The sequence below is a fragment of the Bos taurus genome, chromosome 3 (assembly GCF_002263795.3).
Source record: "Bos taurus isolate L1 Dominette 01449 registration number 42190680 breed Hereford chromosome 3, ARS-UCD2.0, whole genome shotgun sequence".
Lineage (NCBI taxonomy): Eukaryota > Metazoa > Chordata > Mammalia > Artiodactyla > Bovidae > Bos > Bos taurus.
The window spans coordinates 90,445,352-90,517,440 of record NC_037330.1 but is presented as its reverse complement, the minus strand read 5'-3'; positions in this window follow the sequence as shown (position 1 = coordinate 90,517,440).

Sequence of the window (72,089 nt, the reverse complement as noted above, 5' to 3'; positions counted from 1 at the left end):
TCAACTAAGATACTTTGTCACCGTTAACACTTTGACAAATTTAGATGTAAGGCAAGAGTGGCAGCAGAAAGAAGAGAATATATATTTTGAACACTTTGCATTTCAAGTTCACTTGACCATGCCTTGATGTCAGTGCTTAGCAAGAAGGTGATATATTAGGAAAGGCAGTTGCATCTCAACAGTGTTGCCACCTCCCCATCTCACAGGATTTGTTGGAGTCCAGCAAGCCTCTGGAAACTTTTCACCATTAATTGCCATAGCACAGCCTAGAAAGGACATGACAATCTCCCCAAAATAAAAAGCCATGGATTTTGTTAAGTCATCACCAACTGTTTTGTATTTTATCAGCCTAAACACCCAAAAGTCTTTTCAACAGATGGATTACATCAGATTCTGTAAACATTGTAATTGTTTGGCAGGGTTACTGCTTACACTGAAAAATGTAATTTGCAATGATACACACAAACGACATATATTCCCCCAATGCACAGAGCAACACAGTTTACGCTGTAAATGAGGTCCCATCATATGCCTTCTGCACAGTGCTCATTAGCTCATCAAATCCAGAATTAAATAGCAATTATCTCCAATGTCTCAGACTGCTGTTTCTGCCATTTTGCTGTTTCATGGGAGCTTAAGAAATGAAATAAAGCACATCCCCTGTCCCTTTCTTCCCTGCATATTCAGAGACCCTGGAAAGCAGCCAAGTGACACAGTGCTATAATGAAATCAGCCTTTTTGGTAAAATATCTGTTCTGCCCACACCTAATTAAGAGATAAGGCATCCTGTAGTTTAGGCAGTTTCACAGTCATTGCCCAAGGAAATTTACAAAGATGCTAGTCTAGCTTACAAGGAACTTTTCTCAGATGATTGTTCTGGGAACGAATCAGAGGGCTTAGGAAAAGAATCTTAACTTACATAATTTCAGCCACCTCCCATTTTTATAGAGTATTGTATTGATAAAATCAAGAAGGGAAGAAATTGCAAGGAAATCAGTCTCAGGCACATTGCCAGTAGGAGGAAGACAGGCAAACCCAGACCTGTGGAAAATTCAAGGCTCATGGAAGAGTCCTCCAGTTGAGACTTCATAACAGTGGGTTTATCATGTTGATAATTGAAGGCTTCCTCTCTGCCAGGCACTAGGCTAAACTTGTCATTCCTAGATTGAGGCCTAAATGATTTTAAAATGAGGGCATTAAAACTTTGAATCCAGCTCTGACTGGGCAATTTATCAAACTTAAGTTTAGAAATGTGAACAACCTGTCTCAGTACAGGTTCAGTGGCTCAAACTTTGTCAAGACTATTTTTGACAAATCTTCAAAGAGATCACTAAAGCTTTAGATCACTAATGTTTCTAAAGCTCACGTAGCCCACTAGGAAGAAATCATTTTCTTTTCCCTGAATGCTCAGAATAGAGGAATGGAGAAGAGGTGCAGTCTGGGAGGAAAACAAAGTATGTTAGTTAAAAATAAAGTCATCTTGAAATATTTTCTTAAAAACATTCTCTCTCCAATTCTGAAAGAGTACACTGCCAAACTTTGTCTTAACATGACAGTGATTACTTTGGACTGAATTTATGCTTTGTGCTTTTCTTTGTTTGTTTTTTACTTTAAACCTTAGAATTGGGTATTTTTATAAACAGATAACACTCAAGAAAGTGTGTGTAGTGGCTGCAACTTTCTTTGGATGAGCAAAAAGTATTCTGCAACATTTTAGTAACTTATAAAGTGTTCAAAAATTGTACATGTGCCAAAGTTGTAAGTCACAGGTCAGTGAATTAAAGCAACATAAAAATCTTTGATAGATGAAGATATCAGCAGGCCAGGAGATCCTTTCATGCCTCCTATTAGATCACTACCTATTTGTTTCACCTCATAACCACTCTCCTGATTTCTAGACTATTGAGTGCTGCCCAAGTCTCAGTTTTGTGTAGACAGCATTTTCTGCTCAGCGTTGCTTAATTGATTCGTGTTTCATGTAACTACAGTGCACTCATTTTCACTATTGTATAGCATTCCACATAAAAATTCAAGATACTCAGTTAAATTTGAATTTCAAAAAAAGTCCAAGTGTTTTAACATGTACATATACTATTGTGCATGTTAAAATATGTTTAACTTTAAATTTCAAGCAACTAAAAAATGTAAATGTTCATCCTTATTTTATCTGGCAATCCTAATTTTACAATACTCATTTTTTTTCTAATGCTCTACTTTTGAAGTGTTTTAGCTTTTAGCAACTATGTATGTTGCTAAGAGCATTCTTATATATGTCTTTTAAGATTTTAAAGCAAGTTCTTCCTTTTTAAATACATGAGTATATGCTTTTAATAAAAATGTGATCAAATTGTGATATCAAACTTTTGCATACTCTGAATGTTAAATATTTTTGTTGGAGGGGTAGTATTCCTTCAGGCTGCTGGAAATTAAGTTTTAGTAAAAATATGGTTTGTTTTGTCGGTTACTTATATACTCAATTGCAGTTCTAGAGAAATACTCTGCAGAGTTTAAAGAACAGTAGAGAAAAATGAAAAGGTAGCTGTGGAACAGCAAAATAGAATCAATCTGAGATTTGCCTTAAGATCATTTCTCAGTTTAGTTCAGTTGCTCAGTTGTGTCCGACTCTTTGTCACCCCATGGACTACAGCGTGCCAGGCTTCCCTATCCATCACCAACACCAAGAGCTTGCTCAAACTCATGTCCATTAAGTCAGTGATGCCATCCAACCATCTCATCCTCTGTTGTTGCCTTCTCTTCCCACCTTCAATCTTTCCCAGCATCAGGGTCTTTTCTAATGGTCAGTTCTTTGGATCAGGTGACCAAAGTATTGGAGTTTCAGCTTCAGTCCTTCCAATGACTATTCAGGACTGATTTCCTCTAGGATTGACTGGTTGGATCTCCTTGCAGTTCAAGGGACTCTCAAGAGTCTTCTGCAACACCACAGTTCAACAGTATCAATTCTTCAGCGCTCAACTTTCTTTATGGTCCAACTCTCACATCCATACATGACTACTGGAAAAACCATAGCTTTGACTAGATAGACTTTTGTCAGCAAAGTAATGTTAGAGAACATAAACTAACATCATTGGCGGTATATTCCCAAGGAAGTAGGGATGGAGAGCAAGAAGCAGGGAGAGAGGAAGGAAAAGAATCAAAAGTTGGGCAGTACTGAGCTGGCCAAGGCTTCTCAAGGAAACTTTGCAGCAAGTGGCTTAAATCACAGGAGAGGTCCCTTGAGACACCAGATCCACTGAATCTGGTTGAGGAGTTGTGTGTGAGGAGTACAAGTCGTTCTTTCACCTTTTCTAAGATGTAGGATCTCACAATAAAATATTAGGTAAAATTATGTGAAAGCAAAGAAAATCAATAGAGGGTAGTTTTCTTAGTTGTATGATTATTCATATGGCCACAGTTGGTTTTGTTGAAAAGACTATTCGTTACTGTGTGGTGCTTCTGTCAAAACTCTAATTGCAATTATGCATGGGCCTAAATCTAGGACCTCTGATTTCATCGACCTATTTTTGTTGATCTTTATGATAGTGTTTCCCTTCTCCAGGGGATCTTCCCAACCCTGGGATCGAACCCACCCCACAGTGAGGGTGGATTTTTTACCAACTAAGCCACAAGGGAAGCCCAAGATTACTGGAGTGAGTAGCCTATCCTTTCTCCAAGCAGATCTTCCAGACCCGGGAATCCAGCCTGGCTCTCCTGCATTGCAGGTGGATTCTTTATCAACTGAGCTATCAGGGAAGCCCAAAAATCTTCCCTGGTGGTACAGATGGTAGAGAGTCTGCCTGAAGTACTGAAGACCCAGATTCAATCCCTGGGTCGGGAAGATCCCCTAGAGAAGGAAATGGAAACCCACTCCAGTATTCTTACCTGGAAAATCTCAAGGATGGAGGAGCCTGGCAGGCTACAGTCCATGGGGTGGCAAAGAGTTGGACACAACCGAACGACTTCACTTCATGCTCATGTTTGAGTCCTCAGCTTCACAATCATGGTAGCCATGAAAAATAGCAGCCTAGGATTGGTGGGGCAAAAGGGGCTTGATGCTCCCTGAAAAGCTCAGTTTCTAGTGAATTGTCAATTTTGGCAAGACCTGGACTTTGACCTGACCCAGAGCTTATTCTTTGCAAATAAGCTGCCTTTTGCCTAGGGCATTTGTCAAGAACAATTGGCAGCTATCATTTAATATCACATGGCCTGAGGTGGTAAAAACAGTGGGTGCAGATAAGCTGACCAACAAACGTAAAAGGGAAATTTATTCATTCAAATCTTCCCTGGTGGTGCAGACAGTAAAGAGTATGTCTGCAGTGCAGAAGACCTAGGTTTGATCCCTGGGTTAGGAAGATCCCATGGAGAAGGAAATGGCTACCATGCCAGTATTCTTGCCTGGAAAATTGCATGGACGGAGGAGACTGGCAGGCTATATGTAGTCCATGGGGTTGCAAAAGACCTGGACACGATTGAGTGACTTTCACTTCACTTCACTTCAGCCTAACCAAGAGGATTGTTCAGTGGCCACACATGTAAAGTGATGGTTCTTCCATTTAACATGCATGGTAAAAAAACAAACAAACAAACAAAAACAGAGGAATTTAAACTGCAGAATCATGGACTTTATCCCAGATGCACTGACTGAGAATCTGAGAATTGAGTCCAGGAATCTGTGTCATCTTAACTGTTCAGAAGTCTGACTCTCTTCAATAGGACAAATATGGCACAGTGGTACAGATGGGGCATGTAAAGTATTTTTTTTTTAATGGAACCATAAGTCTCCATTATGATTTCTTAGTCTATGAAATAAGGGCAAAAGAATTTTGTTATAACAGAACTGATGAGAAAGATGAGGAAGAGTCAGATGATTTCTGCTCAGAATATAGTGAGGCACTTACATGGCTTGTGCAGACTGCTGGTAAATAGGTAGAGGATAAAGCTATATCAACCCCCAGACACACAAGACAATCAGGTAGGGAGTAGTGTTTGAAATTATGGTAAAAATTACCATAGGGGAATGAATAGATTCCTGGCTGGCCATGTTAATCTGTTGCTCTGTAAAAAGCAATAAAATGCTCCCCTGAGATAGTAGTTACTGAAAATAACTACCTTTGAAGGCCTTGGTTCTTAGCATCAGGATCACCTGCATGTTCCATGTCTGACTTACCATTAAAGTTTATCATTTGAAACTAAGGACTAATCTGATATGAAGAGTTGATTTGTTGGAAAAGACCTTGTTGCTGGGAAAAATTGAAGGCAGAGGAGAAGGGGGCAACAGGATGAGATGCTTGGATGCCATCGCTGACTCAATGAGCAAACTCCAGGAGGTGGTGAATGTCAGGGAAGCCTGGCATGCTGCAGTCCATGGGGTCACAAAGAGTTGGACATGATTTAGTGACTGAACAACAACAATCTGATTAAGAGCTAGGGAGGCAGGTTAGGTTTGGCAGGCCTAGTCACTTGTTTTTAGTTGGTTTTATTTTTTTTAATATAAATTAATTTTAATTGGAGGCTAATTACTTTACAATATTGTATTGGTTTTGCCTTACATCAACATGAATCCACCACGGGTGTACATGTGTTTCCCATCCTGAATCCCTCTCCTACCTCCTTCCCCATACTATCCCTCTGGGTCATCCCAGTGCACAAGCCCTGAGCATCTTGTATCATGCATCAAACCTGGACTGGCGATTCATTTCACATATGATATTATACATGTTTCAGTGCCATTCTCCCAAGTCATCCCACCCTTACCCTCTCCCACAGAGTCCAAAAGACTGTTATATACATCTATGTCTCTTTTGCTGTCTCACACACAGGGTTATCATTACCATCTTTCTAAATTCCATATATATGCATTAGTATACTGTATTGCTGGGAGAAATATCAATAACCTCAGATATGCAGATGACACCACCCTTATGGCAGAAGGTGAAGAGGAACTAAAAAGCCTCTTGATGAAAGTGAAAGAGGAGAGTGAAAAGTTGGTTTAAAGCTCAACATTCAGAAAACGAAGCTCAACATTCATGGCATCTGGTCCCATCACTTCATGGGAAATAGATGGCGAAACAGTGGAAACAGTGGCAGACTATTTTTTGGGGCTCCAAAATCACTGCAGATGGTGACTGCAGCCATGAAATTAAAAGACGCTTACTCCTTGGAAGGAAAGTTGTGACCAACCTAGATAGCATATTCAAAAGCAGAGACATTACTTTGCCAACAAAGATCCATCTAGTCAAGGCTATGGTTTTTCCAGTGGTCATGTATGGATGTGAGAGTTGGACTGTGAAGAAAGCTGAGTGACGAAGAGTTGATGCTTTTGAACTGTGGTATTAGAGAAGACTCTTGCGAGTCTCTTGGACTGCAAGGAGATCCAACCAATCCATTCTGAAGGAGATCAGCCCTGGGATTTCTTTGGAAGGAATGATGCTAAAGCTGAAACTCTAGTACTTTGGCCACCTCATGCGAAAGAGTTGACTCATTGAAAAAACTCTGATGCTGGGAGGGATTGGGGGCAGGAGGAGAAGGGGATGACAGAGGATGGGATGGCTTGATGGCATCACTGACTTGATGGATGTGAGTCTGAGTGAACTCTGAGAGTTAGTGATGGACAGGGAGGCCTGGCGTGCTACGATTCATGGGGTCGCAAAGAGTCAGACACGACTGAGCAACTGAACTGAACTGAACTGATACTGTATTGGTGTTTTTCTTTCTGGTTTACTTCACTCTGTATAATAGGCTCCAGTTTCATCTACCTCATTAGAACTGATTCAAATGTATTCTTTTTAATGGCTGAGTAATACTCCATTGTGTATATGTACCACAGCTTTCTTATCCATTCGTCTGCTGATGGACATCTAGGTTGCTTCCATGTCCTGGCTATTATAAACAGTGCTGCGAAGAACATTGGGGTACATGTGTCTCTTTCAATTCTGGTTTCCTCAGTGTGTATGCCCAGCAGTGGGATTTCTGGGTCATAAGGCAGTTCTATTTCCAGTTTTTTAAGGAATCTCCACACTGTTCTCCATAGTGGCTGTACTAGTTTGCATTCCCACCAACAGTGTAAGAGGGTTCCCTTTTCTCCACACCCTCTCCAGCATTTATTGCTTGTAGACTTTTGGATCACAGCCATTCTGACTGGTGTGAAATGGTACCTCATTGTGGTTTTGATTTGCATTTCTCTGATAATGAGTGATGTTGAGCATCTTTTCATGTGTTTGTTAGCCATCTGTGTGTCTTCTTTGGAGAAATGTCTGTTTAGTTCTTTGGCCCATTTTTTGACTGGGTCATTTATTTTTCTGGAATTGAGTTGTTTAGTTGGTTTTAAACTCTCACTAGCTCCCTTATAGATAGGCACTATTACTCTACTGACCTAAAGTTGTTTTCAGGAACTTGGAGCTAGATCTTGCTCAGTTCAGACCTGTTGAGAACACCAACCATTCAGCTGGGCCCATGTGTCTGACGAATGACCTTTTGATGTCAGAGGCTGAAAACTCCACTTTCATAACTCCAGTTCAGAAAGTGGTGGCCTTAGCATTTCTATGAAGAGCCACAAAGTTGTACTATGCTTCCAGAGCCCACTGATTGCCTGGCTTTTCCTTCCTGCAGTCACCTTTCCCATGCCTCAGACCCCCATGCCTCTATCTCATCAATATTCTCTGTATTTGGCTTGTCGTGTGTCCTGAAAATAAACCTTGTTTAATAACAGGTTTAGCAGGCTAGTCAACAGAAAACATCTGGACAGGACTTTTGTCTGTGGTTCATCAGTCCCTTGATGATACTGAGAGCCTGGTGACAAGTCCCAGAAGCCACAAGTGGGCATCACTTGTCCCAGGGACCATCCCTGAGATTTCCCCACTGCAGAGCCACTGACCTTTGGTGGATAGTTTTGCTTTACAGTCGAGAAATGGTCTCTGTGTTTAGAAGACTTCTTGTGGGTAAGTAACCTCATTAAAATGTGCCTGTGCCAAATCTATCTAATAATCTGGTTAAGATTGTACAGTAGAGCCCCACCTTCATGAGGTTTTAGTCAGGCTAGAGTCCAGACCCTTGTAGAGTCCCAAGGTTGGGATGATGGTAGAGGCCCACCCCCTGTGAGAGACACTATGAAAGCTGGGGGCTGCTGAGGCTTTCAAACCTGGGTCAGAGTAATGGAGTTTTAGACTCATTTACCTGTATTTTTCTATGTCTGATAGCCAATTCTTAAAAAATAAGACTACTTAAGGGCTCAGTTTCTTGGTGACTGTAGAAAAACTCCCTTAGGAATTAAACTTATGAGGGTCTTTTGACTCTAAAGAAGCAGTATTCCGTCCAATCTCTTGGGATGTTCCCAAGTGACTGTGGAATTTATGGAAGTGTTGAGGCACCTGCCTGTGATATGAAACAACCTCATAGGAACTCATAGGGACTCACTTTTAAGAGAACAATCCTTCTGGGCCTTCATTATTCACAGAGAAGCAGTTGGCATCAACAGCTCCTCTGGGGCTTACTCCCCTGAACTCTGTTGGCGCTGGATAATTTCTGCAAATACTACCAAGACAGACCCTTACAAAGACTTTATTTGCTGAGACCATGTGGGAAAAAGCCCTGCAAAATGGGAAATGTTAATTCCATTCCCTCCTGTAGCCCTCTAGGTTGCATTTTCCAAAATTGGGTAACATTTAGCTATGAACCCATAAAAAGAAAAAAAGATGTTTTGGTAACACCCCTCTGGCCAGAATATTTTTTAAACTCTGGGAAAAACATGGCTTAAAAATGGGTCCTTAAATTACAGTTTTACAGTTAGATTTTGTAAATGGGAAAAAAATGGGATGAAACATCTTATGTTCAACTTTATTGTTCTTCTACTGGACTAGACCAGAGAACATGTAAGGTTATGGTTCAAGAAAGACAGGCAAAAAAAAAAAAAAAAAGCCCCATTTTGCCTGATTCTAATGAAAAGCAGGATAACTTGCTGTTGATTCAGTTAAACCCTCCAACTGCTCCTCCTCTACTTTCATATGGTGGCCCCACTGTTTTCTGTCATCAACATGTGAGCCACAACCCCAGACTTGGGATCCCCAGTCCCTGAAGGGTCAAGAAATAGGAACAGTCTCCCTCTCACACTCATCCGGGTGCTCAGTTTGGCTCAGGAGTTACCTAAAATCATAAGCGATATCCATTAAGGCAAGTCCCAGTGGAAGTATGAACTCTGAGTCTGGACAGCTGATTGTTTTGGGTCCATTCCTCTTTTTCAAATTTGGATTTATTGAATGGAAAAAATATGCAAACTGATTGAGATGACCCAAAAAGAACAAATATCTTTTCTACCCACAGTTCAACATGGGCAGATGTTAGGAATTTTTAAAATTCTCTCCTTATTTCAGAAGAATGTAGAATGGTACTGGAAAAAACTAGGAGGGAGACAGATTGGCTTCATGCAAATACCTCTGGCTACCTGGAGCAGACTGTGGCAGGCACAGCTATAACAAGGGGTTGTAATTGAGATGTGAATGATGGAGGTAGACAAAAACTTGAATATTTATGAGACTGCATTCTTGCAGGGCTATGAAACAGGTACCCCAAATAGAGAAACCCTATAAAATACAAAAGGAAAATAAAAACCAAAGGAGGAGACTTCAGAGTTTCTTGAAAGATTCTTTGAGGCCTATAGGGAACACACAGATATACATCCTGAGACAGAGAACTTCAAGATGATGTTCAATGATCTAAGGGCCCCCAAAATAGAGAGGGAGTTACAAAAGGGAGAAAGGGCTTTGGGGAAGCTGGTGCTGGAGCTCCAATACTTTGGCCACCTGATGCAAAGAGCAAACTCACTAGAAAAGACCCTGATGCTGGGAAAGATTGAGGGCCAGAGGAGAAGGGGTGACAGAGAATGAGATGGTTGGATGGCGTCACTGACTCAATGGACATGCATTTGAGCAAACTTGGGGAGGTAGTGAAGGACAGGGAAGACTGGTGTGCTGCAGTCCAGGGGTCGCAAAGAGTCAGATACAACTTAGCAACTGAAAAACATCTCAACTGGTTGAAACTGCCTTTCAAGTTTTTGGTTCAGGAAAAAAGGAAGTCACAAAAGATGAAATAGCCTGCTCTGTTGGTGGCTGCCTTGACACAGGGCAATGTTGAACCAAACTAAGGTCCCCTACAAGGGACCCAGCAGTAGAAAGAATTTCCCAGGTTCCCAAATGGGACCCCACCAATGTGCAGACTGCAAACAGCATGACTGCTGGAAGAGTGTCATATCTTGAGTGAAGCTTCTAAAGAAGGCAAACTGTGGGGAAAACATCACATGCCTGAGCTGACTGTGAATGACAGTAACCAGGAATAATGGACCCAAGGGTTCCTTTAAGTTGTGCCGAATCTCTTAATATTTCCCTTGTAGAGCCCTGGTTTGACTATGAATGTGGAAAAGTCAACTTTTTGGCTTTCTGATTCATATGAGGGCCACCTACTTGGTTCTAAATACCTGACTTTCTAAACTTTCTTCTGAGAATATGTTAGTAACTGAAGTGTCTGAAAAAACCCTGAAAAACTATGAGAGCAGCCTTGTGCATTGCAAGCTCTGTTGCCCCAACCCCAAAATGAATACCTTCGGCACTTTGGGAAGAGATAATGTGGGGTATGAGTTTGGAAATATAGAGTGAAGGGAGGCTGGGCAGAGCAAAAAACAGCTACATCTATATGGGTCAGACTCAGTCCTTGGGCCAAGATTCCAAACTCAAACCCGGTACCCATTAAGGGAAGGGGCAGAGCACAGGATTCAACCTCTGCTAACAGCCTTGCCTTAGAATGAGTTAGTGCGCCCCTGCTGGTCTCCTGATAATACTTCAGTTTTTCTGATCCAGAAGCCAGACACAGATGAATACAGGTTCACATAGTTGTTGACAGCAATTAATTAAATTGTGGAAGCTATTCATCCAGTGGTCCTTAAATCAGGAAGTCTCTGAAAACTTTGAATCCCAGAAGTTTCTTGCTTTTAAATGGGAAGATCTAGATACAAGAGTTAAACAACAGTACTACTGGCCAGGACTTGCTCAAGGATTTGAAGGTACCTCCAGATATTTGAGAAAGTCTTGGCAAAGGACTTAAGGCACCTTTAACAAAATGAGGGATCTCTGCTCCATATGTGGATAATACTTTGATTGCCAATAAAACAAAGGACACCTCTGACCAGAATACAGTTTTGATTTTGAAACTTTTGGCTGAACAAGATGTAAGAAAAAGGGACACATCTCCCAGACCTCTGTTCTTGGGAGAGTTTGAAGCCTAAGCATTAAACAGAAAAAGTGGCTCCTTGACAGAAGGAAACTCTAGCCAGAATTGCAGTTGTCTCCTGGAAGTGAGAACTGCAGGGATTCTGGGAATGGCCAGGCTCTGCTGTATTCCAATCTCCAACTCTGGACTCAGCAAAAGCCCTTTATGAAGCTCTTAAAGGAGAGGACAATGAAACTCTAGACTGGGGAATGCCATGAGGAACTCCTAGTCAACGAAAAGGCTTTCCCAGTTATCAAAGTTATTTGCTTTATGCCTTCCAGATATCAGGAAGCCTTTGAGCTGTTTGTTCCTGAAAGTCAATGACTTTGTCTTGGAGTATTGACTAAATACCTGGGAAGCATAAAGAGACCTGTTGCCTGTATCTTAAAACAATTAGACATAGTTATCAAGGGACAACCAGTTTGCCTTCAAGCCATAATGGCTACTTGAAACCTCTTATAAGAAGTAAAAAAAAAAAAAAAAAATTATACTGGGATAATATATCACTGTGTGTACTCCTCACTGTACTTTACCTCTTAGACGTGAGGATATTGATCAATCTCAAGAGACTGGAAAATTACCAGGAAAATAACCCTAATGTTAGTCTTTGAAGGCAGTCTTAACTTTAAACACATCCATGCTGCTCCCCACTGGTAGCGAGTGAACCTGTACATGCTTATATTCACATAACTGAGTCTCTTCCAGCTGCCCCTCCATGAGTGACTTGCCATTGGAGTTTCCAGACCTTGAGATATTCACAGTTTCAAGTATCTTCATGGACCAAGGACAACACCAAACTGGGTGTTTGGTAATCTATCAACAGACACTGGAAACAGAAGCCCCCCACCAGTTATCTCTGTATAAAAGGCCCAACTTATAGCACTGACCAGAGCCCTCCATCTAGGTAAGGCTAAAAGTAACTATTTTCCCTGATTCCAAGTACAGAATCAGTGGTCCATGACCATGGGGCATTTGAAATGAGAGGACTGTTAACTGCAGGAAAGATGGACCTTTAAACATGCAGAAGACACTAAACTTATTAGAAACTGTCATGTGGTCAAAATAGCTGGCCATTGTATATTGCCCACGGCACTCAAGATCAGAGTGATCATGTAAGAGAAAAACTGAACAGATCAGGCCAGGAAGCAAGTGACCAGGACCAAAACACATAGATCCCCATGCTGGCCCTGATTCCTGATGTGGATATGACAAGATGCTATCTGAAGTATTCTGAGGACTTAGGAAGGGCCAATGAATGGGGACTTGACTGGAGTTCTGACCATCCTTAGGACCACTGCTATAGGTACAGCACAGAAGGATGGGCTTGAAATGGACGAGTCCTTGTACCTGAACATCTTCTGGAGGATGTCATAAATCCTATACACCCGAGTAGCCACTATGGAAAGGATGCCACCCTCCACTGGATTCAGAAATTCAAAAGACTATTTAAAATACTGAAATGCATGGCACATGCTATAAACAATCCAGAAACTGGGCCACCTCAAGTAATCAGAGGAATTCAGACCTGAGGCACTGGACCTGGGTAAAACTGGCTGATTGACTTACTGCAATATTAAGAACTTTTGGAAATTTTAGGCACATACTAGTACTTGTGGGCTGGACAAGGCAATGACACCCCACTCCAGTACTCTTGGCTGGAAAATCCCATGGGTGGAGGAGCCTGGTAGGCTGCAGTCCATGGGGTCGCCAAGAGTCGGACACGACTGAGCGACTTCACTTTGACTTTTCACTTTCATGCATTGGAGAAGGAAATGGCAACCCACTCCAGTGTTCTTGCCTGGAGAATCCCAGGGACAGGGGAGCCTGGTGGGCTGCCATCTATGGGATCACACCGAGTTAGACACGACTGAAGTGACTTAGCAGCAGCAGCAGTGCTTGTGGGCAGTTTCACTGTTTGGGTAGAAGTTTTTCCTTACACCCCAAAGGAGAGCCTTTCCAAAAGGGCTTCCCAGGTTGTAAAATCCTGACTCAAAGAAATAATTCCTAGGTTCTCTGCTTTCGATGAGCATGGCCCCCAAAAGCAATCTCCAGTTGAGCCCCAGTGCAATGTTAAATGGGAGCACCTGTCTATGTACTGGAGTTGATTTAGGAGACCCAGAGAGAACTGGAATCTTAAGGAACCAGGCAATGTCAGGTATGTACCATCATTGGGAGCTACTGTAACTGCTCTACATAATTTTGCTTCTAATAGGTTGATGTTTCCCACAGCTGCTCCTCTGTCCCACTTCTGTCCTGGAGACTGGGTTCTACTGAAATCATGGAAAAATGAACATCCCAGAAAATCAAGTCTATACTTGCTGGGCCAGAACTTGAGGCCCTATGAGAAACTCATTCTTCTATGAGTGAAGCCACGGATTCATCACACTCAAGTTGGCTTCACAAGGACCCTCAGTGACACCTTATATCTACAGAAATGTCCCAGAGAACAGGACCCATGCTGTAATAGAACATAATGACCATCATCATCCCAACCTTGGCTGGATCCTCCCTTAGTGAACCTTTCACAGGTCTCTAGTTACTATTCAGAAAACAGTCTCCTAAAGCAATAAATAATTCCCTTGTTTGACTACATGCTTTTCTTGACTACAAGCAGGTTCGACTACATGTTGAGCTAGAAATATGATTGCCCTTCTCTTTTTCATGCATCCTTGTTGCCTTTGACTCTTCCTGCTGCAAGCTTGGAAGGACAATTCAATGACTAGAATTTCCCAAGTGTTGGTGAAGGCAAGTAATCTTTCTCACTGTTGTTTATGTCATCAAAAACCACCTTCCTCATGTAATCTACTATCCCCCTTTTTTGTGCTTATAGCAAAAATTTTTGTGCATTGCTAAATTTACTTTGACATAAAAGCAAAAGCCTACAAGTGTAACCACTTGTTGTTTGAACTGCTACTTCAAGGCTCTTTATCTTCTGTTTCTTGTTTATTCCTAACTGCTCCCCCAACACACCCTGCCCCTCAACACAGACTAGGATAATAAACTCTGGAAATAAAATGTAAACAAAAAACTTCTATCAAAACCAGACTTTTTCTGATGGGAAAGCTAGGTTTTTTTTGTTTACTAAATGGCATTACTCACTTCTCTCTCCATTGTCCTTGTTCTTATTTTCTAGTCCAGGAACCGTACACCCCAACGCCAGGTTATAGGTTTTCTCAATTATGTCAAGGTTCCCAAATGGAGACTTGTTATATTTTTAAGGAGTGGGGCCACCTACTCCCCTCTCAAGCTGTAAACTATACTACTTTTCATGAGTAATAACTTGGAGTGATCACTAGCTTGAGCAAGTTCTAGATTGTCTCGCCAAGATTGAGACACTCAATTCCAAAACACATCTGGCATTTTCTGTGCCCCCTAAGGACACATCTTTATGGCACCAGTGATCAACTTTTGGCCTATACATGTTGGGATGATTACATAGTTGGGGGCACCTCCCTGCTAGGGTACTAAAGTCTTCCTTTTTTTCATTCATGACTCCAATGAGACTCAGGATTTAACTAGTCATTCAAACTGTTCTCCAGAATAAGAAAGGCTACCTATTTACCTGGAGATCAAGGGGCTGACTTTTGGTACATGTTCTGTACAGTACTTTTACCATGGTTGGGAATCGGATCTCATAAGCAAGTGAGAGAGACTTTTCCCATTACCCTAGACATTATAGCAAACAAAACTGTCTTAGCTCCTGCTACCCAATAGAAGGAAACATTTTTGTTAGACAGGTAGTCCTAGATGATCACAGAGCTCTAGATGACATCCTGGCTGAACAAGGTGGAGTTTGTGCTATTTCTAATACCTCCTGGTGTATAGACATTAATGTTTCTACCCTTTTAGAAAGTGAATTAGGTAAAATCAGGCCACCAGCTACTTGGCTACAAGTATCCTGAGAAATTCCAGGTCCAGACTAGTTTTTAGGGTGGAACTTCTAGATTCTCCAAGGGAAGATCTAATCTTCAGCCACTAATAAATTTGGGTTATCAATGTTTCTCAGCCTTTTAGTCTGATATTTGCTTATAAAATGTGCCCTTAGATGTTATACTGAATGAAGCAGGACAATTCTAACAATGTACAATATTAACCTGAAACCTGGGAACAGAGACTATTTCCAGATAAATGCTAAACAGCTTCATTCCTCAAGCCTTTGTTAGGGCTATGCCCTTTGCCACCAAGACGTACTCAGAGGGGTCCTTTGTTTATTACTCATTCTTGAGGGATTCAGGGAAAGACTGCTGCTGCTGCTAAGTTGCTTCAGTTGTGTCCAACTCTGTGCAACCCCATAAATGGCAGCCCACCAGGCTCCCCTGTCCCTGGGATTCTCCAGGCAAGAACACTGGAGTGGGTAGGGAAAGACTAGAGCACACCAAAACCCAGACTAACCTGATTAGGCCCACCAAAACTAACTGGCCTCTCTTGCTTTTAGCTGATTTTAAGCTAAACTCCCACTGGCTTCCTTATTGTAAGATCTCTAATATTTGGGTCATAGTAACACTTGCTCAAGAAAGGATTGAAACAGAGATCTAGTAGAAGCAGAAGAGATCGAGATGGAAAGGATACACAGAAGAACTGTACAAAAAGATTTTAATGAATCAGACAACCATGATGGTGTGGTCAGTAATCCAGAGCCAGACATTCTGAATTGTGAAGTCAAGTGGGACTTAGAAATCACTGCTGTCAATGAAGCTAGTGGATGTGATAGAATTCCAGTAGAGCTATTCAAAATCCTAAAAGATGATGCTATCCAAGTACTGCACTCAATATGTCAGCAAATCTAGAAGACACGGCAGTAGCCACAGGACTGGAAAAGGTCAATCCTCATCCAGATTCCCAAGAAGGGCAGTACTAAAGAATGTTCAGACCATCAGACAATTGCACTCATCTCTCATGCTAGCAAGGTCATGCTTAAAATCTTGTGTGACAGGCTTCATTCAGTATTATGTGAACCAAGAAATTCCAGATGTCCAAGCTGGGTTTAGAAAAGGCAGAGGAACCAGAGATCAAATTGCCAACACTCACTGGATCATGGAGAAAGCAAAGGAATTCCAGAAAAATATCTATCTCTGTTTCATCAACTATGTGAAAGCCTTTGAGTACGTGAAGCATAAACTGTGGAAAGCTCTTAAAGAGTTGGGAATACCAGATCACCTTGCCTGTCTCCTGAGAAACCATATGTGGGTCAAGAAGCAACATTTAAAACTCTGTATGGAACACCTAATTGGCTCAGGATTGAGAAAGGAGTATGACAGGGCTGCCTGTTGTTACCCTGTTTATTTAACTTATATGTTGAGCACATCATGAGAAATGCCAGGCTGGATGAGTTACAAGCTGGAATCAAGATAGGTGGGGGAAACATCAACAACCTCAGATATGCAGATGATACCACTCTATTGGCAGAAAGCTAAGAGGAACTAAAGAACCTCTTGATGAGGGTGAAGGAGGAGAGTGAAAGAACCAGCTTAAAGCTAAATATTTAAAAAAAAAAAAAAAGCACTAAGATCATGTCATTTGGCTCCATTACTTCATGGCAAATGGAAGGGGAAAATGTGGAAGCAGTGACAGATTTCCTTTTCTTGGCCTCTAAAATCACTGTGGATGGTGACTGGGGCCATGAAACCAGAAGATAATTGCTTCTTGGCAGGAAAGCTATGGCAAAATTAGACAGTGTGTTGGAAAGTAGAGACATCTCTCTGCCAACAAAGGTCCATATAGTCAAAGCTATAGTCTTCCCAGTGGTTATGTATGGTTGTGAGAGCTGGACTGTAAAGAAGGCACAGAACCAAAGAATTGATGTCTTCAAACTGTGGTGCTGGAGAAAACTCCTAAGAGTCCCTTGGACTGCAAGGAGATCAAACTGGTCAATCTTAAAGGAAATCAACCCTGAATACTCATTGGAAGGACTGATGCTGAAGCTGAAGCTCCAGCATTTTGGTCACCTCTTGCGAACAGCCAAATTACTGGAAAAGTCCCTGATTATGGGAAAGATTGAGGGCAGAAGGGGAAGAGGGCATCAGAAGATGAGGTGGCTGGATGGTATTACTGATGCAATGGACATGAACTTGGGCAAACTCCAGGAGATAGTGAGGGACAGGTCTATCTGGTATGCTGCAGTCCATGGAGTCACAAAGAGTTGGACATGATGGGGCAACTTAACAACATCCACCCTTGCTCAAGTTGCTTTTCAGGGATTTGGACCTGTAATTTGCCCAGATCAGACCAGCTGATACCATGTGCCATTCAACTGAGTCAAAATATCACCACTCAGAACAGGCTACCACCACACCTTTTCCTGAACTTGTGTCCTGTGGAGAGCCATAAAACTCAACCAGTCTTGCACAGACCACTGATTACCTCCCTTTTCTTACTTCCCATTATCTTTCCCCATGTCTCAGTCCATCCTGCCACTTCACCCCATAAAGCTCCCTGAACCCCATCTTTGGGGCCAGAGCTGGGGTTGAGATTCATTTTCTTGTCTTCTCCTTTAGCATTTGTCAGCATTTAACTTTGTGCTGCTGTTGCTGAGTCACTTCAGTCGTGTCCGACTCTGTGCGACCCCATAGACGGCAGCCCACCAGGTTCCCCCGTCCCTGGGATTCTCCAGGCAAGAACACTGGAGTGGGGTGCCATTGCCTTCTCTAATGCATGAAAGTGAAAATTGAAAGTGAAGTCGCTCAGTCATGTCTGACCCTCAGCGACACCATGGTCTACAGCCTTCCAGGCTCCTCCATCCATGGGATTTTCCAGGCAAGAATACTGGAGTGGGGTGCCATTGCCTTCTCCAATTTAACTTGCTGCTCCTCTGCAAATGAGCTCAGCATGGTAACAAACTTTACAACCAGCAGCAGAAAAAGCCCAGGCAGATCTTTGCTGCAGTTTGTCACCCCTTATTGGTAACCAAGTGTCTGTGGATGAGTCCCAGCAGCCACAGGGGCAAAGGGTAGAATTGCTGGCCCCCAGAACCATCCCCAGGACTTCCCTAGGGCAAAGCTGCCCACCTTTGTAGTTGAGAAACAGTTTGTGTGTGTGAAAGATGTCTTTTTGGGTAAGTAAACTTGCTAAAATGTCCCAGTTCCTAAATTGTCTAATAACCCTGTTAAGACTGTGGGTTAGAGTTCCATCTTGGTCAGACTGTACTCTCTGGCTAGAGTCCAGACCATTGGTTTGGAACCCCAAAGCTAGGGTGGTGGGTTAGAGGCCCATCCTACAAGAGAAACCATGGAAAGTGGGAGCTGCTAAGCCTCAAGCTTGGGTTAGAGTCCCAGAATTTTGGCCTTGCTTATCTATGTCTATTTCAGATTATATTATTTGCTCAGAACTGGCTATTTAGAAACTGAGATTTTGGTAACTGTAATGAAACTTCCTTAGGAGATAACTTTAAGGGGGTTCTTTGACTCTAAAGAGGTACAATTCCCTGCAATCTCTTGGGAAGTTCCAGGTGACCAGGGAATTTATGGAGGTGTTGGGTCATCTGCCCATGGTGCATAACAACCTGCTATGGACTCCCTTTTAAGAGAACAGTTCTTCTGGGCCTTCATCATTCCTGGTGAAGCAGTTGGCATTAGCAGCTCATCTGGCGCTGACTCACCTGAACTTTGTTGGTTGGATAATTCCTGCTAATTCTAGTCAGGCCCTTACAAATGTTTTGTCTGTTGCAGCTGCACAGGGGGAAAAAAAACCTCCAAAATGGGCAATGTTAATTCCATTCCCCCTTGCAGCCCTCAAGGTTGCATTCCCCCAAATTGTGCAAAATTTACTTATCAACTCATGAAAATGAAAAAAAGATGGTATTTTTCATAACACCTCTTGATCACAATATTCTTTAGGCTCTGGAGAAAAATGGTCTTAAAATGGTTCTCGAAATTATAATACAATTTTGGATTTAACTAATTAGATTTAACTACTCAATGAAAACAAAAATGAGGTAAAAAAACCTTATATACTACCTTTTAGGTTCTTGTACCAGAATAAACTTTTGCAAAGAAACATTATGGTTCAATAGGGAGGAAAGGCAAACATCTTTTGCCTGATTCCAACGGTAAGGGAAAAACCTGCTGTTAATTCCGTTGAACTCTGACTGTTCCTCTTCTACTCCCATACAGTGACCTGGCTGATTCTCCATAATAACCCAAGTCTTCCCCTGATCCAATCCCAGAGGGTCTAGAAGTAGGAATTGTCTCCCCTTTACCCTATCAGGGTACTTACTTTGACCAAGGAACTACTCAAACCAGGCAGGGCATTATCCATCAAGGCAAGCCCCAGTGGAGGTATGAAGTCAGACTGGGCAGCTGATGGGATTATTGGGTCCATTCCTCCTTTTCAACTCTGTATTTATTGGATTGAAATATGTCAGCTTATCCAGAGGACCCAAAGAGAACAACAACAATGACAATAAGAAAACACTTTCAATCCACAACCCAACCTGGAAAGACATTAGAAATTAAGTTCCTTTCTTGTTTCAGAAGACTGTAGACTGGTGCTAGGAAAAGCTATCAAGAAATCAGATGGGATTCGTGCCAACACCCCCTGGCAACCTGGTGTACAGGTTGTGTGTGCAGCAGGCACAGCTATACCAAGAGTGGATCCTAATTGGGATGTGAACATGGAGGTAGACCAAACTTGAACATTCACAAGATTTTATTCTTGCAGGACTATTAAAAGGGGTGCCCCAAATATAAAATGTGTATGAAGTACAGTAAGAAAACAAAAACGAAAAGAGCCTTTAGAGTTTATTGAAAGATTTTTTTAGGTGTTTAGGCAACACACTGCTATACATATATCCTGTGATACCAAAGAACTTCACCAGCACTAAAACTGTCAAATGGGGAGACTCTTACGAAGGATCATTATCTGTATGTGCCTGAGTGTCCCATCCCTCTTCTAGGAAGAGCTTTACTAACCAAGTTAAATGCAAATGTTACCTATGCAGCTGAACAAATAGACAAAGTATCACCAACTCCAAAAGGAATAGCCTACAACACTTATGGAAGAGATACTCCAGCACATGAGTCCAGAAGTATGGATGAAACAGAGGTGGGAAGAGTGAAAACACCAGCCCTATACCCTATACTGGGCTTCCCTAGTGGCTTAGACGGTAAAGTGTCTGTCTGCAATGCAGGAGACCTGGGTTCAATCCCTGGGTTGGGAAGATCCCCTGGAGAAAGAAATGGCAGTCCACTCCAGTGTTCTTGCCTGGAAAATCCCATGGACCGTGGAGCCTGGTAGGTTACCGTCCATGGGGTCGCAAAGAGTCGGACATGACTGAGCAACTTCACTTTCATAGCTATACAAGTCAGACTTAGTCTTTGGGTCCAAATTCCAAACTGAATGCAGTAGCCTTTAAAGAAATGGTCAGAAGGTGAGGGTGGAATGATTTGAGAGAATAGCATTGAAACATGTATATTACCATAAGTGAAAAAGATGACCAGTCCAAGTTCAATGCATGAAACAGGGCACTCAAAGCCAGTGTACTGGGACAACCCAGAGGGGTGGGATGGGGAAGAAGGAAGCAGGGTGGGAGGTTTGGGATGGGGGACACATATACACCTGTGGCTGATTCATGTCAATGTATGGCAAAACCCACCACAATATTGTAAAGCAATTAGCCTTCAATTAAAATAAGTTAAAAAAATAAAAAAAAAAGAAATGAGCAGAGCCAGGGATGCAGCCCCTAAGAGCTGTCCTTGTGTTTGACTGTCTCTAACAGCCTCCTTATAACAGTCCCCCTTTTCAGCAGCCAGGCACAGAAGAATGCAAGTTTGTACAGGATTTGAGGGCAATTTATCAAATTGTGGGATATTCAGCCAGTTGTCCCTAAACTATACACTCTGCTTTGAAGTCCATGATGAACAGAAATCTGAAAGATGCCTTTTTTTGTAAACTCCCAAGTTTTGAATCCCAAGAGTTTTTACTTTTGATTGGGGAAACTCTATATATAAGCGTTCAACAACAGTACTAGAGGATAATACTTGTCAAAGATTTGAAAGTGTCCTTATTATTTTTGGGAATGTCTTGGAAAAGAACTTGAGAGACTTTAAATGAGGGAACTCTGCTCCAGTATGTGGATTATATCCCGACTTCCAAGAAAACAAAGGACACCTGTAATTAGAATGTGGATTTTATTTGAACTTTTTGGCTGAGCAAGATAAAAGGTACCCATGAATAAAGAGACAGATCTCCCAGACCTGTTTAATATTCGGGCTTTGAACTCTCACAAGGACAGAGAAAGAGGCACCTGAGAGAAGGGATGCTCTAGCCAGAATTGAGACTATCTCCTGGTAGTGGGAACTTCAGGGATTCTGGGAAGACCAGGTTCTGCTGCATTCCAGTCTCCAACTTTGGACGCACAGCAAAAACCCCCTGTGAAGCTCTTAAAGGAGAAGACAGTGAACCTCTAAAGTGGACTATGGGATGCCATGATAATACCTGTGTCTATTCAAAGTGACAATGGCTGAGCCTTTGTAGCAAAAATAAATTAAGTATCTGGCCCTTAGGTATTGGTTGGAAATTGTGTGCTTATAGGCAATTGCAATCTGCTGGCAAAATGGAGAAGATGAAGCACACACTTATGGACTTTAGTTATGATTTGTCAAGAGACAAATTCACCTTGGGATAAGGCCTTATAGGGGCCCTGCTTCAGGTGATTGAGGTTCCTGAAAGCAATCTTCAATTGAGCCCCAATAAAATGTTACATAGGAGCCCCTTTCTATGATCTAGAGTTGATTTTGGAGACCCAAAGGGTATTGGAATCAAGGAATCAGACACTATCAGGTATGTAGTACCATCATTGTGAGCTAGTATAACTGCTCTACATAAGTTTGCTTTTAACAGGTTGAAGTTTGCTTGCCTCAGATGTTCCTCTGCACCATTTCTTTCCTATAGGCTGGGTCCTGTGGAAACTGTAGAAAAATAAGCATCCAGAAAACCAGCTCCATCCTCATTGAACAATTTGACATGCCACTACTATTGTAACCCTGCTTATTTAACTTCTATGCAGAGTACATCATGAGAAATGCTGGGCTGGAAGAAGCACAAGCTGGAATCAAGATTGCCCGGGAGAAATATCAATAACCTCAGATATGCAGATGATACCACCCTTATGGCAGAAAGCGAAGAGGAACTAAAAAGCCTCTTGATGAAAGTGAAAGTGGAGAGTGAAAAAGTTGGCTTAAAGCTCAACATTCAGAAAACGAAGATCACGGCATCCGGTCCCATCACTTCATGGGAAATAGATGGGGAAACAGTGGAAACAGTGTCAGACTTTATTTTTTGGGGCTCCAAATCACTGCAGATGGTGACTGCAGCCATGAAATTAAAAGACGTTTACTCCTTGGAAGGAAAGTTGTGACTAACCTAGATAGCATGTTCAAAAGCAGAGACATTACTTTGCCAACAAAGGTCCATCTAGGCAAGGCTATGGTTTTTCCTGTGGTCATGTATGGATGTGAGAGTTGGACTGTGAGGAAGGCTGAGCGCCAAAGAATTGATGCTTTTGAAGTGTGGTGTTGGAGAAGACTCTTGAGAGTCCCTTGGACTGCAAGGAGATCCAACCAGTCCATTCTGAAGGAGATCAGCCCTGGGATTTCTTTGGAAGGAATGATGCTAAAGCTGAAACTCCAGTACTTTGGCCACCTCATGCGAAGAGTTGACTCATTGGAAAAGACTCTGATGCTGAGAGGGACTGGGGGCAGGAGGAGAAGGGGACAACAGAGGATGAGATGGCTGGATGGCATCACTGACTCGACGGACGTGAGTCTGAGTGAACTCCGGGAGTTGGTGATGGACAGGGAGGCCTGACGTGCTGCGATTCATGGGGTCGCAAAGAGTTGGACATGACTGAGAGACTGAACTGAACTGAAGTAAATGACGCATTCCTCAGTGATATTGAGAATGAGTTAATCCATGGACTCAAACTGGAATCACGTGGCTCCACAATGATCCTCAGGGTCACTCTGTCCTATTTACAGAAACTTCACAGGGAATGACAGCCACCCCATATGATAACACCATGACCATTACATTATCACCCCAACTTTGGCTGGTTCTACACCCCAGACACTAAGCCCCCTAAATAGTGAAACCCTAATAGGTTTTAAGTTGCTATTCAGAAAGCAGTTTCCTAAAGTAAGGAGTAACACCCTTGTTAGATTGTTTGCTTGATTCTTCTAAATCCACACATTGAACTAGAAATATGATTGCCTTTCTCCTTTTTGTCAAGCTTCCTTGTTGCACTTGATCCCTACACCCCCACCACCCCAGGCTTGGAAGGACAATTCTTGATGAGAATTTCCCAATTGCTGGCAAAGGCAGGTATGTCTTGAGACATTGGATCAGTTAGTTCAGTCACTCAGTCATGTCCAACTCTTTGCAACCCCATGGACTGCAGCATGCCAGGCTTCCTTGTCCAACACCAACTCCTGGATCTTACTCAAACTCATGTCCATGAAGTCAGTGATGCCATCCAACCATCTCATCCTCTGTCAGGCCCTTCTTCTCCCACCTTCAATCTTTCCCAGCGTCAGGGTCTTTTCTAGTGAATCAGTTCTTCACATCAGGTGGCCAGATTTTCAGAGTTTCAGCTTCAGCATCAGTCCTTCCAATAAATATTCAGGACTGATTTCCTTTAGGGTGGACTTTTTGGATCTCCTTGCAGTCCAAGGGGCTCTCAAGAGTCTTCTCCAACCCCACAGTTCAAAAGCATCAATTCTTTGGTGCTCAGCTTTCTTTATAGACCAACTCTCACATCCATACATGAGTACTGGAAAAACCATAGCTTTGACTAGATGGACCTTTGTTGGCAAAGTAATGTCTCTGCTTTTTAATATGCTGTCTAGGTTGATCATAGCTTTCATTTTAAGGAGCAAGCATCTTTTAATTTCATGGCTGCAGTCACCATCTGCAGTGATTTTGGAGCCCAAGAAAATAAAGTCTGTCACTGTTTCTATTGTTTCCCCATCTATTTGCTGTGAAGTGATGGGACCAGTTGTCATGATCTTAATTTTCTGAATATTGAGTTTTAAGCCAGCTTTTTCACTCTCTTCTTTTAGTTTCATCAAGAGGCTCTTTAGTTTTTTGCTTTCTGCCATAAGGGTGGTGTCATCTGTGTATCTTAGGTTATTGAGACATTGGATAATGTCATTCAAAACCTTCACAAAATCATACTGATCTCCCTTGGTTGTGCCATTAACACTTTTCAGTCATTCCTATTTTTTTATGTGACACATACTCAAAACCTATAAAGTTATAATGGTTATCAAGGCCCTTCATCTTCTGTTTCTTCCTAATCCTCCCTACCCAAAGAAGGATAATGGTCTCTGGAGAAACTGTAGAAACCAAAAGTTGACACTGCCACCAAAGCCACATCTTTTCTGTTGGGGAAAATCATGTCATCTAGTCAAGGGGTGAGCCTACTCAGTTCTCTTCCCTAGCTTATTTCCTTGTACTGGAAATGTGCATCCCAATGCCAGGTTATTGCGCTCTCAATTATATCTCACTTCCAATAGCAAGACTTGGTATATTTTCAAGGAGTGGGTCATCTTACTCCCCTCTCAAGCTATAAAGTATAGTAATCTTCATGGGTACTAACTCATGGTGAGCCCTAACTTGTATAAGTTCTAGACTTTCTCAAGAATGAGACACTCAATGTGTAAAATATGTCTGGCATTTTCTGTGCTCACTCAGGACACATCTTTGCAGTTTGAGTGATGAACTTTGGGCCTATACATATTGAGTTAATTGGATAATTGGGCATACCACCCTAAATCCCATGGACAGAGGAGCCTGGTTAGCTACAGTCCATAGGGTCACAAAGAGTCAGACATGACTGAGTGACTAAACAGCAGCAGCCCTAGTAGGGTGCTTAGTCATTCCCTTTGCTGTCTGTGACTCCAGTGAGACTCAATATTGGACTAGTTCTTTCAAATTGTTCTCCAGAGTAAAAAGTCTCCTACCTATCTGGAGATCAAGGAGATGACTTTTGGTACATGTTCGGTAGAGTACTTTTACCATGGTGGGGAGTCAGACCACATGAGCACATAAATTAGAAAATTCTCATGACCCTAGACATAATAGCACATGAAGCTGCCTTAGCTACTGCTGCCCCAAAGAAGGAAATTGTCCTAGATAACTGCAGAGCTCTAGATGACATCCTGGCTGAATAAGGTTGCATTTGTACTGTTGCTAACAATTTTGGCTTTCCATGTAGTGCTAGTGGTAAAGAATCTGCCTGCCAGTGCCAGAGATATATGAGACACGAGTTTGATCCCTGAGTCAGGAAGATCCCCGGAGGAGGACAAGGCAACCAACTCCAGTATTTTGCCTGGAGAATCCCATGGACAGAGAAGCCTGGCAGGCTACAGTCTATAGGGTTGCAAAGCTTCGGACACAATGGAAGTGACTTAGCATACCTACATGCATTCATGCATACATCAATATCTCTACTACTGTTGAAACCCACATATGCAAAATACGGCAATAAGCTACTTGGCTAAAACAAGTATCCCCAGAAGTGCCAGGTTCAAGTTGGTTTTCAGGGTCAAAAGTCCTGGATTGCACATGGGAAGAACATCTATTCTTCAGGGACTATTAATGTTTGGGTTACCTGCACTTAACTGATCTAGATTTTGGAAAGGTATTTGCTGATAAAAACATGCTCTTAAATGTTTCACTAAAGCTGTTGAATGAGGAATGAGATATGGCAATTCTAACACTGTAAAATATGAGCTGGGAAATGGACTATTCTAGATGAATGCCGAATAGTTTCGTTCCTCGGGCTCTCATTAGGTCTGTGCCCCCTTGCCATCAGAAAGTAGCCAAAGGGATCCTTTTTCTGAATCCCTAAAGAAAGACAAATGAGCAAAGACAGGGGACACTAAAACCCAGGGGTAACCTGCTCAGGCCAGCCAGACCTAACCTGCTGCTCTCACTTTTAGTTGATTTTCAACTGAATTCCCTTTAGCTTCCTTACTCTACCAACACAGATATATGGGTCATTACTCTTTATTAATGCATTAAAGATTAAAACTAGCTAAATTTATTGTTACTATGTATATGATGCTTTGAAGTGACATTTTTATAAGGTACTGTTTAGTTGGGAACAAGTTGCCTTAATATTTGAAACGTGTGAATTTTTTGAAACTTGCTGGACAGGGTGATTTAATTTTTAGATATATAATACTCAGAATTAGTATTTTTAATGGTGTACATATTTTGATTCTTAAATTTTTGGCTTCTTAAACAAGATCCTGACCAAACAATTTGCTCATTTTCTGTGGGTTACAGACCATGCATTCAAAAAGCAAAACTTTGATTTTAATTTTTACATCACAGACTCTTCAGATAAAGCATTCAATTGCTTAAACACTGCATAAGAACATTATAAAATTTTTATTTTCTAGTGTTCTCCTTATATAGCTGTTGATATGGAGATGATCTGTAATGTATACATAATATTTAAATCATGAGTAATGTTGATAATGCCATTTATCATGTTTTAAATATGGTTCACACAAATGTTGTCACCTTACATATTTACATCTCTCATATAGAGTGACCATATGCAGCTTTTTTGGTTAGAATCCACATCCAAAGACTCATGGCAGTATGTTATGTGACAGGTCAAAGCAAAATTAAACAAAAAAATCCCCAAACCTGTGAATTTAATTTGAAACTGTATATGGTATTATATATTTGCTGGGAATTTGACATTTGGAGAAGAAAATACAGTTGGCCCTTTGTATCTGCATTTCCACGGATTCAATCAAAAGATGGGAAATATTTGGAAAAAAATTCCGTGAAGTAAAACTTGAATTTTCCACTCATCTTCAATTATTTACATAGCACTTTAATTATATTTGGGCTTCCCTGGTGGCTCAGACAGTGAAGAATCTGTCTGTAAAGCAGGAGACACAGGTTCGATCCCTGGGTCCAAAAGATCCCCTGGAGAAGGAAATGGCCACCCATTCCAGTATGCTTGCCTGGAGAATCCCATGGACAGAGGAGCCTGGCAGGGTACAGTCCATGGGATCACAAACAGTTGGATATGACTAAGTATCTGACACTGCTACTATAGTAAGGATTGCTAAAGTTGTTATCAGGCACTTAGAGCTTGAGAAACCAACATGTATGAACTGCACAAGAACATTTATGGAGCCCTGTGTGAAAGTTTAATGGATGGCTTTTTGACCTCAGAGGGCCAAAGGCTCCACTCTTGCTGGGGTCCAGCCCCGGCTGATCCAGGGTATTCGAAGGAGAGACGGCTTCAGCGACCTATTCAAATGTTAATTACAGATATAAAGAGTAATAGAATGAGGATAGTTCAGTAGGAAAATTCAGTGGAGAAAAGAAGCTGAGTAGCTTGGTTTATGCGGAAAATCAATATAACCTGTGACACCAGGTTAGCTCTGACCACGGAGGCCGCAGGCGCCCTCTTGAATAGCGGAAGGTGCCCCACCTTAGACACCTTCTTGAGTGGGTCTTACAAGCCCAGGCAAATAAATGGTCGCAGAGGATTTCCGCGCTCCAGATGGAGACTCAGCTGGAAATTGAGGGGAAGAATGACATGGGGAGACCAAGCTTTGGTGAGCAAGGCCCGTAGCTTTATTTTCAACAGGGGCTTATATACCCTAAGTTACACATAGAGGATAATAGGGGATGCAAAGTCAGCAGTCTTTGATCCTTATCAAAAACCAGGGTTTCTTTCCTGCAAATTTATCGTATACAAATGGTTTAGGTGATTTACATCATCTTCTGGCCAGAAGGCCTATTAACATTTTATGACTCTTGACAAAGACTTATCAACAAAGACTTATTTTCTCTAAGAGTAATTATTTTAAGGTTTGGCGCCATCTTCTGAAGGTGTTAGATAAAATTGCATTCCTATAGGGCAGATGTGCAATGGGTTTACAGCAAAGGAAAGAATTTATTACCTTAAGGGTCTAAAGTTGCTAACACTAAGGCCACTACTTATTTTTTCTACATACCAACTATATTAATTAATACACATTCAAGGATACAACACAGGGGATGTGAAAACTTGGCAGCAAGCATTGGTTCATCAATGAAATCTTTTACTAGTTTTATTCTGACAGTTTCTAACTCTCTGAGAGGCTCTAAGCTATTTGAATATCTTAAGCTTCCCATGCCTCTCGAGGCTGGGAGACTGTAAACAATCATATGCATAGCTGTAGGAGTCTGGGTAAATTTGTCAGGCGAGTTAGAGAGCTATCTGAGGGGTTTGGATTTAAACACTCTTAATTGCCCAGGAACTTTATTAATTGGAGCTGTAAGTTAACTCTTTGACAGAGAGAGAGATGGTGGTGGGGAACAGCCCCCAGTAAAGTCAGAGGTGAGAGCACAAAGCAATAAAGTAGGCAGACTCTGTTTTTTTGGGGGGGTAGATGCTCGAGAATATCCAGGGGGACTCCTGAGGCTCGATCCTGCCTTTGCATATGCCGAGCCTCCTTCCTCATGACCTTTGTCACGAGTGGAATGCCTCACTGGCTCCCGGCACACCCTCATAACACACTTTTTTTTTTTTTATCTTGCATCCTATGAAGAACCATGGAGTTTGATCATGCTTGCACAGCCCATCTAGCACCTCACCTTTCATACTTTCTATCACCATTTCCCTGTCTCAGATCATATTATCTTATCAACAGCCTGAACCTGATTTTCAGGAAGGTGCATTTGGGATTTGTTTTTGTGTCTTCTCCCTTGGCTTCCTCCTTAATGAAACTTCATTGCAAACCTCAGTGTTCAGGCATTTGACTTGCTTTGCTTTAGGCAAACAAAACTGTCTTGGTAACAATTTCAGGCTAATCTCATTTCTAGGAAAAGGAGTTTGTCAAGGCTGTATATTGTCACCCTGCTTATTTAACTTATATGCAGAGTTCATCATGAGAAATGCTGGACTGGAAGAAGCACAAGCTGGAATCAAGATTGTTGGGAGAAATATCAATAACCTCAGATATGCAGATGATACCACCCTTATGGCAGAAAGTGAAGAGGAACTCAAAAGCCTCTTGATGAAAGTGAAAGAGGAGAGTGAAAAAGTTGGCTTAAAACTCAACATTCAGAAAACTAAGATCATGACATCCAGTCCCATCACTTCATGGGAAATAGATGGGGAAACAGTGGAAACAGTGTCAGACTTTATTTTTCTGGGCTCCAAAATCACTGCAGATGGTGACTGTAGCCATGAAATTAAAAGACGTTTACTCCTTGGAAAGTTATGACCAACCTAGACAGCATATTCAAAAGCAGAGACATTACTTTGCCAACAAAGGTCTGTCTAGTCAAGGCTATGGTTTTTCCAGTGGTCACGAACAGATGTGAGGGTTGGACTGTAAAGAAAGCTGAGCACCGAAGAATTGATGCTTTTGAAGTGTGGTGTTGGAGAAGACTCTTGAAAGTCCCTTGGAAAAAAAAAAAAAAAAGAAAGTCCCTTGGACTGCAAGGAGATCCAATCAGTTCATCCTAAACGAGATCAGCCCTGGGTGTTCATTGGAAGGACTGATGCTGAAGCTGAAACTCCAATACTTTGGCCACCTGATGCAAAGGGCTGACTCATTTGAAAAGACCCTTATTCTGGGAAAGATTGAGGGCAGGAGGAGAAGGGGATGACAGAGGATGAGATGGTTGGATGGCATCAGTGACTCGATGGAGATGGGTTTGGGTGGACTCCGGGAAGTTGTTGATGGACAGGGAGGCCTGGCGTGCTGCGGTTCATGGGGTTGCAAAGAGTCGGACATGACTGAGCGAATGAACTGAAAACAGTTGAGAATTGATTAGTTCACAGTTTTTTTTAACCTTTATTGTAAATGGCTAGTTCATGTTTTTCCCTAACATGTAGCAAAGCTAAGAGTTAGATACGACTTAGTATGCGTGCACATATGGCCCAAGCAGCAGGGCCCTTTGCAATTCTAGGCACCATTCAAACTGGCACCATTTCTGTCATTTGGTGTAAATGTTACAAAGAGCAAAATGTTATTACCATGGGAGCATATGCAGCCTCCAGAATCTGAAGCACTGTATCATCCATTGATGTACTTCTATCTTCATAGTGAAAATTGTCCTTTGAGGTTATGCCGTACAAGGTATTAAACTCCTAAACGTCACTAAAATGACAGTCTCTTGAATCTTCATGTGCTTTAAACTCTCAATCCTGGTGTACTTCTAATATATTTCCAACTTCCAGTTTGTCTGGGTCAATATATCATCAATATAGTCAATGGCACCCCACTCCAGTACTCTTGCCTAGAAAATCCCATGGATGGAGGAGCCTAGTAGGCTGCAGTCCATGGGGTCACTAAGAGTCAGACACAACTGAGCGACTTCACTTTCACTTTCATGCATTGGAGAAGGAAATGGCAACCCACTCCAGTGTTCTTGCCTGGAGAATCCCAGGGACGGGGGAGCCTGGTGGGCTGCTGTCTATGGGGTAGCACAGAGTCAGACACGACTGAAGTGACTTAACAGTATAAAAAACTAATGAAATGTTCTGCAGAATATCCAGATGTACCAGTCCTTTCAGGCTATTTTGACAGAAGGTAGAATGAGCTAGCCCCATGAAGACAATCATATACATGGATAGCCTTGTCCCAGGCCTTTGTACCTGAAGTGGTAATAACCAGTTTAACAAAGAACCTCATCTAATACTGAATTAAGTTTAAGTAATCCTCTTTTTCCAGGAACTTTCTTCAGAAACCTGGATTTCTATAGACCAGATCAATGGTTTAAGGAAAAAAATGTTGGAAAGATGTATTTAAAATTTGTTTTATTTAAATTTATTTATTTTAATTGGAGGCTAATTACTTTACAATATTGTATTGGTTTTGCCACGCATCAACATGAATCCACCATGGGTGTACACATGTTCCCCATCCTGAGTCCCCCTCCCACCTCCCTCCCTGTACCATCCCTCTGGATCATCCCCGTGCACCGACCCCAAGCATCCTGTATCCTGAATTGAACCTGGACTGGCGATTCATCTTATATGATATTATACATGTTTCAATGCCATTCTCCCAAATCATAGTGGTATACTTGCTTGCCATTTCTTTTAAGGATGTAATAGTTGATTTCTACATTGGCCATTAGAGATGAGCTTTAGAAACTTCCCTTTTGTCACTTCCGTGATGATAGTTCCTACCTAAGTTAAGAAAATGGTATGGGTTCTGCCAATGACCATTTTCTTTGCATTTATATAGTCAGGGGTTTCCTGGTAGCTCAGGTGGTAAAGAACCTGCCTGCAATGCAGGAGACCTAGGTTCAATCCTGGGTTGGGAAGATCTCTTATAGGAGGAAGTGGCAACCCATTCCAGTATTCTTGACTGAAAAATTCCATGGACAGAGAATCCTGGCAGGCTACAGTCCTTGGAATCACAGAGTCAGACACAACTGAGCAACTAACATACAGTCAGGACCAGTGACTTAACCACTGGTTTGGCCCAAGGACACTGAATCTGTTAGGACTCAGTGTTACCTGGCCCAACATGGAACCTAACATAACAGTGATTATTCTTTGTATCCATATCTCTAGATATCAATGTTGTGAGGTCCAGAAGGCATCTCTAGTAGTTTTAAAGAAGGCCCTTATCCCCTACAGAAAAAGCAGAGGCCAAGAAGCTAGCTTAGAGACAAAAGTTCAAAACACACTGCATGCTTAACTAAAGCATGTCTATGCTAATGTCAAGGCTCTGTCTGGAAAAACATGGAGCCCTGAAGCATCAGATTGAGACACCTGTATGGGTCCTTAAATGATTTTAGCTATTCAAACTTCCTTGAGCCTTGTGAACCAAGGAGGAATTGGCTCTCAGACATGTACCTCACTAATTTATTTCTTTATGACAGAAATAATCTCTACGGATATGATGCTCAGATTTCTTTCAAGAGAATTTTGTACAAGGAAATTAAATGGTGGGGACCCACTCCAGCTGGTGCCCTGCCTGAGTGCAGGATCCATGCAGGCAACAATCTTCTTGGGATACTCCCAGCTAAGAACTGAGCATGGCATGCTTGTAGGAACATTACCATTCACCTCTGGTGCAGAACTCTTACAGGAGAATTTGAGAAAGTTTTGGCCAGTCAGTGGGGAGCCCCAGTCAACACTGCAATGCAGTGTGCCTCCTCCTACCCAATTCTCCTATTTCGGATGTCAGGTCTGCATTGCCTTTCAAAGTCTTTCCTCACCCACTCCTGCTCTCGTCTTCCTCTTACCCTTACAGCTTTTTCCCAAAGTGATTCCATCAGATGCCTGCTTCATGGAGGATCTGAACCCACAAACTCCCTCTAATCTTATGGATGCTGACTTTGACATATCTTCTCAGATGATTTTTAACTTTGTAGGTGAGAGGTCTTGCTACCTGCTTTAGGTAAAGCTCAGGCTTGCCGACTTGGGAACACTGGTCAGTTCACACACTAGCTACACTCAGTTCCTCTGCTTCATCCCATCTAAGCCTCACAGGGCAAGTAGGAGGAGATCAAGGGCCATTTCTGCATACCACCAAAGTGCTATTACCATGATGGTTCCAAAGATATTCTCAGAGACTATTAATTTCCTACAATGTCTCTCTCAGTGATTCGAGTCAGAACAGTATAAGAAATAGGCAAACTAATTTGAGTGATCACAGTGTCATACTTAAAAGCAGCTGATATATAGCCATAGACTAGGTGTTCAAGGATGAATGGCTCATAACTTGTATGATCTATGGGAATAAACCAGCTTCTTTCTCCAAGTCCAAGACTTTGATGACTAGAATCTTTTTGAAACAAAATAATTAGTGGATACTTCAGCAGAGTGGTATGAGAACCATCACCTCTGTACATAATTCTCTTGAATCCAACAGACTACTTCAGAGAGGAAATTGATGAGGGTCCAGCTGCTGCTGAGTTCCATCTCTACACTAGAAGCCATGCCTGCTAAGGGCTGCTGCCCTGTAACGACAGGGCTAGGCTACTAAGGCTCTCCCTTAGGGAGATTCAGGGACCCTACTAGGAGGAGTAAGCCAAGAAAGCAGTCTCTAAGGCTAGAGTTTGCAATTGGATCACTTACCAACTTGTTGGCAATGTCCTAATTGCTTTCCTTTAGGTGGACAAAAGATATAGGAACATTGTCCACCAGTGGCTAACTCTTACTCTGGCAAATTGGGAGAATGTGTGAGAAGAGAGTACACTAAATGTTCCTATGTATCATACATCTTGCATGGAATCATATCTAGACTCCTAATCATTAACCAAAGTCCTGAGGGCCCCTTTATTGTCTTGCCTCCCTATTATGATACTAGTCTTCTCCCTTTAAGGTTCAGTGATTAAACCTGGGAGCAACAATTCTAACCCATCTAGGATGTACTGCAGCCCCCCGAAAATCTCAGCCTGCCCACAAACTAGATTTGAATCAAGCTTGTTATCTCTTCAATTCAGATTTCAACTTTGCCACTAGAAGGACCAGAAAAGGACTATTAAACATGAGTCCAGGACAAATCCCAGATTCAATCCAGGTCTTTTCCCTGAAGGCCACTCTCGATACTTCAAATTCTCAGGTTGTTGGGTAGCTTCAGGCTTCGAAGTGAATGGACAAGGCCACCACACTATGGGTTGCTTTTTGTTCCTTCTTTAAGACCAGCATTTATTGGTATTTAATATTTTAATATCTAAAATTGAGATACATAGCAGGATATATAATACAATGTACAATGTTAGTTTTAGATAACTTAGAATATGCTCAGCATTTAAGCTTAAAGTGCAAGACACTGCACAGAGCTCAGAAATCATTGTTGAGAACTACTAGTAGTTTCAGTTCCAGTGACATTCCTGAAGGCTACAACGGTTTCGTTCTCCTGCTTTCTGCAGATGCCTTTTCAAATTCACTGAGAATCATCTATGGGTAATTTTTGTCCTGCTAATCAACACTGGCCTGGGTGAGAATTTTTCAAAGTTGCCTTGAACTGAGATTCCCACTCAATACTTCTCTCACATTCTCCTAGCCATTGAGAACACAGCAGCCCGGCCACTCCTGTGATTCAGGATTTGATTCGGGGCAGCCATAGACTGCAGTTTGCAGTATGCAGAACAGGAGAAATAAATGCCTATTTTATGCAACACTGAAGGCACGTGCCTCCCTGATGCAGGTACTGATGATCCATCCCAGCATGTTTTCTGATGCCTAGAAAAATATTGGATGTGTCCCAACATGCTAATAAGTCAACTACCTATGGCCCATGAGATGAAGTATGCTTCCCCTTCTCTTGCCTTAAAAATCACGTAAGTGGTTGTACCTTTATTCCAAACCTTTTGTTCAGCCAATGGGGAGCCCCAATCAAAGTCTCCTGTGCAATTTCAGGTATCAGACTTATAACGTATTCAAGTCTCCCCCACCTCCTCTTTTCTCTACTTCATGCATAACATAAATGGCCAATACACAGCCATAGGTTTACCAGTTAAAGGATGACCCTATTTTCTAGACGGTATAATCTGTATTGTTTTTATAGTTGTAAGATGTGAAGTGCCTCAGAAAATGCTCAAAGGAGACTCAAGGAAACCTTAGAAAAATAGAAACTTAGGTAAAGGGAAAGAAAAGTAAAGGTGTATTTTGTCAGGAGTTCAGTGGGTCCTTAAGGTTGCATTTCTTCCCTCCACGCTACCCATTCCTTCCTCACTTTGCACTGTCGGCATTAAATTCTTGTCTCAGGCTCTGTTCCTGGAAGGGTCCAAATTAAGGCATTAAAAATTAGGTTAGTCAATATGATCATTTTTCTTGTAGGATGGGAAGTACAAACAAACATGGTAATGGTCTATTTTGTTTAGTAAAATAGACTTACCTTCTTCCACATGGATATTCTGGCTATAAGAACAAAATCAGCCTAGATCTGTCCCCAGATCATGAAAAGCCTTGCTATCAATGGTCAAGACCTGGCCTAGAAAACAAGCTTTCAGATATGGGACCCACTCTAGATAAGCCAGAGAATGAATATCTATAGCCGTTAAAGGCTTACCAATTGGTGCACGTGATGCCAAAACTTCAGCCTCTGAAAGCATGGATTTGAATGGAGCTAATGTGTCTCATCACCGACTGGATGCACATGAATTTGAGTAAACTCTGGGAATTGGTGATGGACAGGGAAGCCCGGCGTGCTGCAGTCCATGAGGTTGCAAAGAGTTGGACACAACTGAGTGACTGAACTGAACGTGTCTCCATTTTCAGTTGTGACCATGCAGATCACAACTTTGCTATGAACAGGACAAGACGAGGGATTATTGAACTTGAATCCAGGTCCAACCCCTGTCTCAACCCAGGTCTTTCTTTTCCCTAAGACCATCCGCGATCTCTGTGTGTCTCAGAACTACAGAGAGCATCTTCAGACTTCATATCATGAGGCTAGGTCACCATCAAGTAGGATGACCTTGGTGTCTCTTTAGACCAGCTGTTAAATGGTATTTTCTGTTTCTAGGGTATATGTATGTATACACACACACACCCCTCTGTAGATATCATCATGTAGAATTCTGTGATATATATCATGTAGAATTTAAGTTTTTAATAACCATACCTCAAGCTAACTTTTTAAAGCATATAGTACATGGTATTTCAGACAACAATGTTCCGTTTTAGAAGTACTAATAATTCAAGTCCCTATGACAGATTGCAAAATGGAACAAACTCATTTTCTCTTGAGGTTCCATTTGTGATAATCCTTCTACAGATGCCTAACACATTTTCCATTCTTTTACTTGCACCTGAACATCTATATATTCCTACAAAAAACTTCAAGTTCTAAAGCAAGTATGATGCCATTTGCTGTGTTTTCTCATTCCCTGGATAGTGATGAGCATGGAAAGCATGTTGATATTGTGAATTGTGAAATGTGAATTGATTATATGACTTGGTGAACACAGTTCTGGCCCATTAATTCTGTTGCTCTTTGGCCTTTTGGAATTCTCAGAAGTTAAACAATGTGATAATTTACCATAAAGATTTATAATTTAGAGTTCATAATACAAATATGCCTTGATTTTAGAGAAAGTTCAAGCCTTCTCCAATACTATATGAAATTTAAAATCATACTATTCTGCCAAATCTAAGTATTCTTTGTAAATATAAAAGGTGGAAAATTTGTGCCATTGGTGATCTCTTCAAAATTGCTATCAAACTGAATTGGTTGCTCATAAGCAACCTTATTAATGTGGAAATTATCTTGAAAAATACTATAATTTCCCAACTTTAAAAATGATGAAGAACCTGACTTCATATGTATTATGAGGGCTATGCAGTCATATGTATGATTAGATTCATTAAGGGCCAACAACAGGGCTTTCTTGGTGGCTCAGAGGTAAAGCCTCTGCCTGCAATGTGGGAGACCCAGGTTTTATCCCTGGGTCAGAAAGATCCCCTGGAGAAGGAAATGACAACCCACTCCAGTACTGCTGCCTGGAAAATTCTGTGGGTTATAATCGATGGGGTTGCAAAGAGTCAGACAGGACTGAGCGACTTCACTTTCACTTTCTAAGGGCAAACAACATATCAAGTAGACCACTTACCCTTAAAAAGATACATATATAATGTAAACTAAGCTTTGGTTTTTTTGAATATCACAATAATGTATATGAATATACTAGAGTATATTAGGAATCACATTTGGTTCTCAGTGGCCCCACAGTGAAGGAGGATATGAATGTTTTCTGCTTGTTTTACTGCTGTGGTATGTTACTTACATCTTTAGCATTTCTACAACATGGGATTTGTAAAGGTAGCTCTGAGATACAGCAAGAAAAACGTAAATGTAGATCTAGGAGAACATCTTATAGCATTGGTTTGGACAAAAGTTGAAATTGCTTTAAGTGTCTAATCCTTTTTGACTTGTGGGATGTAAGTTTTAAAAAGTTTTAGGAGTCTTCAGAACAGGAGAAGTAAATACTGTTTTATGCAAAACTGAAGCCACATGCCTCCCTTAAGCAGGTACTGATGATTCAGCCCAGCATGCTTTTCTGATGCTTAGAAAAATATTGGATTCTTCCCAACATACTAATACATCAGCTACCAATGCCCCATGAGATGAAGTATGCTTGCTCTTCTATTACCTTAAAAATCTAGTAAATGGTTGATTAAAGGTAGTACCTTTATTCCAAATTGTGGCATGCTTGGACATGTGTAGATGACCGACAGCTACCAGCAGCCACACCTCAAGGATCTACTGCAACATTCAGGCCGAGGCCTTGTCCTCCCCTCGGTTGTTTGCAGTCTAAACCTTACTCCTGCCCAGCACAGAACTCTGTTCTAACTCTAAGACCTCCTATTGCCTGGTGAAAACTTTCTGAAAGGTGACACATAGTCAGAGTTTCTTCTTAGTCCTTCCTTCTTTGTCCCTTCACAGGGTCAGATGTTTATCCCTTTCTGATGGCTCTCTCATCTTTAGAGAAGGTCTCAGAAGACCTCCGTATCATCTGTAGACCAGAGGTGGTAGGTTAATAGGCAGGTGCTTATCCTTTTGGTGTCAGAATTGATAATCCCAGGACAGGACTTTTTAGGTTGGCAGTAGTAATAAAGAGAAAAAAGATGACTTCCAAGGGCCAGATTCTTCAAGGTTCCTTTCAGATACTCCTATACAATCCCCAAACAGATTTTAGGGGTCCATATTTCCCTTTACTAGAGTCTGAAAAGATGACTCTGAGATCACATCATCTCTTGCCCTACCTAGATGTGACTGAACACATGACCAATTTACCCAACAGTCTTGTCTCAGTAGTCACCTAGATGACTATTAACTATTAATGACTATTATATATAGAATGTTATAGATGACTATTAATAGATTCAGTTAACAGTTTCTTTAGCAGTTGCTTCACACATCTGTATACTGAAAACTTTATACAGTTCTCAGATTTTGTGAAAAACCTGGAATTGCTATGTTAAAAAAAAAAAAAAAAACACCATTTCTGGAGGGAACTCAGAGTCAGTATAGTAATTCTAAGTTTTATGACCAAAATCCATCAGATGAATTTTGTAGGACTTCCTGGATACATGAATATAGTTATCAGAACCTGGATGAGGAACTCTCTGGTAATGTCTGGGGATAGTTCAATACCTCCTCAGATTCTTCCATCTTTGTCACCTTGACATGCAGCCTCATGCTCAAAAGGAGAGCCCAGATACTGCCAATCATCTCCAACATCCTTGGCCATGGCTTGTCCAAGATGAGGCCAAGCTTTGGCATGGTCCACATCACACTATTCCAGAAGATGAGGTGGCTCCAGGATTAGTCCCAGGCCTCACAGACCCAGAGAAAATATAGCACCTTCTCACCAAATTCAGACACAAAAGAAGTGCTGTGAGGGGAGGTGTGAAGGTTTAGCTGCCCTGTTATTCTGTTTCTGTTAAAAAGGTGTTTCAAAATGGTTTTAGCATAACTGGCAGATTTTCTCCAGATCATGTGGAGAAAAACAGAACCCAGTCTTCTATCACACCAATAAATTAAATAATTTGAGTAGTGATATAAGCTGAAATTTGAAAGTATTTTCATCCCTAATAATTCCTTAATTTACAAGGGAAATCACATTCATCATGTGCTAATCCCCAGGATGGGTTGATTGGTTTTATATGTAGAATTACCAACAAACCATTCATCCTTGATTCAGGTTCAGATTTCACCAAGGGAGATCAAGGAGGCTAATCCCATCAAAAAAGAATAAGGAGGTTAATCTGGTACTTTTTGCCAGAGCACGGGGATCTCTATAATGCTGCTGCTAAGTTGCTTCAGTCGTGTTCGACTCTGTGCGACCCCATAGATGGCAGCCCGCCAGGCTCCCCCGTCCCTGGGATTCTCCAGGCAAGAACACTGGAGTGGGTTGCCATTTCCTTCTCCAATGCATGAAAGTGAAAAGTGAAAGTGAAGTCGCTCAGTCGTGTCCAACTCTGAGCAATCCCATGGACTGCAGCCTTTCAGGCTCCTCCATCCATGGTATTTTTCAGGCAAGAGTACTGGAGTAGGGTGCCATTGCCTTCTCCGAATGCAGACATAAATGAAGCCAATAATTGTGGGGTCTGAGCATTTGTCCATCAGGACAGGTAAAGGAACACACAGAGCCTGGAACTGTTGAAGGGGCAGGTACATGAATAAAGGGGGAGTCAGTCAAGATCTTCCTCAACAGATCAGAAGCCCTCTAAAGGATCACCACAGAGGAACACTTAGTATAAGTCATTATATATTTGCATGTTTTTCTCTGTTCTTATACTTATTGAGAAAAGTAAAAGTGTTTGGTAACATCAGAAGTCACAACCTAGAAGACTTGTCTAGTTGAGGGACAATGGAAGCTACAAATAGCTTGTTCCATCTTGGCACGAGCCTCAGGGTGGTCAAGGGAGCTGGATTTCTCAAATGTAAAGATGACAATATATATTTGATAGACAAAATAAACATTAGAAAGTTTTGGTCAGGAAGTGACCAATTCCAAATTCCTGAAAATGTATTTTTATGCTATATTGAAATTTTACCACCCATGGTGAGAAGAATCAATGACAGGAAACAGGACTGGTGGATGACTCCCTCTTCTTCCCATCCTCTGGGAACCCCCGATTCTGCTTCCATTTTAGGAAGATGCTAGCAGATATGGCTCATGTCTACCTCCTCCACAAAGCCAAGTGTTTGCTCTTCCCCTCCTCCAAGTTTTGGGTCCAAGCACTTCAATGAATTCAAACTTGACCACGCCTGACACCTTTATCCTGTGCCATGTGTACTCTCTACTGTTCAGTATACATTGAACTTCTTAATGGCAGGGACTTCCGAGTCCACCAAGTGTCACCAGGACTTATTGATATGACACATAGGCACCCACTGATTGAATATTCATCTTATACAACAGAACCTGAAAAATTAGGTCTAACCAAGTCTTTGCCATTTCCTTCCAGGATGTTACATTTGATTTTCTGTTTTGGCCAAAAGCTGACCATTTTGGTCTTCTCCATTTTGACAGTTCTTACTCATATGCTAAAACAACCACTATTAGAAATGTATTGGATACCAAGTATTTTCATATTGATTATGCAGTCAGGTACCAGGGAAATGACCATTGGGGTGCTCTGTGGACAGTGTGGCTGGGCTAGGACTCCACTGATTATCTAGTCCAACACCATCTTTCAATTTATATTTTCTTTTACAGGAATGTCATGATTATGCTGTGCATCTCTAGATATCAATGTTGTGTTGGGACATGTGTCTCAGCTGCAAAATGTTTGGGAAAAAAATGTCAGTATTGGTGTCCCAGCTATGTAAGATTAGGTCCTTTGGGGAAGAAGCGGGAAATCAACCAGGTATACTTGGTGTTATAGGGTCTTTCACCCAGATGTCATGTTTTCCTTAGCCCTGATTTCTAGGTCTGAAATGACTCTCATCTGGAAATTTGGCAAGAGATCATGACTATTATGACTGCTCTGAGCCTCATGTTTTATTTCTTCTGGTTGTATATGTTGAGCCACGTCTTTGGTAGCCCGTACGTCCATCTGACTTGTTCTTAGAAATGCTGTGTTCTATCAACCATTTTCTTAACTCTCCATGGTCAGTTCTTTTGATCTTGTCTCATTTAAAGTTGTCCATCCTTCCTTTTGATGGTTAAGCATAGCCACCTAGTTTCTATTATCCTTGATGGTATCATCCTCACTGGTTTTGATGAGCCTCAATTCATAATTTTTTACTCTCAGCCTGAACCTACAGAGAACAGCAACTACTATGTTTCTCAATGACTCTAGCTCATTAACAGTAATTTCTATTGCTTTCTACATAATACATAGGGTGGTCATTGGGCCTTTCTTAGGACAGTCATCCTGGTGAGTTTTATATCCCTACATTCCAGCATCCCCACTTCTGTTTTCTAATCTACTATTTTACTTCATAGTCTAGAGCCTTATTTGGAGGCACAATTCTTGTAATCAGGCATTTATTTCAAGTTCTGTAAACTTCCCTCTTCTACAATTGTAATGGTAGCAAGACCAAGAGGGGGGACTGAATTCAAGATATACAACCTGATGTCAGAGTCAGGGCCTTTGAAGCCAATATGCTCCTTTCAGTGGACAGATGAAAGTGCAGCTAATCATCTAAAAATCAACATATTTCATGAGATGAAACTGAACTGTGGCTCTCAGAAACTTTCTATTATGGAAATAAAGAATGGATTTAATTATCTGGTTTTTACAATCCCTACCATACTTCTATGACTATAGAAATATGTTCTTTCAAATATTTAATAGAAAAAAAAATAAAGAAGAAACAGGCCAGGTTCCACCTTAAAAGATCAGAATGTTCTAGAAGTATCACCACAGAGAAGAGAAAAACTACTTAATTCAAAAATGGATTTCATGTTTTCCTGCCTGCTTAATAGAAAGTTGAAGTAGAATAGCATTTGCTAAGCAGCCTTACAAGTCAGAATATGAATCATTATCTAGCCAAGGAATAAATGGCAATTGACTCATTTATTACCTAGTTCCCTCTGGGTACCAGCCTCAAGGTAGCTGGAGTTTTCAAATGGATGGATAATATACACAATCATTTTGCCTAGTAAAGCAGATAATTAGAAAACTTGAGTCAGAAAGCAACACAAATTCATAAAGTATCAGCTGTTTACATTTTGCATAGACAATGGAACACCCATGGCAACATTTCTCAATAAGGAACGAAAACTGATGGTAACAACTCTAACCTCTCATCTTCTTGGAATGTCCAGGAGTTATTCTGCTTCCTGATGGCAAAGATGCCAGCATACCTGGCTCATGCCTGTCTCCACCTAGTAACCTGCTTACTACTCCCTCTTACTTTTGGGTCAGAGTCCCTTCAGTGAATTCAATCCTCACAGTCCATTTAAAAACTTAAATTATTGCTCACTGGTAGCCTGACTCCCTTTATCTGTCTCCATTTATAGTGTGAACACTCTCTAACTGATGAGAAACTTTAATTGTGTTCAGTCTATATCACATTAAGCTTTATGGCTGAAATATTTCTCTTGCTTTCACTGAGTATCTTAGAAAAACTCATGGGACTTAAAATGGTGTGTGAAACATAGTGGGAACACAATGGTTGAAACCTCATCTGATACAACAGGACCTGAATAGTAGATATAAGTTATTCCTTCCAGGATGCAATTTTTTTTTTCCTTCTTTGCTATTAAAGGATAAGTTTGAGAATCTTTTATTTGGTCTTCTCTATGATGATAGTCCCTTGGACAGCAAAGAGATCAAACCAGTCAATCCTAAAAGAAATCAACCCTGAATATTCATTGGAAGGACTGATGCTGAAGCTCTAATAATTTGGCCACCTGATTTGAAGAGCCAACTCATTGTGAAAGACCCTAATGCTGGGAAAGATTGAAGGCAAAAGGAGAAGGGAGCAGCAGAGGATGAGATGGTTAGGTAGCATCATTGACTTAATGGACATGGGTTTCAGCAAACTCTGGAAGATAACGGAAGACAGAGCAGCCTGATTTGCTGCAATCCATGGGGTCACAGAGTCAGACATGAGTTAGCAACTGAACAACAGCAACAATAAAACCACCACCTCTTTGATGACTTGTGGAAGTACTTTACAACATTCTGCCTGAGTGAGTTTCCTCAGACTTAAACCAAGAATTTGAAATTACTGTGATGATACAGTTGATTTCAGAAGTGTAAATAATTGATCAAGTTCTTGAAGTACTGTGCCAAAGTTGTAGGAGGCTGAGGAATCTGGATGCCCATCAATTTTTAATAAGATCAAATACTGGAAAGCAGGGAATTGGATAGACCAGATAATCAAAAAGTTACCACTCCAAGATAAAAACTGTTGACAAGAAAGATTGAGGGCAAGAGGAGAAAGGGGTGACAGAGGATGATTGTTGGATGGCATCAGAGACTCAAGTCTAGCTTTGATAGCTTGATCAAACTCCAGGAAATAGTGAAGGACGAGGTGGCCTGATGTGCTACAGTCCACAGTCGCAGAGTCAGACAGGGCTTAGCAACTGAACAATGATGATTGTTCTTTCCCACAGGCTAATGAAACAGTACTATCATTCTACCAATAGTTGAGTTTTTTTTGTTGTTGTTGTTCAATTACACATTCTGGTACCATTCTTACATTCTAGCTTCTTTTTCTTTATTAATTTTCTTCACCTCATTGACTAGAACCTTAAATGATACTAAAGGAAACTCTTCTGTTGATAACTTTAATCAGGACTATCTCAAGATTTCTGAGATTTCCTTACTGTGGGATTATGATGGTACCCAACCAAGAGGTGGCCTGGGTTGATGCCATGTGACTTGATCTCAGTTCTGTCAGCCACCATGTCCAGATGATCACAATTAGTCAACTGAACTACACACTGGAAAGTTTTACCTCTTCAGTAATGTTTCTGAGAGGTAAGGATGCAATATTAACCCTATTCCCTTTGAAAGGGGATTATAAATTCCTAGAGTAAGAAGCCAGATATCCATGGCCAATTTTAGGAGTTGATTAGTAGTGATTAAATAAGATTATGGCAGGTTATGATTCTGGAATAAGGATTCTTCTAGCCTTTTCATGGAACCTACAGGAAATGGTAACCCACTCTGGTATTCTTGCATGGAAAATCCCATGGATAGTGCAGGGGATGCAAAAGAGTTTTTCAGAGAGGGTTTCACCAACAAGATGGCTCTCTGAAGATAGTGGACAGAAATAGCCTAATCCTGGGACATCTTAAATTGGCAGGATTTTAAAAATTCCAGAGGCCAACTGGGTTCTGACAGCTTGTGCTGATTGGGAGGGTGAGAAAGGAAGATGCTCAGAGGCGCAGAGTGTGTTGCGTTGGTGTTAAGTTTAAATATGGCTTCACTGTGAACTACTTCTAATTCTTTATCATCATGAAGATTCATAGTAGAATAGTTTCCATGGTCATGAAGCAGAAGCAGTTTAAAGAGTTAAAAGACAGGAGACAAGTTAACAGTTCAAGACACTGGTAAACAGGCAAGGTGGAAGTCCTCAAGAGCAGAAGGTAGGGGACACCCCAGATGTAAGGGCCAGGTCTCAGAATGGCTACCATCATACCACCTAAGCAGAGGTGGTAATGGTGGAGAGAAAGAACCAACTGACAGGATGAGCTGGGTCTATTCTCCAATTCCCATTCCAGGGATCCTGGAATGCAAGCCTCTTGCCAAGGAATGCCTACAGAACATGAAAATATAATTATATTCACAGGAATTCTTTTTTTCAGAGGTATAAAGCTTACTCTTGCGATGCTGGTCACATAGCTCAGATTCCAGTTGTTGCAAAACAAAAAAATATTAGAGGACGTCACTTCTGATATTCACCTGGAACCAAAGCTAGTCTGATGACATTTTACTCTGGGAAGTTTCCAGTCAAAGACAAAAAGAATCATATGGCAAACCTCTTAAGCATCCAGGAGTTACAGGAAGGCATTGTAGGAGATATTCCTTCTACTAGGGAGGGATTAGCTTATGTTTTTTTTTTTTTTTTCCCCCCTCATCAATTAAGTAGCAATTTCTCCACACTTGATTTGTTTGTTCAAAGTCCCAATTTACCTATACTTTCACTCAATAGCCAACAAACTCTTCAGAAACTAGTCGGATGGAGGACACATGAGATTTCCAAAGTGAAAAGAGAGGCCAGTTTACCTCAGAACAGAAGGTTCATAGCCTCCATGGAGATACTGAGGTCTACATTTGTTATTTATGTGCTTTTTCTGTTTTATATTTTAATAAGCAATAGAGAAATAGTGTGATTAGTAGTGTGGCTTGGGATATTTATCTGCAGGTTTGTCTAAACTCACCTAGCCAATCAAGGGTCAATGACCCTTGAAAACCTCTAATGGCTTTTTCTTCCAGGCCCCAATCTCAAGGTAGCCGTGTTTCTGGATGGAGGAGACCAGCCACACATTTGGTCTTGACTGGTAAAGCAAATGAGTAGAGGATTTGCAGTAAGAAAGAGGGTTATTTTACATTAAGATGTTAGAGTAGCTGGCCTTTTTGGATTTAGATTCAAATAGTGTTGTGAACATGGGATGCTGTTATCCTAATCCAGACATTAGAAGCTGGAAATATCTAAAACGAGTCAATAAAAGGTCTCAGAAACAAAGGCTAGTTTGAGGTATAAACTGTATTTAGGAGTACAGGGAAGATAAAATAGTGTTTAATATTTTTGGAGAAGAGAAAGCCAGAGTCTACTAATAGCTGCCACCACAAGTTGGGAGAACCCTAGGACTCATGGACTGGAGGGGATAAAAGTTAGGAAGCAAAGATTTTAGGAACAACCAACAAGGGGATGTGCCTAAGCTCCACATTAGTGAGCACCAACAAGAAGAAAATTGAGGATTGGGAAATGGACAGTTTATATAGCAGAAGCCATCTGAGACTGAAGATTATGGGACTGCCCAAGGTTCTCCTGGCAGAGAGATGGTGCATGGAATTACATGCTGATATTCAGAACTATTATGACAACTCAGAATAGTTGAGAGGAATTGCATAAGGATAGCTGAAGCTTGGGCATGCTATTCTGTCTAAGCACTACCAGGGTGAACATTCTAGTACAACCTCACTTGGGACCTGTACAGGACCCAGTGATCAGGGACTTCTAGAGGTAGCTTTGTCACACTGTCATTGGACTCCAAAAAGGGGGGAAAAAGTATCTGGGACTATCCCGAGTTTTGAATGAGAATATAGATGTCCCCCAAATAGTTTCCTAATAAACTATCCTAGACTACTCACAGTATGTCAAATGAACCAAAGAGGAAGCACAGAAGCCTGATATCTAGCCCTGAGCAAATCTTCTACACTCATGGCCCACAGGGCTCTGTCTCATTAGCTAAGCCTGCTAAACTGTCACTTCACAGCCAGTGTTAGTAATAGAAGTTGTTCCTTAGGTGAGTTGTCTAAATTCACCCTCTTAAGACTCTGTACAACCCTTAGATTGCCCTCAATTTTAATCACATCACTAACACCCAGACTCAAGGAGAGCACATACTTTCATTCTAGGGTCAGGGTTTTGTACTTGCACATGAGTCTGTTCAGGCACGTATGAAGTATCTCTTATCACCCAAGACATGGCTACTCTATGCCAGGTTTTCAGCTACCTTCTACAGCAGTTGTTTCCAATACCGTCAGCCATACACCAATCAGGAAAGCTTGTTATAGGTTCAAACTCCAGACCTCCTTATCTTTACCTGCAGGAGACAGCCTTCTCTGTGACATTTATTCTTAGCAGTGACATCCTCGAAATTTTCTTCCCCCTGATAGCAAAGCATTTAGTATTGTTCCATCTTCTGGGGTCATGGTAGCTGTTGATGTCTTGTTATCACTGATACACCTAGTTCGGCGAAAATTTCCAGTAGCCACTGAACAAGTAACTGACATATCTGTGCCCAGTATTTTTTGAGTTAATAAACAGGAAGCATTAGGTTTCTCATCTGAGGTTCTCAAAATATGAGAGGTCTTGATTTTCTACTTACGAAGCTTTGGATTAGGAGACTTTATCCATCATTAATGTTACAGTCAAAGTGATTGACTTCTAGACCTGGGCTTTTCAGGCTGAAGCTACGCTCTTCCTTCTGAAAGGGGTTGGAAAGGAAAAATAATCATCATCTGATATGACTCTAAATACTTGTACTGGGAGAGGAGGTGGTTACCCACAGGATACAGATATCCCAACAAGGTGAAGTTATGAGCCACATGAGGTACCTCCTGCCCATGATGAAGGCTTTGGCTGTGTTGCTGGTTTCAATCATAATTAGGGCTTCTATCAGCATCCACCTTGAAAGAGTTTTGACAGGTGATTACAAAGGGCTTTTCTTTATCATTAAAAAAAAAAAAAAAAAAAGTAAAGTCCAGAATTAGGCCTTCCATTAATGAGACACAGAATCTCAAAACTGGTTTCACTAATTGGGTAGGAATGAACTTAAGAAACAGTCTCAGAGTGCCCAACACAGTAGTCCATGCATCTAATAGGCACAGTCAGTAAGATATGCTGGCAAGATAAAATGTACTCAGGGCTCAAAAAACACCCCAAAATCTCATTTATCATCTGCACGAGACAATCTTAAGACTGAATCCTAATCTTACGAACGTAAAAAATAAGCACAACTGTAGTGGTTAGTCCAATATATGAGAAAATCATGGCATTTCCAATGGGACAGACATTTGTGTATACCCAGCCTCCCAAGCTTAGGATCCATCTACTCAGTACATTAGTCTCACACCATGGGCACAAGTGATACGAAAATTTTGGTAGGAAGAACTGAAGTATTAGATGCCTTGATTAAAAATGCTGATTGAGCTTCCAAGGCAGCAGGTTATATACCATCAAAAGCCTGTAAAAGCCAATTTGCAAACTATTGCCAGGAACCAGTGAAGGAAATTATTTCACATACATCATAGTAACTACCATTGTAGCAGTTTAAGGGATGCTGTTCAGTCTAGCATGACGGGTATAATTGGTTAGTCTGACAAGGCTACCAATATTCCTCAGACTGAACCATTCACGGCATTCTTATTCCAGAGGGATGAGTCATATGCTGCTGAGCATTTCTGCCCCACGATGAAATTAGACTACTAAAAATCCAGCATTTCAGACCATTCCATGAGAACAATGGTTACTTCCATTTTTCAAGAAATAACTGTATCACATCTACAAGTTCAGTGTAAAGCCATGCTCTGCCAAAAACCTTGCTGAGACATTCATTTCAAACCTTTGTTCAAATATAACTTTCAGTATAGGATTAAAATGTCCATTTTCCTCATGTATAGTCTGAAGTGTTCCTATATTAACAAATTTCAACACCAACCAGATGTCCAACAATTCAACTGACACCACAAACTTGGAATTATTGTCAGATACAAATGAAAGGACCCAGTATAACAAGATGTCCCCACTCAGGTAACAGTCACAGGTTGTGTTACAACCTATACTCCTGTTCGATTTGTCTATAAACTGTGTTCCGATTCTCCCCTCCATCAGGTTCAGTAATTTACTAGACTAGTTCATGGAACTAGTTCATGGATGCTAAAGCTGAAACTCCAGTACTTTGGCCACCTCATGTGAAGAGTTGACTCATTGGAAAAGACTCTGATGCTGGGAGGGATTGGAGACAGGAAGAGAAGGGGACGACAGAGGATGAGATGGCTGGATGGCATCACTGACTCGATGGACGTGAGTCTGGGTGAACTCCGGGAGTTGGTGATGGACAGGAAGGCCTGGCGTGCTGCGATTCATGGGGTCGCAAAGAGTCGGACATGACTGAGCGACTGAACTGAACTGAACTGAGTTCATGGAACTGAATACTTAATGCTTCCCAGTTTATTATAAAGCATTAACCTATTGAAAAGATGCATAGTAAGGTTTGGGGCAGGGCAAGTGGCACAAAGCTTCCATGCCCTGTATAGGCATGCAAATCTCCCAGCATTTCCATGTGTTCAATGCAGAAGCTCAGATCTCATTATTCACGAGTTATATAAAAAAGAAAAAGGTATAGAACTTAATCTTCATCTCCCTCTATTTTCTGAAAGTCACTAGACAGAGATGAGAGATCCAACCCTCTACTTCTTTCACTAAAGGTGATTAGTCCCTTTATGAGGTTATTTAAGGGGACCACTCTAAGTCATCTCATTAGCATGAACTCCTGTGTGATCAAAAAGGGCTTGGTATGAATAACAGAAGACACTCCTGTAACTAAAGAAATTCTATGCGTTTTAGATTTGTACCAGGGAATGGGGACAGAGACATAAATATATTTGACCATGCATAGTCTAAATGGTTTCTTTAACTCAAATACCATACATCATGTGGTAAAGCCAAGCACTTTTGTATATTTCTCTTATTAAGCCAGATATATTTTCCTTCTACTCAAAACCTAATGCTGGCTGTTAAATAGAATTTATACACTGCATTTTAACCATAAAATGCAGAGAAAACCTTAAACTCGTGATGATGCATTAACATACATTCATCAATAATGGAAAAGTTTTGAAGTGCTCCATTATTGCTGACTATAGATGAAAGTGTCTTCAATGACAATAACTTCTTGCACACTCTACCATCCAGAATGTGTTAAGGTCTATAGTATAGAAAACCCTACCTTAACATTTAGATGGCACTTTCCTAAGAAAGAGCAAGATCTTAGAGAACCAAGCCCTCAAGGACAGGGCTACATGAATCCCTAATGGGGATAGACAGGCTTTTAAGGGCTCCATTTAGGGTCAGAGACAGCTGGGCTGACTTTAGGAACAGGTAAGTGGAGCCCCTTGTTGATTTTCAGAGCACAGACAAATGTTAAGCAGCTTTCTAGCCAGTTAGAAATAAAGGCTCTTAAATTTTTTGAAAGGCAGCTACCAGAAATGCTAAAACCTGAGTGATAGAAGTAGAAGGAGACATTATGAAGAGAAGTGATTTTATGAACATGCAAAAGGAAAAAAATAGAAGCAGCTAGATGTGCTCAATAGCCTAAATCTTTACAAGAGAAAGAAATGAACAGTTCTTATCAAGACTTCATACTGAACAAATTGTCACTACAGGTACAGAGAGTAGACCTGTATTGAAATACAGACTTTTTCTCCAATATGGATGGTATAAAATTATATACCCATAGGAGGTCATCAGCAGAAGTATAGAATTACTAGTTGTCTCTATATCAGCAACTATTTGGGCAACTTGTTCCTGGTTTTACCTAAAGAATGAGTTCCTAGCCCTGAGGCCAAATCCATGGTCCCTCCTTAATTTTCATGCCCAAGAATTGCCTCAATTTATTCAAAATTCAAATTCATTGAGACATAAAATTAAACAACAGGGCACTTTAATGAAAATTCGAGACATTTAAACTTTAATATTCCTGCTGAGAAAAGTTGTCTTTCTGGGAGGAGATTTATTTTGAGGACTAAACTCTAAGATTTCAGACAGAGTAAAATGTTTTACTATAGCTCAAGGCAAAGGAAGAAAGGAAAGAAATACCCATTTGAATGCAGAGTTGTAAAGAATAGCAAGGAGAGATAAGAAAGCCTTCCTCTGATCAGTGCAAAGAAATAGAGGAAAACAACAAAATGGCAAAGAGTAGAGATCTCAAGAAAATTAGAGATACCAAAGGAATATTTCATGCAAAGATGGGCTCGATAAAGGACAGAAATGGTATGGACCTAACAGAAGCAGAAGATATTAAGAAGAGGTGGCAAGAATACATAGAAGAACTATACAAAAAACATCTTTATGACCCAGATAATCACAATGGTGTGACCACTCACCTAGAGCCAGACATCCTGGAATGCGAAGTCAAGTGGGCCTTAGGAAGCATTGCTACAAACAAAGCTAATGGAGGTGATGGAATTCCAACTGAGCTGTTTGAAATCCTAAATGATGATGCTCTGAAAGTGCTGTTCCCAATATGCTAGCAAATTTGGAAACCTCAGCAGTGGCCACAGGACTAGAAGAGGTCAGATTTCCTTCCAATCCCAAAGAAAGGCAATGCCAAAGAATGCTCAAACTACCACACAATTGCACACATCTCACACATTAGCAAAGTAATGCTCAAAATTCTCCAAGCCAGGCTTCAACAGTATGTGAACTGTGAGCTTCCAGATGTTCAAGCTGGATTTAGCAAAGCCAGAGGAACCAGAGATCAAATCGTCAACTTCTGCTGCTACTGCTGCTCAGTCAGTCGTGCCCGACTCTGTGCGACCCCATAGAGGGCAGCCCATCAGGCTCCCTCGTCACTGGGATTCTCCAGAAAAGAATACTGGAGTGGGTTGCCATTTCCTTCTCCAATGCATGAAAGTGAAGAGTGAAAGGGAAGTCGCTCAGTCGTGTTCGACTCTTAGCGACCCCATGGACTGACTGCAGCCTACCAGGCTCCTCCACCCATGGGATTTTCCAGGCAAGAGTACTGGAGTGGGGTGCCATTGCCTTCTCCACAACTTCCGCTGGATCATTGAAAAAGCAAGAGGGTTCCAGAAAAATATCTCCTCCTTTACTGACTATGCCAAAGCCTTTGACTGTGTGGATCACAATAAACTGTAGAAAATTCTGAAAGAAATGGGAATACCAGACCACCTGATGTACCTCTTGAGAAACCTGTATGCAGGTCAGGAAACAACAGTTAGAACTGGACATGAACAACAGACTGGTTCCAAATCGGGAAAGGAGTATGTCAAGGCTGTATATTGTCATTCTGCTTATTTAACTTATATGTAGAGCACCTCATGTGAAATGCTGGGCTGGAAGAAGCACAAGCTAGAATCAAGATTGCCGGGAGAAATATCAATAATCTCAGATATGCAGATGACACCACCCTTATGGCAGAAAGCGAAGAAGAACTAAAGAGCCTCTTGATGAGAGTGAGAGAGGAAAGTGAAAAAGCTGGCTTCAAACTCAACATTCAGAAAACTAAGATCATGGCATCTGGTCCCATCACTTCATGGGAAATAGATGGGGATTCAATGGAAGCAGTGAGAAACTATTTTTTGGAGTTCCAAAAATCACTGAAAATGGTGACTGCAGCCATGAAATTAAAAGATACTTGCTCCTTGGAAGAAAAGTTCTGACTAACCTAGACAGCGTATTAAAAAGCAGAGAGAGTACTTTGCCAATAAGGGTCTGTCTAATCAAAGCTATGGTTTTTCCAGTAGTCATGTATGGATGTGAGAGTTGGATCATAAAGAAAGCTGAGCACCGAAGAATGGATGCTTTTGAACTGTGGTGTTGGAGAAGACTCTTGAGAGTCCTTGGACTGCAAGGAGATCAAACCAGTCCATCCTAAAGGAAATCAGTCCTGAATATTCATTGGAAGGACTTATGCTAAAGCTGAAGTTCCAATACTTCGGACACCTGATGTACAGAACTGACTCATTTGAAAAAAGCCTGATGATGGGAAAGATTGAAGGCAGAAGGAGAAAGAGATGACAGAGGATGAGATTGTTGGATGGCATCACTGACTTGATAGACGTGAGTTTGAGTAGCTCCAGGAGTTGGTGATGGGCAGGGAAACCTGACTGCGGTCTGTGGGGTCGCAAAGAGTCAGACATGACTGAGCGACTGAACTGAACTGAAAATGTTTTAAGCTTTAGCTGTATCATTAATATTTCCTTATAAAACATTAGAAAAACAGGATCAATGGCATCTATAGAGCAATGGAAGCTGACGTTCAACTTAGAGAAAATGTGATGGCATGAGTAAAAAAAAATTTATAAAAAGGTAATCTTTAATACCAAAGATATAGGTATAAACAGAAAACAGGAAGAAGAATGGAATATGGATCCACATGTCTTTAGCCAAAGCCTTAAGTTCAAACTAGGCCCATAGGAAACTTTGGGCTGCAGTCTCTAGGCTAATATTCCATTTCTACAGTCACCTACAGGGGTTAGATAAAAAGTTACCACCCTCAATCTCTAAGGACTGCCCTGATGGCTCAGACTGTAAAGCATCTGCCTACAATGCGGAAGACCTGGGTTCAATCCCTGGGTTGGGAAGATCTGGAGAAGGAAATGGCAACCCTCTCTCCAGTATTCTTGCCTGGAAAATCCCATAGACGAAGGAGCCTGGTAGACTACTGTCCATGGGGTTGCAAAGAGTCAGACATGACTGAGCGACTTTACTTTTACTTTCACTTTTCAACCTCTAAAGGTACTGAGGTGCCCAGAGCCAATATATGTTGCTTGCATTATTGGTACATATATAAGGCACACCTTTTCATGACCCAAGTTCAGGCTTTCTAGTATGAAAGAACACAATTGCCAGAGAATTTTGCTTCACTTCCTGACATTGACTGACTTGAGGAGGGCATGGCAACCCACTCTGGTATTCTCGCCTAGAGAATTCCACGGACAGGAGCCTGGCAGGTCGCGGTCTATAGGGTTGCAAAGAGACACGACTGAAGTGACTTAGCACATACTGACACTGCCTGTCCCCTAAGTAGTTGCCTCACAGTAGCAGGGAGCTTGGCAGCAGATTCTAACTGGAATCTGCCTCACTCTTCGTTCTACCTGATTTCCTGTGATTCAGAAGTAGGAATAGGATCTGTCTTTGATTCTTCAAGCTGAAACACCACTGGCAGCAGAAGTTGCTAATTTACATGCACCTGGATTGTTATCCAGTAGAAGGTAAACTTTTGAAGCCAATCATGTGGAGTATTTCCCATATCCGGGGCCACGTCTTGCCAGAAGCTACCCACATACCACAGACTACTGCCCAGATCCACCTGGATGCCTAGGAGACAAAGCACGCTTAGAAGAAGACCATGTTCTAAATGCAGGCCTGCAACCTAGTCAGACTGGACCTGCGCATCACTGTGTTATGAGATCTGATTACCTTCTCTGCAGAATCCTGGGACTCTATTGACTCTTGAATAGAATCCTATAATTTCTTACATAAATTATGATCCCAAATCCAAGCTGAAACTGTTAAATATTCTTATAGCAATGGCATCAGCCCCAGGTTACTAAGGTTTAGGAGGACTGGAGAAGGAAATAGGTTAGAAAGGATCATATATGTGACATAAGGTCTCAGAGTCTGGCTGTGTGATAGTCAGAAACATATATTTAGACACTTAAGCTACTGTCTAGTCTAAAATTAACTGTGAATAAGGTCACAATTATTGGCAGGACATTTCCTAGTAATAACCGGGGAGCAAGTGTTCACAAGAACACCGTTTAGCACAATGGGATGAGGGGAGGAAAACAATTCTACACAGGATAATTCAGCAGTTTGCCAAAACCAAGGACAAGAACAAGGACTGCAGAAAAGAAGTGACATTCTGTAGGCACACCCCACACAGTATCCAAACACCTCACTGTGTACTAGTGACCCCAAGAGCAGGAAGAGAGTATAGGTAAGCTTTAATGGCCTTTGAAAGAAGGGATGCAATTTACAAGAACATCTGAGGATAGATGATTTTGACCTATTAAAAAGCAGATCCTAGAGACTGAGTAGAGCCACTGTAGGGAGACTGAAGCTGGAAACTTATGTCTTAAACAGGGAAATAGTAAACCAAAAGATGCAGGGGCTAGAGGAGAGTTATAACAAATTATGAACATTGACCTCTCTCCTTCAGGATTGCCTGAGAATGAAAATAGAAGAAAGTTTCCCAAAGCTAAAGAATTATTTGAGAGGACAATCCAGGAAGGAATGATAAAGTATCTCCAGCAAAAATATATTTACGATGAAATATTGCCTTTTCAGCACCTGATATCCAAAAATATGGGCTGGAAGACTCCAATTCCAAGTAGTTGAACTGATAGCTGTGAGTTACCTAATCTGCTAAGAGCTGAACTCAGCACTAAAGAAGTCCTGCAGCTCATCTAGGTTGTGGGACACACTCCCCTGACCCTTATGCCCTCAGATCCACTGGAGTTTGAGGTGTGTTGGAGAGAGGATGCTAATGGAGCCTCTGGCAAGCCCCAAGACACATGTCATCTTCCTGACTAATAGATGTGCTCTATTTGAAAAGCCACTTCAGAGTTGCTGCTGGGCCTCTACAGAGTCTGATACACCATCTAATTATGCAACATTAGCAGCCCATCAAGAACTGCAAACCTGATGATCCAAGCAGCCATAAAGGTTGGATATGAATAGAAATCCTTAGGAGGCAACAGAACACACTGATCAGCTCTGCTCAGGCATAAAGTTATTACAAACTGGGCTCTTCTGGCAAAAGAAAGTTATAATTGCATGAAGTTTATTAGGGACCAACACCTGTGATGTAAGAGGGAAGGAAGATGGATTGGGCACAGAATGCTGTCAGGCTAGCAGAGAGTATTAGGTTAGCATGGTGGTCTAATAGAAAGCTTCACAGCCTGCTACCCGAGTTCTGCCGAGGGCAGATGTGGTGATGCACCATCACCATATTGAGTCACTGTCTGGGCTTTGTCCTGAGAGGGATGTATCCTTGGCCATCACCACTCTGCCCACTCATCTGCTAGAAGCCTGTTACATGAGCCCCCTCAGTAATTGAGAGGTTGGTGTATAATACCCCAGCTCCTTTTGCACCTCAGGTGTGAGAATTCCTAGGTGTCTTTTACACCATTTCTCCATTTGCTCAGGTTAGTTTCCAGTGGTTATAGGCAGAATGCACCAATACTAGATGCCTGCCTCTCTACCTTTCCCTTCCCTGTTATACCAGCTTTCTCACATCTCTCAAGTAAAGTACATGAAATCAAAATCACATCTTTCAGGTCCACTTACAGAATAAGCATTATATGGTTTCTTCTATATGATGGGAATAGGGCAAACCTTCCCTCTTCAGAAAAATGTGAGAACAAAGACTTTCCTCCAACTGCAAAGTGGTCCTAATTTGCCAGTCAATGTTCCTGTGTGCACTCATGAAAACTCAATCTAACCTTTGCCGGTCTATTATTGCCTGATGCATTGCTACTGCCTGCCCTAATGGGTACTAACATTTACAAGACTGCATTCTTCCGAGTCTACAAAAAGTGGTGACCCAAACAAAGCCCTAGACAGTACAAAAGGAAAATGAAAACCAAAGGAGGATCACTGAGTTTCTTGTAAAGGTCTTTGAGGTGTATAGGCAACACATCAAAATATATCCTGTGACCCCGGAAACTTTAGATGACATTCAATATTCAAGGTGCCCCTGACAAACAGGAAGTTACAGGAGAAAGAAGGGGCCCCCAGGGAAGCCTAAGTCTCAACCAGTTGAAATTGTCTTTAACAGTTTTTAATAACAGAACATATTCAGGAGGAAATGAGAGGAAGAAAAGTAAACAGGGTGCTCTGCAGCCAGGCTTCATTAGGTAGATACAGGAAACTTCTCTTAGCATTAGGTAAGAGTAAGAAAAACTCACATATTTGGGGCTAAAATTAACTGTCAAAAGGAAGCACAAACAGAAAATTGGTTGGAGTCAGGGGAGGATGATACAAGTGGCTTGGTTGTCATTGCTATCGTCTCTAAGCCAGCTATCACTTTTTGGAAAAGAACCAGTCACCCGTAGTAACTGCATGCCTTCAGAAGCTGGCCATCAGCTGTTTTCCCAATACTCTGAGGTACTGCTTCATTGCAGGAAAAGATACAAGGATGATAACAACCTATGGCTCAATGTGGGGCAGGTGCCAGGCTGCGATGAAAGCAATGGATTCCAAGGCACCAGGAGCCTCATCCTAAGAGGCCAACTTCTTGAGAGCCATGTTGGAGGCATTTGAGGATGGCAGTGTGGTCAGGGTGTTGAGAACTGCTAGAAGAGTCCAGATGCAGAGCTGTGAAACTGGTAGGTAACCACAGTTCTTTAACTCCTGGTCAGGTACCCAGATGGATTTCTGAGTGATTCCCTCTATTCTACCAGCTCTCATGCATCTTCTCCACCTTAGTATGATTCACATCTTCCAAAGAGGAAAGCCATGATCAGACTTCCAGCTAGTGAATATAGTGAAGTCGCTCAGTTGTGTCTGACTCTTTGCGACCAGATGAGTCTTGTCTTTGCAACAAGACCTATGGGCTGAAAGGAGGATCAAGGAGAGCAAAAAATTCATATTTATAGAGGTCAGACTCAGTTGTTGGGCCAATGTTCCAAACTGAGTGCAAAACCCATTAAAGGAAGGGGCAAAAAAGGGATTCAATCCCTGCTAATAGCCTTCCTTGAGAATGACTTAGTGAGTCCCTGTCAATCTCCTGAAAATACCCCAAATTTATTCTTCTAGCAGTCAAGCACAGATGAATACAAGTTTGTACTGGACTTGAGAGCAATTACAAGAAGATATTCATCCAGTGGTTTTAGTCCATATACTCTTAACCATCCTGAGGAAACCCAGGGATAACATGATTAGACCTGCCAAATCAATTTGTCTCTCTTGCTTTTAGCCGACTTTAAACTCCCACTGGCTTCTTTACAGGTAACATTTGAGGTAAGTCTGACTATATCAACCATTGCTTAAATTGCTTTCCAGTACTACTACATCATTTCAGACAAGTTGAGACCTTAACCTGCATGTGTGTCTAACAGACGATATTTTGTTGGGCCAAAAAAGACCCTGGAAACATGCTACCACCACCATTTTCTGAACTGGTTTCTTGTGAGGAGCCATGGCGTTCTCTCTGCTTGCACAGACTCTTTCTTACCTCCAATCTCATTTCCCTATCCCTCAGACCATCCTACCTTTTTCTCTCATAAATAACCCAAACCCTATTTTCAGGAAGGTCTACGTCCCCACCTTTGGCTGTCTCCTGAAACTTTTTTCTGCTAAAAATGTCAGTCTACACGTTTGACTTGCTGTGCATTAGGCAAACAAAACTGATAATTTCATGCTGACAGTTTCATGCTAATCTCATTCTAAGACAATTAAGGTTTGGTTATTACATAATTTCCTTTAGCCTTTATTGTAGATGGCCATTTCAAGTGTTCTTCCTTAACATGTAGCATGACAAGGATCATGGTGATTGAGTCAAAATGTTTAATGTAAATAACTTTTATTCAGGAACTACCTTTTTGAATCTAGGTTTTCCCTTGAAGAGTATTTTTATTATAGAACATGACAGGTACAGAGAACGTAACACATATGGCTGTTGCAGATCAAGAAAGGCTGAGATGGAGAATTTTCAGAAAGCTTACAAAGGAGTACTTTCAGGAGAAATGCCCATCGTGGGAGGAGAGGAAGCAGGATGGGGCAGAAGAAGTGGATCTATGACACAGCCATATCAAAGGCCTCAGACAATCCTACAGAGATATCTGGATCTGCAGTGGCCTTTCAGAGTCAATGTAAAATGGAGCTAGAGTCCTGATATTTTTGTATTTAAATAGTCACTGAAGCTGGTTCAGGAATTAAGCATTATCCTGGGCTCACAGCTCTTTCATTTAAGGGCAAGGTAAAGATTCAGATGAATGTTTTTAGCTGCCAATGTTTTCAGAAACTGAGGGAATGATGCCTAATCTGAATTGGGGGTGAGGGTGAGAAGGGGACATCCAGGTGGGACAACAGTATCCACTACAGTTCAATCCATATACATCTTGGATGAACTTGCCTCAAAGTTTCTGTTGAGCTTCTTTCCCTAGGGGAACAGGGTTAGTAGAATAACCTACAGCCCCTTTAGCTGGTCTCAATGATACTGATAATCCTCAACCCCATCATTCTAGACATCCCTCACCCTTGACTACTCTTCTGCTGATCCTGTTACTTATGGTACAATAAGAGTTGTAGTGGTGGCCAAAGTTGTGCTGGCAGGAAGGGGTTGTTATACCCATCTTTTCACCATCACAACTTGTCAAGGAATTACCAAGAAGTGCCCAAGTTGTCGACTAGGTTCCATACTTATTGTCTCCATTTTGTACCAGCAGCCCTGCCTTCTCCTGACAATCAGGTCCAAGATGCTAACTCGTCTTGTCTGCTAATCTCCGAGCACCAGGACACAGAAGTCATTTTGTGCCAGCCGTAGATTGAGATACAATGGCATTTTTGCTGCTCTGCGTTCACTAGAGAATACATTATCACTCTGGTAACCACATTCTCTAAAACCACAGAGCTCAAAGTTGCAAAAACTAGAAACAAAGTTACCAAGTTTAGGAATTTGAAATGAGAACACATTTGCTTTCATCTCGACTTCTTGACCCAGATATTTTACATATTGGTGATATAGCACCATATTGATTTCAGTCTGCACATGCACTCTGATGGGATACCAACCACCTGCATGATCATTTTTACCCTGGAATCTGTTGTACATTAAACAGGCTATTCCATCATTTCATCAAGCCTAGAACTCCAGGTGGTAGAAGAGGGTTTAGGACCAAGAAATCCCATGGTCATGTGCTTAGCACCATCCTATTGCTATAAAGTGGTTCTCTTACCCCATGTAATATGTAAGATTTTCTGCCACTGGATTAAACACCCTGTAGACCTCAGGTTAGGAATACTGGTAAAGGCCCTGCTGGCAAGAAAGGCAAACCTATGCCTGGAATGTGTGTCTGTTCCTATCACATGAACTGCCAAGTGACCAGTTGTTCTCCAGAGATGTTGTCATATTCCATTGCTGGCATTTTGTATGTTGGGCAGCAGTAGTAGCTAGACTAGCACTGGTGAATGGGAGTCAGTAGTTTTGGCTTCATGCACAGCTTTCATCTCTGTTTATCACCAATAATCCACTCCCGTGCTTACTAGGAGAGCATGAGTTCAATAAAGCAAATGATTCCTTTCAACTGGCAGAACCAGTCTGTCTACCTTATTGTAAAGTGATCTGTGTAGTTGCCTTTCTGGTGAGTGTTAATACAAAAATTCTCATCATAATGCCCATTCCCATATATTTGTTTTTGTATGTCTCTTCACCAGGCCTCTTTTCCCTTCATCTTCCAGTCTTGATTTCCAGGTCCTATACAAACTACCCAGGTCATTTATCACTCTCATGATTATATATATATACATATATATATATATTTGCAATTATTTTTTCTGAAGTACTTATCTAGATTCACCACTCAAAGCTATGCCCACTTGGAGGTATTTCTCTCTAGTTTTGGTTGAGCTGTATACAGTAGCAGTCCTTTGTAGTAGCCACATGTGAGATGACCCATTTAGGAACCAACCTTATCTTTTTATGACAACTGGCTAAAAAATGCCCTATATCGTCACCTTAAATTTACATGTGGAGTACATCATGTGAAATGCCAGGCTAGATTAATCACAAGCTGGGATCAAAATGGTCAGGAGAAATATCTAATAATCTCAGATATACCAATTATGCCACTTTAATGGCAGAAAATGAAGAGGAACTAAAGAGCTTCTTGATGAGACTAAGGAGACTGAAAAAGGTGACTTGAAATTCAATGTTAAAAAAGCTAAGATCATGGCAGTGGGTCCCCATCACTTCATGGTAAAGAGAAGGGGAAAAAGCAGAAGCAGTGACAGATTTTATTTGGAAGAGCGGGGGTGGGAGGTGCTCTAAAATCACTCTGGACAGTGACTACAACCATGAAATTAAAAGATGCTTTCTCCTTGGAAGGAAAGCGATGACAAACCTAAACAGAGTATTAAAAAGCAGAGACATCATTTTGCCAACAAAAATTCATACAAAATTATGTTTTTTTTCCAATAATCATGTACAGCTGTGAGAGTTGGACCATAAAGAAGCCTGAGCACTGAAGAACCGATGCTTTGAATTGAGGTGCTGGGTGGTGCTGGAGAAGATTCTTGAGAATCCATTGGGCTATAAGGAGATCAAACCAATAAATCCTAAAGGAAATCAACCCTGAATATTCACTGGAAGGACTGTTGAAGCTCTAATACTTTGGCCACCTGATGTGGAGAGTCCACTCATTAGAAAAGACCCCGATGCTGGGAAAGACTGAAGGTACAGGGAAAAGGGGGTGGCAGAGAATGAGAGGGTTAGATAGCACCATCAACTCAATGGACATAAATTAGAGCAAACTCTGGGAGATTGTGGAGGACAGAGGAGCCTGGAGTCCTACAGTCCATGAAGTCGCAAACAGACACAACTTAGCCACTGAACAACAACATGGCTGTAGGTGTGATTTGATGGAGAGGAATCTATAAAATGTCTATGGATGACATGACATCCTGGGCCACATAATTTTATAACTTTGGTTGTACCAACTGTGTTTGGTGCAGAATGTACAATTTCTATTTTGTGATAAATTATTGCTAACCTACTTGAATTTATGACTTGGTGAGTCTGACAAATCCGCATCAGTATATAGATAGTTATGGCCACATATTCTCTTGGGGTCCCAGGATTAGGTGTGCTCTGTCCAACAGAATACTAAGAACTAAGATAGTTCTCTGCCATAGAAACCAAGACCTTGTTCTAATAGAGATCTATGCTTTGATTTTAATTAACATGCCATCAATTTTACATGCCATTTTCCCCTCACATAGTTACCACTAATGCCATAGGATACACCAGATGTATGGCCCAAGCAGCAGGGCCCCTTCCAACTCCAGGCACCGTTCCAAGATGGTAGGCTTTTCCATCATCTGGTGTATAGATGTATATGCTGCCTCCAGGCCTGAAGGGGTGCAGCAGCCATTGTTTGCAGTTCTGTCTTCATGGTGACGATTGTCCTTTACTTTGAGGCTATGCCCTACAAACCACCGGACTCCTAAAAACATTACTAAAATGATAGCCTCTTGAATCTCCATGCATTTTAAACTCTCACCCTCTGGAGTTCTTCCAGTGCCACCTCTTCTTTATCTGTACCAATTGTCATTAATGTACTATAGAAAACTAATGAAATATTATGCAAAATTTTCAGATGTACCAGTTTTCTCAGGCTATTTTGACAGAAGATAGAATGCACATGGCCTCAGGAAGACAATCATATATTTATGGATAGCCTTGTCCCAGCCCTTTGTACCTGAGGGGGTATAAACCAGCTTAGCACAGTACCTTGTTGTAATACTGAGTTGATTTTAAGTAATCCACTTTCTTCAGATTGATGGCTTAAGGGAAACATGGAAAATGCAATTTTTTAAAAGAGTGATACTTTTGCTTGCCATTTCTTTCAAGGATGTAATATTTGATTTCTGTTCTGGCTATTTGAGATGAGTTTTAGACACTTCCTGTCGGTCATCTACATGTACCTAAGTTAAGAAAATTGTATTAGCATTCTGCCAGCAACCAAGCATTTTCATTGCCTTTATACGGTCAGGGCCAGGAAACTGACTGTCAGCTAAGTCCATGGACACTGAAGACATTTAGGACTCAATTATCTGGCCCACTATTTAAGCTTACGTGGCAAAAATGATTATGCTTTGGATCTGCAAATATCATTGTTGCCTTAGAATTTGTATTTAATACTCATGAAATGTTTTGGGGAAAAAATACCCAGTGTTGGTGACCCACGTAGATAGTTTTAGGTCCCTTTGTGGAAGTAGTAGGCAGTTACCATAAACACATGCCATGGTGTTATAGGATCTCTCTTCTTGAGGATTCAACCTCTTACAGACCTTGGTTTTCAGATTTAAAAGAGGCTTAAGATCTGAAAACTTGGCCAAAGATCATGACTATCATGGATGTTCTCATTAATGCTTGATTTCTTCTGTTGCATAGAGCTCTAACAATTCCTGCCTGTCCATCCACATCTTGCCTTAGAGAAGCTTTAACAATTTAACTCTCCATGGGTCTGCCCTGTTGTTCTTACATCTCATTATGATAATGGTTTCTATCTTCCAGGCATTGATTCATCACTACCACTAGCTATTTCTGGACTGTACCATTCCCATTGCTTTTGAAAAGTCCAGATTTATATTGTCATCTCTTTTCAGTCCCAGTCTATGGAAAAATGGTCACCGAGTTTCACAATGATGCGAATTTTCTCTCAGTTGAAGTTTGTGGCACATGGTCATTGGGTGTATTTTCCATCCTGTCATTCCAACATCCTTTATTTCCATAGTGTTAATTCATCTCACGGCCTAGAAACTTAGAGATTCTAGAAGACTTTTCTGTTGGTATCTTTAATTGAGATCTTAAGATCTGTAAGTTCTCCCATCCTCATATTATGATAGCAAGACCAAGAGTTGGAGTGCAAGGTGATTCCATGAGCTCCATTGTCAGCCCTGAATCCAGATAGTCAATGATCAGCCAGTGGAATTCCTGAATTAGGGGTTTTTACCCCTGCAGGAGTATTATAAAAAGGCAATAATATGTAAGCCAATTCCCTTGGAATTGGGAGTATAAATCCTCAATAAGGAAGTGTGACATCCACGACCAGTTGATGACGATCATGGTTAAGTAACACTATGATGTGTCTTGATTCTAGAATCATGGTTCTTCTAGTCCCCTTGATTGAACTTAGTTGGTTACCATGTTATTTCATTCCTTTAAGGTACATATTTTGTGTTTCTGAACAGAATCGTTTTAGATAATTCAAGTAGACATTTGAGAGTCTTATCGAAGATTTAGGACAGTTCAATCACACTCCCCCCTTCCTTAGTACATTTTCCATGGTTGAAGACATAGGAATATTTGACTCTAGTGGAAGAAAATTCAAGAGAAGTTCCTGTAAAGAGGATAATAACATCCTTCAGGGGCAACATCTCCAGGATTTTTGAAGCCTTTATATGAAGGTCACCCTCTCTCCAGGCTGGTCACAGCCAGTGATTGATTATGACTTGTTATTAAATCTAGGTCATTTTGCTCAATGAGCACTTTCCATGTGTAGGTTTTGCCCTAGGAATCTATGATGTGCTGAGGCTTTCCTAGAGCTATCCACCAATCTTAGTCTCCTTGTACCCAGTTTCCCTTTTCACCTATTAAACCAGTATTCAGCTTCATCTATTTCTGTTCACTCTTCATTTTACAAAGTATTTTCTTCAAGAGATATTACATGTTTACTTCCTGTAAGATCTGGATGGACACAGTACTGGAAATGGTCCAAGAAAGTAGGCAGTGTGATGAGGTTAGATGATGTCAAATGGAATATAGGCCACGTAGAAAGCCCCAAGAATAAGGAGCTCTAACTACTCAAGAATTCACTACTAGTACACTAGAAAATTTCCCTCTGGGGATGCTACTAGAAATGTAACGATATAAGCATTGAATAGTACAGGGTAATGTTGACTAAAAGGACAGCAGAAATGGCTAGTTGTCTTAGATGGAATCAATGTGTGACAGTGATTTACTGAATAACTGAGGGGCTTCCCAGGTGGTGCTAGTGGTAGAGAATCTACCTGCCAATGCAAGAGACCTAGGAGACATGGGTTTGATCCCTAGAACATCCCCTGGAGAAGGAAATGGCAACCCAATCCAGTCTCCTTGCCTGGAAAATCCCACAGACAGAGAAGCCTGGTGGACTACAGTCCATAGGATCTCAAGGAGTTGGACATGACTAAAGCAATTTAGCTCAAGCATGACGATCATTAATATGGAAAAGTTAAGTGTGAGGGCCAGAAGGCATCCCTAGTAGTTTTCAAGAATGCCCTTATCTCCTATAGAAAAAGAGCAGAGGCAAAGCTAGCTAGCTTAGAGACAGGTCAAAACCATTGCATGCTCAAGTAAGGCAGGTCTCTAAAGTTAGGGCTCTGCCTGGAAAAATATGGGACCCTGAAACATCAGATGGAGACATCTGTGTGGGTCCTTAATGATTTTAGTTGCTCAAACTCCCCTGAGCCTTGAGAACCAAGGAGAAATTGCCTCTCAAACATACACCTCACTAGTTTCTCCATGAAAGAAATCTTTGTAGGTTTCGAGAGAGTAGTTGATAGGGAACTGCCCCCACCCCCCCTCCCAACTGCTGCCCTTCTTGACTTCAGGATCCATACAGACAACCACTTTCTCGGGATAATCCCAGCTAAGGACTGAGCATGACATGGTTATAGAAATATTGGCCAAAGCTTTCTCAAATTAACCTATAAGAGTCCTGCACCAGAAGGCAATGGTAGACAATGGGGAGCCCCAGTCAAGTCTGCAGTGCACTGTGCCTCCTCTTACCTATTTCTCCTTCCTTATTCTGTTTCAGATGTCAGATCTGCATTGCCTTTCAAAGTCTCTCCCCACCCACCCCTGCTCCCATCTCCCTCTTTTCCATATGGCTTTTCCCCAAAGTAGTTTCACCATATATCCGCTTCTTGGAGATTTGAACCAACACACACTCTCTAGTCTTATGGATGCTGACTTTGACTATCTTCTTAAATGATTTTAACATTCTACATGACATATCTGTTACCTGGCTTTTAGGTAAAGCCCAGATTGGCTGACGTGGGAATACTGGTCAATTCACACATTAACTACACTCAGTTTCTTTGTGTCATCCCATCTAAACCTCACAGATATGGGAGGTAAATGATGATTAAAGTCCAAGTCATCATTCTCCTAAGGTGCTATGACTCTAAACCAGCCACAAAGAAAGCTCGGGGGCTATCAATATTTCCTACAAAGGCTTTTACTCAGTGATTAGAGTCAGAACAGTACAAGAAATAGGGCAGACAAATTTGAGTGACCACAGTGTCCTGGTGGCTCAGATGGTAGAAGAATCTGCTTGCCATATGGGAGACCTGGGGTTCAATCCCTGGGTTGGGAAGATCCCCTAGAGGAGGGCATGGCAACCTACTCCAGTATTCTTGCCTGGAGAATCACCATGAATGGAGGAGCCTGGCAGGCTACAGTCCACAGGATTGCAAGGAGTTGGACATGACAGAGACTAAGCACAGTGTCATACTTAAAAGCAGCCGATATACATCCGTATATTAAGCTGTTCAAAGGTCAAAGACTGGTAACTTGTACCTATGCGATATCTTTTACCTATGGGATGGCATCACCAACTTGATGGATGTGAGTTTGAGCAAGCTCCAGGAGTTGCTGATGGACAGGGAGGCCTGGAATATTGCAGTCCATGGGGTAACAAAGAGTTGGGCACACCTGAGCGACTGAACTGAACTGATGGGATCTATGGGAATGAGCCAGCTCCTTTCCTTAGGTCCAGGTTTGAATGATCAGGACTTTATTGAAACATCCACTTATTTTTCTTTTAAAGAGAAGTGTGGGGATCAGTATCTCTTTATATATAATTCTCTTGGATCCCACAGACTTCAGAGAGGGATTGATGAGGGTCCAGCTGCTACTGAGATCCATCTCTACACGAGAGGCCATGCTGGCTAAGGGCTGCTGCCCTGTGACAACAGGGCTGTGCCTCGTAAGGACTGCTGCCCAATGGCAACATGGCTGAGGAATTCTCTCCTGGGAGGCAGGGGACCCCTGAGGCAGTTCTAGCACTTCACCTTTGTCCAAAACTATGGACACTATGAGGTTGTCTAGGATGCTTCCTCCCAAGTTTCTTCCCTTGTCTTCAGTGTGGTCACATAGACTGATGTCTCTCCTAGTCATCCCAAGCTTTTTTCATTTTGACCTCCGTGCAGGCTTTTGTATTGAATGTTGTCTTTGCATACTTGTACTTTGGCATCTGAATTTCACAGAATCCAGCTTAACATGAAACAGTGAGAAGAAATAGGTCTTCTGGTTTCCTACAGTAATACATTCAGTTTGTTGTAGAGACATGATTAACCATGTCTGGTTTTTACACAGACATTTAAACAAATATCAGGTATTTCTAGAGCCTTCCTAGCAGGCTTTCAGGTCCATCTGGTCCTTTCATGGTGTACACTCAAATGTAGATAGGCATCTAAAATCTGGATATGCTATGAGATGAGATGGAACTCTGAACTGCAGATCCCCAGACAGAGGCCCTTGTATTTTTTATTGGAAATCAAGAATATATTTAGTTGTCCAGTCTTATAATCCCGTTCTGGAATAAAAATACATGTTGTCTCATTTCTAGAATATCAGAGTATGAACCCTTAGATATTACCTGTGTCCTCTTAAGTGCTTGAGGCAAATATATTCTTCTCATAATTCTTGGTTCTGTTCTGATTCAGACTGACCTGCTAATCCAAAGGCAGAGTGACAGAAATTGCTTGGGAGGTTCTATACCTATTTCAGACAAAGAAGTCAAAGGCTTGCGAAACTTTTTCCTTTTAAAGATAATGGAAAGTGACTATAAGGCAAGGGCACACATTGCCCTACATTCTGAGAATGAAATTAATGTTCTACTTCCCAAGCATGGAATCAGTGTTGACGACCTTCTATGTCCTCAAAACACTATCTACAGTTTTAACTGGCAAAGTTTTGTAGGCAGTTTTGTATAGAAAAAGCAATAAGTACAAAAACTTGATTTCTCTTGGAACTAGTGGGCATCTTTCAAAGACAATATTAAGGCTTATATTGCCAGAGGCTGGATTTAGCAAGAAATGACTGCTAATGGTTAAATTTTGGTGAGTGATAAACACTACTTATTCTAGATCACCACAAAACTTTGTGAATATTTTTCAAAACCAGAGTTGTGTGGAGAAGGCAATGGCACCCCACTCCAGTACTCTTGCCTGGAAAATCCTATGGGCGGAGGAGCCTGGTGGGCTGCAGTCCATGGGGTCACTAAGAGTCGGACACAACTGAGCGACTTCACTTTCACTCTTCACTTTCATGCATTGGAGAAAGAAATGGCAACCCATTCCAGTGCTCTTGCCTGGAGAATCCCAGGGACGGGGGAGCCTGGTAGGCTGCCGTCTATGGGGTCACACAGAGTCGGACACGACTGAAGAGACTTAGCAGCAGCAGAGTTGTGTACTCTAAAGGGGTAAGATTTATAGTATGTGAATACTATCTTAAATAAAGGTAACCCAATGGTTTTTTTGTTGTTGTTGTTACAGAAAAGAAAATACCAGTATTGTATTATAGAGACTGATTTGAAAATGACTGAAGAGACAAAGGCTAAGTATAATAACAAATAATACCAGAGCATGTTTTTGATGATCTTTTCTAGATATCAGTTTCCTGAGCTAAGGTTCCATGGAGGCTCCAGGATGTCTCAGGTTGTAGACAGATAAGGGAAGTCAGAGGTGAAGTTATATTGTGTCAGGACCTCAACATGGACCTTTATATTGGAGTTCCTTCCCTAGCACTATTTATTCTCCTTGCTTTATGCCATCAACATCTAAATTCTTGCCACAGGCTCTGTGCTAGAGATAGAACTCCAAATAAAGCAATAAGATTAGAACATTTAACATGATCTTGTCTTCAAGGAATAGGATTACAGATATAAATAGGCTTGGAAGAGTGTCTTTGTACAATAATATGATTATACTCTTCATATACTCTTCCACATGGATTGTCTGGATACAGGAAAGAAATATCAGCTAGTTTATTCCTGAAAAATGTCAATTCCTGCCTTCAATGACCCAGAACTGGCCTTCAAAACAGCTCTCAGATATTGAATTTATGCTCAAAGAATCACAAAATGGGAAGCTACAGCCCTAAAGACTAATCAGATCAGTACAAAGAGCACCAAAACCACAGCCTCTGCAGCCTGGATTAAAATCAATGTAGCCTATCCTCTAGCATGTACAACATTGCCAGTGGGACTATTGAACCTGAGGCCAGGTCCAATCCCAGTGTTAATCTAGATCTCATAATAGATCTCCTACCCTCCTTAGATGTGATTAAATACGTACTCATTCATTTACCAACACTGTTGTCTCATTGGTTACTTTTGATGCAGGTCAAATTGGTATCCCTTCAGTAGCAAGTCCACACATCTGTATTTTTACAATAATTTATATATACAATCAGAAGGCAATGACACCCCACTCCAGTACTCTTGCCTGGAGAATCCCAGGGAGGGGAGCCTGGTAGGCTGCTGTCTATGGGGTCACACAGAGTCGGACACGACTGAAGCGACTTAGCAGCAGCAGCATATATACAATGCTCAGATATTATACAGAAAAATCCTGACATTCTACATTAGCAAAAAAAAAAAAAAAAAACAAACAAAAAACCCACTTGCCATTTCTGGTCTATATTACAGAGAGAATTCAGGGCCAATGTGCTAATTGTCTTATGACCAAAAGTCATCTCAATACTTTGGTAGATTTCTATAGCGCCTCAAAATAGGAGCTACAAGTGTTAAAATCTTGATGAATCTCTCTGCAGTTGTATGGGAATAATTCAATGGAGGCAGCTCCAGACTTAATCCTGAGAAACTGAAGGATAGAGCTTATAGATTTGAGGAGTCATAGTACTGCTTTTCTTTAAAACTTAACCTTTGAATATATGCTCTGTATGGGGTAAGCCTGGGTTCAATTTTCCTCTTCTGCATGATCAAGCTAGGGTAGCCTGTCTTTAAATATCTTTCCATCAGAAACATACCAACAGGAGTTTGGACTTCATAGCTCATGTCAGTGATTTGGTTAAGTCTGAAATTAGTGGGAAGAGCTGCGGTTTCTCAGGATTAAGTCTGGAGCTGCCTCATCCCATGCCTAGGATGGATGAGCACTGGCCAAGAATGTTGGAGATGATGAGGTTGCATGTCACAGGTAACAGTGAGAGATAAGCATATAAGGAGGTCATTGAATTATTCCCATGCTGGCATGCTTCACTCCAACTTTATCCTATTCCATTTATAGGATCTGAACTAGGGTATTTATGTTCAGTATATGTTGAACTACTTAATGGCAGGGATTTCTTTTGAGTTTACTGCCACTAGGACTTATTGCTATCTGACACACAGGCACCCACTGATTGACTGAATAGCCATCTTATACAATAAGACTTGAAAATAGGTAAAGGAGTACGTCAAGGCTGTATATTGTCACCCTGCTTATTTAACTTACATGCAGAGTACATCATGAGAAATGCTGGATTGGAAGAAACACAAGCTGGAATCAAGATTGCCAGGAGAAATATCAATAACCTCAGATATGCAGATGATACAACCCTTATGGCAGAAAGTGAAGAGGAACTAAAAAGCCTCTTGATGAAAGTGAAAGTGGAGAGTGAAAAAGTTGGCTTAAAGCTCAACATTCAGAAAATGAAGATCATAGCATCTGGCCCCATCACTTCATGGGAAATAGATGGGGAAACAGTGGAAGCAGTGTCAGACTTTATTTTTTTGGGCTCCAAAATCACTGCAGATGGGGACTGCAGCCATGAAATTAAAAGACGCTTACTCCTTGGAAGGAAAGTTATGACCAACCTAGATAGCATATTGAAAAGCAGAGACATTACTTTGCCAACAAAGGTTCGCCTAGTCAAGGTTATGGTTTTTCCTGTGGTCATGTATAGATGTGAGAGTTGGACTGTGAAGAAGGAGTGCCGAAGAATTGATGGCTTTGAAGTGTGGTGTTGGAGAAGACTCTTGAGAGTCCCTTGGACTGCATGGAGATCCAACCAGTCCATTCTGAAGGAGATCAGCCCTGGGATTTCTTTGGAAGGAATGATGCTAAAGCTGAAACTCCAGTACTTTGGCCACCTCATGTGAAGAGTTGACTCATTGGAAAAGACTGATGCTGGGAGGGATTGAGGGCAGGAGGAGAAGGGGATGACAGAGGATGAGATGGCTGGATGGCATCCCGACTCAATGGACGTGAGTGTGGGTGAACTCCAGGAGTTGGTGATGGACAGGAAGGCCTGGCGTGCTGCGATTCGTGGAATCGCAAAGAGTCGGACACGACTGAGTGACTGAACTGAACTGAGTCTCTTTTTGGAACCAATTCTTTCCAGGATGTAATATTTGATTTTCAATTTTGGCCAAAGGCCCAGTTTTAGAGTCCCTCCTTTTGGCCTTCTCCATTACGACAGTTCTTTCCCCATAAGCTAACAATATAAGAAATGTGCCAAAGACCAAACATTTTCATACTGATTATACAGTCAAATACCAACCAGGGGCTTCCCTGATAGCTCAGCTGGTAAAGAATCTGCCTGCAATGCAGGAGACCCCAGTTCAATTCCTAGGTTTGGAAGATCCACTGGAGAAGGTAAAGGCTACCTACTACAGTATTCTCAGGCTTCCCTGGTGGCTCAGATGGTAAAGAATCGGTCTGCAATGTGGGAGACCTGGGTTTGATCCCTGGGTTGGGAAGATCCTGAGAGAAGGGAATGGCTACCCACTCCAGTATTCTGGCCTGGAGAATTCCATGGACTGTATAGTTCATGAGGTCACAAAGAGTCAGACATGACTGAGTGACTTTCACTTTCACCAATCAGGGAAACGACCAGGGGGTTGTCTGGACAGTGACGTGGGGCCAGGACTCCATTGATTATCTGGCCCAACATGTAACTTCTTTAACAGGGGTGCCCCAATTATGCTCTGGATCTCCAGATATCAATGTTGAGTTGGGACCTGTGTCTCAGTCATAAAATATTTGGAAAAAGACAACAGCACTGATGCCCCAGCTACATAGAATTTGGCCCTTTGGAGAAGTGAGAAATCATAACCATGTACACTTGCTATATACCTGGCATGAATCATGTACCTGGCATCACCAACTCAATGGAAATGAGTTTGAGCAAGCTGCAGGAGATGGTGAAGGACAGGGAAGCTTGGCATGCTGCATTCCATGGGGTCTGAGTCAGACATGACTTGGCAACTGAACAACACCACTTGCCATAGTGTTGTAGAGTCTTTCATCCAGGGCATGATCATGTTCTCTAGTCCTTATTTCCAAGTCTGAAATGAGGCTCACATCTCGAAATCTGGCAAGAGAGCATGCCTATTATGACTGCCCTGAGCCTCATCCATATCTGACTTCTGGTTGTATACGTTGAGCCATGTCTTTAGTAGCCTGTCTTGCCCTTAAGAAAACAGCTAATAGAACAAGGCATCCCCAACTCTCCCTGGTCAGCCCTGTTCAGGTGGTTGAGCACTGCCACTTAGTTTATATTATTCTTGATAATGCCATCCTCCTCATCACCTTTGAAGAATCTAGATTTGTAATGTATTTATTTTTCAGCCCAAGCCTACAAAACACAGCCAACACTGAGTTTCTCCGATTCTGGTTCCCTCCCATTAGTATATTTCTTACTGCTTTAGTAATGAGATTGTCCACTGGGTCTTTCTTGGGACAGTCATCTGGTGGGTTTTATATCCCTGCATGCCAGCATCCCTGCTTTTTTTTTTTTTTTGACTTCATAGTCTCAGAGCTTTAACTGATGCTGGGAAGCTTCTCTGCTAATTCCTGTTATCAGCCATTTATCACAATATCTGTTAACCACCTCCTCTTAGGACTTTGTAATACTCACAAGACCAAAGAGGGGGTCTGAATTCATGATATGCAATCTGATGTCAGGGCCTTTCAAGACAATCAGTCCTTTCAATGGATAGACTGAAGTACAGATAAATATCTGAAGTCAAGATATTTCATGATGAAACTGAAGTGTGGCTCTCAGACAATGGCCGATGCATTCTGTTATGGAAGTCAAGAGCAGATTTAATTTTTTAACACAACTCCTACCAAGATTATAGAAGTGTGTTCTCAGATGTTGGATTTAAAAAAAAAAAAAAAATGGTAAGATGGAGAAAGGCCAGGTTTCATCTCAATTGGTCACAATGCTCCAAAGTCTCACCATGGAGAAGC